Source organism: Trichogramma pretiosum, unplaced genomic scaffold (assembly GCF_000599845.2).
Source record: "Trichogramma pretiosum strain Unisexual culture from Peru unplaced genomic scaffold, Tpre_2.0 scaffold23, whole genome shotgun sequence".
NCBI classification, from domain to species: domain Eukaryota; kingdom Metazoa; phylum Arthropoda; class Insecta; order Hymenoptera; family Trichogrammatidae; genus Trichogramma; species Trichogramma pretiosum.
In genome coordinates, this window is record NW_019641629.1 from 1,444,765 (window position 1) to 1,515,536 (window position 70,772).

Below are 70,772 nucleotides of genomic sequence, written 5' to 3' on the forward strand. Positions count from 1 at the left end.
ATATAAATATTGATGGATACTGCAGTGTATGTCCTGCAACATTCAATATAACTTGCTATGAAAAACCTAATCAAGGAGCTGGAGTAAATTTGTTCGTTGAGTTGACAGGCATCAAGAATATATATCATAATAAAAAACGACACTTAAAAGGCCCAGAAAGAGAGAGAGAGAGAGTGAAAGAGGAGCTTAGAAACCAAAAGCCCAAATCATGGCGCAGAGATCAAATAGGCAAAAATATGAAATTTGGTGATAGCGAACCACCTCATCTGTACAGCTTGAGTCAGCTTCAACAGGCACGCCGTGAAATAAAAAACCAAGACCTTGGTATAAATGTGAAATTGAATGTATTCGATTCTTTAGAAGAATTAAAGAAAAATCCAGATATGGCTAAATTTACAAGAAACATTGGCTTTTCTCCTTTCCACATTATGTATTGGTCACAAGAACAGATTAAAGTAGGTAACGGAATCAACCAACATTTGGGTAATTCTTTTGCCATGGATGCCACTGGTTCTGTGGTGATAGAACTGCATCAAGACGTTGTCATATTCTTGACGGTTCTATCAACATATGTAGACCACTCTATTGTACCAGTGGCCCAATTACTGTCAGAAAAAAATGACACTGATTTACTTAATTATTTTTTAAATGAGTACATCAAGACAGGTGGTCAGTACTCAGAGGAAATTGTTACAGACATGGGTAAAGCTATTCAAAATTCAATATCTTTGGGATTCAACCAATTAACGTACAAGTGCTACTTAGATGAATGCTACCTCATTTTAAAAGAAAAGAAAAAAACTAAGTTAAACACACAAATAAGGAACACAAATAGTTATGTAATCCTGACTCAATTTCATCTCTTGGGGGCAGTCAATTAGTGCATCGGCGCCCTCTAGTGACGGAGAGCGAACTAACTAGATTGAAATTTGCCTTGAGGCAGTTTCATTCAACTTTTATTTCTAAACAGGGTTCTAAAATCTGTAATAAACCTGATAGACGCAAAAAATTGCTAGTTTCAATTGAAAAACCTTCCATCAATTTTATTTGCATTTGTGCCTGAAAATCAATACTTCCACATGCTGCACACAGAGATCATCGACTCGATGACATCGAGCCGCGCGAATGAAACGGATCGCGGCATAGAATAATCAGTAGCGTAAACAAACGCAACTAGTGTCGCGGTGCATATCCAAGCTCTTTCTCTCTCTCACTCGAGAGAAAATAGAATGAAAATCGACTAGAGGATAGGTAGCCGTACATACTCCTCTCGTCCGGGGCACAATCGACTTCTCGGTTTTTCGCTTCTCCGTACTCGTTTATACGATGCCCTCCCAATAGGGCCTTTTAACTCGGCAGCATTTGTTTCTCTTATTTTCTCTCTCTCTCTGCCTCGTGCTACATATATAGCGATGGACTTTTTCTTACACCGTGCGCGGCACAGCAGCAGCAGCAGCAGCAAGTACATCTTACGCGCGAGCTCGTACACACAGACGCAAGGCAAGAACCACCTGTGCAGTATATACCATATATGCGAGTATTATAGGAGCGCGAGAGTGTAACAATAAGATTATAATGGTCGTGGCGCGCGCGCACGCGGTATATATGTGTAAGACCGCCGCTCGTATTTATCATCGCTCTCTCGCGCGCGTACGAGTGTGAGTATATATGTGTGTGTATGCATGCCTGCCATTGTTTGCCGCGTGTCATTTCGTGGAGTTTCTCTCTCTCTTGGGCTCTGCACTGTTGCACACAGGCCCTATATCTATAATATAACTCGAGCCCAGCGTTGGACTCGCGCGCCCCGACCGCCTCACATTATTATGAGAGCGCGCGCATATACAGGCACGCCGCTCACATAAATTGGACACTACTGGCCTAAGGCCTTTCGGCCTCTGGCCCGAAAAACTTAGCACGCACAGCCCGCGCGAGCATATTGTTTTACAAACACACTTGTGTTTCTTCTCGTATACCTACTACGTACGATCGTGTTCGTCTTCGCCTTTTCTTTTATTATATGCACACAGGCTAACACACAGGTACAGAGCGACGTATACATACTTTTTTATTGTTCATTTTGGTGTTGCTTTCTTCGCCTTCCCCCTTGTCTTTATCCGTATTTATCTTTCGTGCCTACCGTGCCTTGCTCTACACACATACACATATATACGAATTCACATTAATGCATTCGCATCAAGTGCCTACCCTCGCGCGTGTGCGCGCAAACAGCGCCGATTTTTTTTCGCAAGTTTTACTTGGAAAAGTTGTTCTGTCTCTTGAAACAATGCCAAAATTTTTGACATAAATTTTCTCAATACCATTTCAACTTGTAATCCATTATTCTCAATTATAATTCCAACGTTCACGGCTAAAAATATCTTTGCACGATCTTTTCAAATTTACTCGTCATTTTCAGAAGTTTTCGCACAAGAATTCGTTAAAATCAGGACCCCTGAGATATCCAATTGAGAAGGTACTTTTTAGAATTGCAAGGTTAATGTGAATAAAAAATTTTTCATAATTTTTGGAATGACAGAATTAATTTAATATGTTGAGGTCGATTTCGTCAATCCTCGTCAATCAATAAGATTTTTAATTCGTTCAGATTACTTAATGACAATCAATGTAACACAATCAATATTAAAATTTTCTAAAAAAAATAATACAATGGAGTAAATTTCTAATTGAATGCATCTGCATAAGCGAGTCGCGAAATAAAATTTTATTGAAAAGCGACTACCTATTCTATTTACTATTACAAAAATGAAATCAATGTTAGGGGTTCAACATATTATAAACTTAAAATTAACACTTCATAGTTTCTTTGAACAATTGTCAAGATATGCAAATTAGCCAAGCAGGCAAATTGGGAATTATTGATATTACATTGTTGTGTTTTTGGCACAATAAAATTTAGTACATTTATTAAGTCGTGATGCTGATGCGTGAATGCTGCGCCATATCGATGTGTTTTTGAAGATTTATTTTTTGTCCAAATATCTTTCCGCACGTCTCGCATGCATATGTGGTATTGTTATGCACCTTTTTGATATGACTATTGAGCTTTCCTTTTTGACTGTATGTCTTTCCGCAAATATGACATGGGTAGATGATGCCTTTATGAATCGAATCGATATGAGATTTCAGAATATACTTTCGCGAGAACTTCTTGCCACACACGTCACATTCACAACTTTTTTGACTATTATGCACTGAGTTAATGTGGGTGCGAAGACAACTCGTTTGAGAGAACGTCTTTCCGCAAATATCACATGTGGGAGTTTTACCATTATGTATCGCTTCAATATGTTTTTTGAGAGAATCTTTAAGTGAGAATGACTTTTCACATAAGTCACAGCCATGAGTGATTTTAAGATGCGTCGAATCGATATGAGATTTCAAATAACTTTTTTGAGAAAATGTCTTTCCGCAAAAATCGCATGGGTAGGTGATACTATTATGTATCGAATCGATATGAGATTTTAGAATATCCTTTCGCGAGAACTTCTTGCCACACACGTCACATTCGTAACCTTCTCGACAATTATGAACCGAATCGATGTGGGTTTGAAGATTACTCTTTCGAGAGAACGTCTTTCCACAGATATCACACGTGGGAGTTTCACCATTATGTATCGCTTTAATATGTTTCTTGAGATCACCTTGAAGTGAGAATGACTTTTCACATAAGTCACAGGTATGAGTAATTTTATGATGCACCGCGTCGATGTGAGATTTCAAATGACTTTTTTGAGAGAACGTCTTTCCGCAAATATCACATGTGGGAGCTTTACCATTATGTATTGCTTCAATGTGTTTTTTCAGATAAATTTTACATGAGAATGACTTTCCACAGAAGTCACAGCCATGAGTGATTTTAAGATGCGTCGAATCGATGTGTATTTTAAGATTGCTCTTATGTGCGAATGCCTTTCCACATGTATCACAAGGATATGTGATTTTATTATTCGGCATATCAATATGTTTTTGGAGTTTATGATTATAATTTACATTTTTTACAACTGTTTTTCTTTTCGTTGGCTCGCTGAGTTTACAGTTTGAGTTCATACTCAATTGATTTGCGTCGTCCACAAACGATTCTTTTTTTACAGCATCCAAAGCTTCTAATTTAATTATGTTTTGAGTTTGATATTCGTTACAATTTTCAATAGCTGCCAAGTGATCTTCAGAACAATTTTCAATTTTCGTAACTGCTAATAAATCCAAGCTCGGCTTCATGTCTTTACATTCCAACTCGATCGCCAAGTCATCAAGTTCACTTTCGTGATTTTCGTCAGATTTTTGAATCTGAATAAAATATAACTTATGTGGAATTTTTCATGAAATAATGATCTAATATGTTATTATAATTACTTACTTGATTTTCTTGCGGATGCCTTAAGAATTGAAAATTGTTGACATCGGCTGTCTTGTCGATTACAATGTAATCATTTTCACCGAGCAACACGTCGATTGGTTCTTTTTTCACTCTGAAATAATTTTTATTAATTCTAGTTCATTCATTTCGAGATGTAGTAATTTACGTAAAAAAATTACCTAACGATACTATTGAATACCACACTTGATTCCATTTTCCTCACGTAAAAATTTTCTTGCGATTGATCTTTCTGGACTGACTCTACACATGAAACTAACTTAAACTCGAATCTAATAATATTTACTAACCCTAAACTCTAAATTTGTACGCGTCAATGTTTTCATAATATTACTGAAGAAATTGTATTATCTTATATCGAATGAATAATAAACTTTATCCTATTAATGATATTTCATTACGAAGAGATTTTAAATTACAAAATGATACTGGATTATATTTATAAAAGCTGAAACGGGTGAAAAATTTTCGTATCATTTTTGCATCATTGCCTCGATTGAAATAATTTGAAATTATGTCAAACGAGAATTGGAAAATGTAAACAACTTTCGTTCTTTGCATTAATGTTTTTCAAGACAAAAAATGCCATTTTTTCTACAGCGTGTGATCGGTTCTCTCGTCGTGAAGTATCGCTCTGTGCTTCTGTTGGTCTATGTGCAAGAATTATACATTCTCATGTGCAATGCAAGGCAAGTGCAGCTCCTATAACGTGAAAGTGAACATGAGTAAGTGAGCGAGCGAAAAAGAGTGACAGAGAAATAAAGCGAAAGAGTAGGAGCATGTATGAGTAAAAAGGGGCGTGTAGATTCTCTCCATTGGCTCAGGCACGAGAGTAATGGTTGCTCACGTGCAACCTCTCACTTTTGTATGTGTGTGAGTGTACGTGTGTGTATGTGTAGTACCTAGTGACTGGTGTTATGTGCAGGCCTGGTATGTCTGTATGCCTATGCAAGTGAATTCAGTGCTTCAAATGCCTCGTCAAAAAAAAAGTCAAAGCTATTGTTCTGCTACAATTTTCAATCAGTCGAAAATACATTCCACGGCAGCGTTCGTTGTGAAAATTCCCCAAAAAATGTATGATTTAATTTTTAAAATAAATTAAAATGATTTTGTGATTACCAATTTGAATACAATTAATAATTGATACAAGCAATTTGGACAATCGGATAATTTTGTACGAAATTACATTTACTTATCTACTCTTAAATTAAAAAATAATCAGCAATGCATGGGATTGTTACTTTTTTCTCCATCGTTGAGTAGATCAATCTCGATCGAAATCGATCGAATTAGCTCTCATCAACACTTGACAAAGGTATAACACGATAATTACGAAAAATCGAGTCTCTAAATCTCGTTAACTATACAATCCGATCGATCTTATATGCGGAGCAAAACGTTCTCCTCTATCGGCTCGGATAATCAGAAAATTGATTACATCTCGCCCGGCCACGAGCCCGAAAAAAGAATCGATTAAGCTATTTTTCAAATTGAAATTAGGGCCTCTTCGCGCAGCAGTCCAGCTCACATCGCACAAGTAGTACAGGCACGTATGAAATATGCTCACGCGATCTGTATGTAGATGAAAGAAGGGATTACAAAAAAATAATCGCACGCGTTTCAATCGGTCTATATATCGAGATCGTATGCGCGATCGGAGAGTACCCGAGAGTGGCCTGGCGCGAGCGAGCGAGCGATAACTATCGAAACGTAAGCATCGTAAGCAGGTATATTTATAAGAGAGTGAGAGAAGAGAAGATACCCGATCGGCCAATATAATACGAGTCGATTACGACTCGCGTACTTATAAAGCAATTCAACACTTTGCCTCTTTTTCTCTCTCTCTCTATCGTCATGTTGGCCGTTTACCCGCCGTGTGATGTAATAAATTAAAATTGCTATAGTTAATATAGAACACATCACTTGGTTGGCTGGCTTGTCTCGTCAGCCGAGTCGCCCTCGATAACGGCTGCAGTATATGTAATGTAATGTATATAAAAGAGAGAAGGACGATTACACCCCGTGTGCATATACATTATATATTTATTAGGGGCTCTACTTATAGGTATACCCATATACATAGAGAGAGAGAGAGTTTAAAAGCCCCAGCAGGCGCAAAAATGCGCGTGTGTTTATAAACGCGCAGCCGAAAATTTTCTAACTGAATAGTGCGTATACATATACTCGTGTGTGTGTGCTTGTGTGTATATGTATTTGTGCAAAAAATAAGTGGATGTGTACAGGAAGGAGGGCCTTATCTCTGAAGATCAAAGAGGGCCTGGGGTGTCGATGGCTTCCGCGCGCGTACACACACACACACACACGTATAGGCTCTACGCGGGAACCCCGTGATACACACCAAGTAGTGGTAGCAGCAGCTGGACATTTGCGCTGGCTCGCGCGCGAGCAAACTGACCGAAGCATGACCGAGATAACGATCCCCGCCTTGATGTATCTGGATCGCGTTCACGTCGTTCTTTCTCTCTCGCTCGGCTCACGTCGTTCGTTGCCTTCGTTGCTACTCTGTGTGTTTTTTTTTCTTGCGTTTCGAAGCTATACGGCTCTCTTCCTATAATATATATTGTAATGCGCCTCGTAGTGCGCTCGTCTCCTCTTCTTCTTTGTCCTTCTCCTCTTTATATATATACTTGATGCATGCGGTGTTGCGAGACTATGCGCCGAAGTGAGTTATATCACACACACACACAGATATATACACGCAGGTAGGTTCGGGGGATGCTTCGAATGCCGATGATAATTGGCCTTAATTCCGAACTCGCGCGCGTAGGTATATACAGGGATTGTCGTCGTGCGTTCATCTTAATTGTTTTGTCCCACATACGAGTGGCGATTCACGATTTATTTTTTATAATTGATTTATTAAATTTGCATTCGCGTCCAACTGTACATTTATTTTTCTTAGATGTAAACATTTTTTCGAAAATTTCTCTCTGTTTCCCCCCTGCGAGCAGCAGCACAATCTATAGGAACTTATATTATACCCTATTCGAGCTGAGAGAGAGAGAGGAATAAATTGTGAAGAGTAAATTTCAAATGTTCTAACTATAAGTTAACGGACTGAACAGTAAATTTCTTCGGCCGCGCAGCGCAGAATGCGGTAGGAGGCATGGCGTATTGAGCCTCGTCGACGCGCGTTCCATGCTTATGTGTATATACCAAGCCGAGGTATACGTATATATACATGAAACGCGATTTTAATCTTTCGCCAGCATATGGAGAGCTCTGCTCGTGGGATAGCGTTATTTAAAAGGGTTTCGAGGCAAAGGGAGAGAAAGAGAGGGAGGGAGGGGATTCCACTGTGTGCACTCATTCCTTGCTCCGACTAATTATCAGGGCTCTTTCCACATATATACGTCTGTGTTCAACTGTGCAGTGTTAGTGGGGGTGGTGTGCAAACCCAATTTCCACAATCCTCCGGCGCATCGCATGTGCGCCGCAGACAGAGTCAGCACGGGGTCTGTCGAAGGTCTTATCGATAATTAGCCAAAAGAGACTTTGTAAATTAATTGAATTAAAACGCGATGCTTTCGAAGCCCGAAACGCATTCCACGGTGACTCGATTCGATGAAGTCGTACCCGTGTGTGTATATATACCGATCTCGAATGCCGATCGATTCTCCCTTTTGTCCGCGATCCAAGTGCAACTATACTATACGGATGACAAAATTCCATACGCACTCGTTTCGCTGACGCGCAAGTATATTATAAGAAAATAAAAGCAAAGAGGGAGATTTCCACAGAAGAATGCCGCGAGCGTATCAAAGAGCGCGCACGATATTCGTATGCAGGCGTACGCGTATGTATGTGCTTATACGGAGAAAATTGTGGGCTGGGCTGTGCTCCACATATGTGTGTGTACACACACACACACACACACACACACACACGGATGAAGCTGCTTATACACATGTATATGCACACGAGCGCGGAGGAGATAGAGCGAGAGAGCCGGAGCAAACGATACCCGGGGGGTGAAAAAACAACACAGAGAGAGAGAGAGAGAGACAGACAGAGTCATGTGTGGCAAGAGAAAAAGGAGAGAGAGAGCAAAAGGCAACGGCAACATTATGCAAATCCGTAGTCAATACCTAATATGAGATAATTATAATGATTACGCGCTGTTGTGCCTTGTGTACGCGCGCGCGAGCGAGCGAGCGATCGAGTCGTGTGTTGTGTGCTGTGCTGTGCAGCGAGGCAATTCTTATACGTGCCGTCGATACACGCGCGTATAAAGTCGGGGTAGAGAGCGAGAGGTATACACTCCTCCACGGATTTTGCGATTGATGATGTATTTTTTATATATATAACGTACGCTCTCGAAACATTATACGCATTCTCTTCTTCGTTGCTTCTTCTCTCTCTGTCTCCTTTTTTTTCTCCCCGCGAGCTTTTACTCTCTTTAATGTAATCTCTCGGCTGAGATCTCTCTGTCCAAACACTCCCGAAGAATTTGCGACGCGATGGAATTCGTCATACGCGCACGCTACGCATAATATAATATAATGTTATAGTGTCAACGTAATGCCGATGTTTATTACACGCCGTGGAGCGGCAGATTGTTAGTTTTGTTAAAAATACACTTTTTACGCCGATTCCCTGGTCATTATCATTAAGTAGGACGGTAATGTTTCCGAGTCACTTAAGTGAGACATAAATCAAATTTGGGAGATTTGAAATTGCGTTGCCTTATGAAGCGAGAATCGCATCGCCTATTACTGTGAAATGTAATGATTTCCGAAGACTTGTATGATTATTTTGACTTTGCCACTTGCAAATTTACGGATAAAGGTACACTCACCATCTAGTGGTGGATTTGCTCAGTAAGTAGCTCATGTTTAAAGGCAAATAGCCAAGCAGAAACTATAAGACCAACGATAGCTGGTTTTTTGAAAAGTATTCGTTGACTTATACAAGTATGCTTAATACTTTATCACTTGCCGATTTACAATTGAAAGGTACTCGCCATTTAGTGGTGAAGGCTAGTTTTATCAACAAGTTCGATAGCCTTTAATAGAACCCTTGTATTTCTTATATACAACATCTGACTTATACAATTAGTTTGACTTTGCCACTTACAGGTTTATAGAGCGAAGATACTCGCCCTCTAGCGGTAGAGACTGACTTATAGAATATAAAATAATCAAGGATTGCGACCTGAAACATTTTCCAGATTCTGATTAACCTGCACGAAGCAGATTAGGTAATTCCGATTGACGATCAACAAAGAACATCACAATGAAGGTCGTTACAAAGCCTTTTGGAGACATATCAAGTATAAGTTTCAGAAAACAGTATCGAACATTCGATTCGTCATCTCCTTGATAAATATCATCCTTCGCGTCTTCGCCAAGTACGTTACAAATTATTCGCCCCGAAACTGTTTCATCGATGACTCACATACAAGCGATAATAAAATATAATAAAACTAAAAAAAGAAAAAGACATTGTCGAACGCCAGGAATAATAACGCTCTGAAAAGTTTTTAGCGATCGTCGAGAGAGGCAGCGCTCGCTCGCAGAAGGTGATGCGCCTCAGGCAGCTTTAGCGCGCGCACACACACACACGCTCGCGTTACAACATTTTTATACAAAAACGTATACACAGACACACACACATACTAGAAGTGGTCGCGTCGCGTTGTTGTGGCCGAGCTCCGCTGCTGCTTATCATAAAATATGCTTGCTATGCACGCTCGGCTCTTACATACATACGTATAGACGCCGGGAGGACATTGCGCGCGCTCCACAGGATCGCTCGCGAGAGAGAGAGAGAGAGAGAAAATATTATTCGCAGCCCCGGGTAGTGCACATATACGCATTATAATACGGGCTTCCTCCTCCTTCCTCCACCAGAGCAGCATCAGCAGCAGCAGCAGCAGCCACAGCCTCTCTGTCTCTCTTTAATATAGAATGCATATCGAGAGGTCTTTCTTGTAAATCTGCTATGTATATATAGCTATATACAGGAGAGTCGGGCGCGCATCACATTCGACTTTTTACGCGCGCGAGCGAGCTCGAGTCTCTTTTTACTTTTTTCTTTATTTTTCTGCGATATATACCGAAAGAGAGCTCGGGGCCAATTGGAAATTGTCCCTAATAACAGGGGAATGTAACGCGCGCGGGCTTATAACGCGCGACTACGAGAGCAAAAAAAAGCGTATTATATACAGGCCAGTGTATACGTATTGTAAAGTGTATATAATCCACGTGTGCGCGCTGCATCATCGAGACACACACACCCAACAATATGTGAATGGATACGCATGATGTGCGCCTATCTACTAGCCCAATAGTTAACTCCGATAACAAACCGTCTGTTATAATGACATCGAATCACATCTCGTCTATCTTTTTTATTTTTTGAATACATTTAAATTATAGATGACGAAGTTTTGTAGTCCCTTTAAGTTTCTCAAAAATATATCTCTTTGATAATATTCTCAAGATAAATATATTCTCATTAGACGAGTTTTTCGATAGGAGCAAATCGCACTGCCTGGTCTTTCTTTCCTTATATGAGCTTTCGGAGAGTGCCAACGATCGAATACACATAATATGAAGCTTTTGCTCGAGCCTCCAGCAGCAGCAGCAGCGGCAGTCGAAATACGATCGCCGCGCTCGTTCGACCGCGTTGAACTTCCAATTACGGGCAAAATCGGGCCAAACCGCCTTATCGAGCTTAATAATCGGGGTTAGCTCGCTCTCAGGTCGTGCGAAGGCCACGTGGCCAGTGTGTAAAAAAGCTCGGAAGCAGCAGCAGCAGCTACTGCAAGCACACACACACACACCCCTTCCACAGCACGTGCTGTTCCGTCCGCGACTGACTGACCTAGCAATTTTCTCATTTCCAAACGCGCGGTCTTCTCGGTCAGCAGCAGTAGCAGCTTCTCAGCTGTTGTTGTCTGGTTGTGTTGTCATAAAAGTATTTTTCTCGAGATTTGTCGTGCTCTTGGGCTTTTAAAGCACATTTTCTTTGGCGCGGGGGTGGCAATTGCAGCGAGTCATCGTAGACAATGAGACGAGTCGAAATTCGGTTGGTTGGTCGCAGATGATCGAGACACCCCCCACAGAGTGAAAATGAAAGTTCTACTAGCTTTGTGCACCGTCGGTTACTTGGTCACCGTTTCTGCCAGTAATTTCTCATGTAAGTTATAATTTTATTAATTTCAATCACACGCACGTAAAGCTCACGCAATTATGCAATTAAAGCCGTCGAAAAGCAGAAGATAGTTCAAGGCTACACCGCGTCCCACGGCCAGTTCCCCTTTCAAGCGCACATGAAGCGTCGCGGCTGGTCCAAGAGCTGGTTCCCGAGCTTCCTCGTCGGCTGGATACCCACCTGGTTCGCCTCGGACTTCTTCTGCGGCGCCTCGATCATAAACCAGCGCTACCTGCTCACCGCGGCTCACTGCATCTTCGAGTAAGTAATTGAAACGATGAAAATTGCACTATTCTAGGTGATTTTTTTACTGAAATAAATTGGGTTTAATTATTTCAATATTTATTGTTTTTTAATTTGAGATGTGTTGAATTTTAGTTTTTTTTCACAGGGTTTAGGTTTTAATAATTGCTTACATTAGCATTTATAAATAAAATAGGAACGTTAATTTGAATGAATTGCGACAGCGTATTTTTATCTGTTTATTTGTTTTTTCGTACTCTTGTCGGGAGAACAGCGAGCAGTGGCAACAGACCGACGTCGTGGTGGGCACGAACCTCGTCGGCCAGGCCAACGCGACCATCTACCAAGTGGACAGGTTCATCATTCACGGCGATTTCATCAGTCTGGATACCAGCCGAGTGAGTGTGTGTGTGTGCGATAGTCGAGAGATTTTTTCAAAAAAAAAAAACATTTTTTTTCAATGTTATATAAATAAATAAAATGTATATTACGTTGCGAAACAGTGGGACCGCGGCATCAACGATATCGCTCTGGTGCGAGTGACGAAGGACATCGTCTACAACGAGTACGTGCAGCCGATCAGGCTGGCGGCCAAGGATCACAAGCTGCACGAGGGCTCGATCGTCACGATAACAGGCTGGGGCAAACTGAGCGTAAGATCGGCATAATATAGGCAGATAATATTTATTACCAAAATATCGAATCAAGTCTTCGACTCGATTGTAGAATACGTACGAGGGCTCGGCGAAGAGTCTGCAGATGATATCGAGGAAGGTGTCGAATTTTCGCGAATGCAAGAAGCAGTGGATGTACATGCACGAGATACCCCTCGACGACGGCATATTGTGCACCGTCGACATACTGCCGACCGACCAAGGTGGCATATGCAAGGTAACGTTACACGAAATTCCTTGAATAAATAAATAAATAAATAAACAAATAAAGTATGAAAATTGTGTGTCACCAGGGCGACTCGGGCAGTCCGCTGGTCGACGAGAACGGCATACAGGTGGGCATCGCCACGATAAGCGACGGCTGCGGCCTGACGCACATCGTGCCCGAGGGCTACACCAAGGTGTCGCACTACGCCGACTGGATCGAGGCCTGTCTGAAGCGCGACGAGGGCAGAAACTTGATACTCGTCGCCAATTGACGAATATGATCGTGCGTTATTAATTGTTTATCTGTGCTCGCGAGACGAGCAGAGAAAAATTGTGTGTACTCCAAAAGTCAGAATAAAGTTGATGATCGTTGACCAATGTGCAGAGCCAATAATAATACAATAAATCGCATGTAGTTGACACTCGAGTTGCCTATGCTCGAGGATAATCCGCTATCGTTCAGCCTTTAATATATTCGGGACGGAAGCGAGGGCTGCGACACACGATACGCAGTGTATATGCCAATTAGCGCGCGCGAAACCCACATGCCGCAGTCTGTACATTTGCGTGTGCGCGACGTTAATATATATTATAATCAAGTGTATGTGGTTCGTCGTATACGCGACTTTTTTATTTTTGCACGTAAGTCAAGAACTGCATGAAAAAAAGTTCAAATGTACTTACGAGTATGACAATTGATTAGGAACAAAGTACCGTGTAAATTGGTTTTTTTTTAAGAAACTACCATTTATCACGAATATAAAGAATTGGTTATAAATTATTTATTAAATTCAAAGGCGAGAAAAGATCGTTGAACTTGCGTTGTTTTGCGGGCTCGTACTCTTGTCCCGTTGACTTCAAATAATTGGGTGCTTATCGATAGAAAAGTTTAAACTCATTATTTCATTATTTCAATAATATATTCAATTCGATATATTCGGAAATATGCTACATAAAATAGAATCAGACATTCAAAAATTTATTTACAATACATGCAATTTGATACGCATTTAAAAAGACTGCGTAAAAGCTTCATTGTCGTGTCGCGAGCTTCAGTCCTCAACCGCCAAGCAAACACTGTATGAATCTTCGTTCGACAGCTTCTCGATAATGATTACACAGATCTCTTCTGGCAGACGATAGTGTATCAATTTCTGGAAAGGATACAGGGCCCACACCCGGAAAAATTTTTTCCACAGTGTCTCGCACACGAACAAAATGCGATCGTCGTCGTACGGCTCGCGGCCCATCAGCATCTGTACGGCTCTGCGAGCAAAATCCACCCGATCGCGGTACCCCGATCGATGATCCGCCCACGGCCTCTGGAACAATCCGTACCGGGAAAACAATCTCATGATCGTCGTGGCGTCGCCGCGGTCCAGGTCGTATCCACTTTTCTCGAGGCGTTCGACGACTTCCGTAAGGCCACGCGCCAATCTCAATTTGAAAGCGAGCTCGGTACGCCGCGCGTCGAAGCACTCGGCAAAGTGTGTCTCGGTCGGGAAGACGAACGTCGAAAGATCGGCACCACGTTCGAGGAGCTGATCGACCACGGCCGGTAAAATATTCGCCACGGCCCATTGCAGCGGTGTCCTGCCCTCGTTGTCTCGAACATCGACCTGCACCTGCTTCCGGACGTCACCGACGATCTTGAAGAATAGCTCCGTCAAATCGTCGTCGTCTTTTCTCCGGCAAACGACGTGCAGAGGCGTCGATCCCTCGGCGTTGGCCAAGTTAGGATCGGCGTCTCTTTTCAGCAGCGACTCGACGATGGCTCTGTGGCCAAGAGACAGAGCCAAGTGCAGCGGAGTATTGCCTCTCGCGTCTCGAGCGTCGATCTGCACTATCCTTCGAATATCGTCTCTGATCTCGGAGGACATCTCCGACAACAACCGGTATTCGTTGATTATTCTGCAAATCTCGAGCGCAGGAATACCATTGGTCAAATTCCGATCGACCAATCTCCTCGTCAGATATTCTTCCACAGCCTGGTGGGAACCAGACAGAGCCAAGTGCACATCCAGCCGCATCTTGTCGGTGATCTGGAAAAATTTCTCCGCCCAATTTTCACCCTCGTGGTATTTCGCGTTCTCGACGATGACGTGCAGAGCGGTCGATCCGTTTTCCGGATCGGCGCAGTTCGGATCGGCGCCGTGCTCCAGCAGCAATTCCGCCACGCTCATGTGACCCAAGGACACGGCCACGTGCAACGGTGTCCTACCCTTGCACCGGGCATCCACGTCGACCTTCACTCGCGACAAGCCGAACAACTCGCGCGTTCGCTCCAAGTAGTCGGCTCTCTGGCACAAATGGTGCAGCGGCGTCAATTTACTGGCGTCGATCGCGTTCGGATTGGCGCGGCCCCGCCCCAGCAGCAATCTGTACACGGCCGCGTTGTCGCTCCTCAGTGCCAGTATCAGCGGCAGATCGCCGCTTCTGCGGCACACGCGATCGGGATCGACCCGGCCGCGCTTGAGAAACTCGTGGACGACTTGGTAGCAGCCGAATTTGCAGGCCACGTGAAAATGCGTCGTGCCGTGGTCGTCCTCGTAGTTCGCCTCGAACCTGTTGTAAATGTCGAAGAGGTCGGAGACCATCTCCCTCCAATCGTCGTCGGGCTGGTCCTTTGTACCCGCTTTGTGCAGCGCCGTGACGCGGAACAAGGTCTCGCCGACCACGGGCTTGTCTCTGAAGCCCGATTTAGCCACGAATTTGACGATACTCTTATTTCTCGAAATATTCGTACCATCGTGACAGCTGTTTGTTGCGCACTCCGTAAGAAGGGCGTGAATTTCGTCCTCGTGGAAAACCTCTTCGAACTTCGGAGGCTTTCCCGTCCAATCGCGGATCAGATTCCAGAGATCGTCGAGAAGTTGAACTCGCCCGTCTTTGCTCCCCCAATCGACATTTTTTCCCAAGCTCTTCAAATTTCCCAATCTTGTTCTGACCATCGCTGATGATTTACGATGCTTTGAAATTTTTTCACGATGATCACTTGCTTCGGTCGACGCGCGATGTTTACCCTCTGCGGCGGCGTGACGTGTACTGACGATACACTTAACTGTATACCATCTGTATAGAAAGTAAACACGGGCTTCGAGGCGCGAGAGATACGTTTTCCTCGAGTTTCGTGTATAATAATTTCAAGTGGAAATGGACGTTTTTGTATTAAATTTTAGAAGATAATTTTTAGAAGTATATGAGATGAGAAAAGAAGATCGATCGTTCGAAAATAACAAAAGAGGTTGATTCCTTTACTAATTTTTTGATAATTATCATGATATAATATTTGATTATGTTCGGTTTAATGAAACAAATTTTCAAAACTCAAAAACAGTCGAGTAAGAAAATGAGGGAATCCCCTCGACCGAGTCAAGTTTTTTCGGATAATCACAACCCTTAGTAATTACCAAAATAATGATTAACTGTTGCGTTTGCCATTACTCATTGCTCAGCTTACGATTTTTCTTGACACTCGTTCTTGTTAAAAAACAGAAAATTATTCAAATCGTTGAATTCAAAGATTATTAATTAAATTTCAATGTGTAAATATTTAACAGAAATAATAGGTTTAAGACCAAAAAATTATCATTGATTGACTCGTTTTAGACTATTTTTATGTCAAAACTTAAGAGTATGTTACAAATATTTATAATGCATTTGAAATGACTTAAAAGTGACAACTCAATCGTTTCAAAAAGTTTAATTCATTCTTCCAACACTTTCAATACGACTTTGAACCTTCACCGCTAGATGGCGAGCAACTTTATCTGCAAATCCGCAAGTGGCAAAATGAAAATAATTGCGTATAAATCGAAGCCCTGTGTTTATAGAGTATTTTTGAAACAGGGTTAAAGCGCGCACTGCCTGTGAGAGCTTGAAATTTTTAAAAACACCCACGTACACAGTGAGCTCGATCGATCGATTCGAGTATCGTCGAGTATGTCATAATTTTATATGTGTATGCGCTTGTACTTCGTACGAGCAGTTTTGGTTGAATCACACATCCGATCGAATTACGCACCCCTGTGGAAACGAGACAAAAAAGAAAAAGGTAAAAATCGCGTCGCCCTTTGGTGTATATACGATATAAAATAAAAACACGGCAGCTCAATCTCCTCGTACGTCTGCTGTCCGTAATGACCCCTGCCATTTCCGCGTTCTCTGCGGGCTCGAGTCGAGTATATATATTGCCGAGAGAGAGAGAGCTTCCGAAATGGAAAAAAGGGTCTGTCTCTCTCTCTCGTGTGTGTGCGTATTATAATGTAACAGAAAAACCGGTGGTAATCGTCGATTAGGAGTCTCGCGAAACGTAAATGGGCGGCTGCACTACTACTACTACTGCTGCTGCCTCCACACAAGGTATATATGAGCCAAGAGAGACTGATATCAAGTTCGTGAGATCTGAGATTTCGGGTCGAGATAAGCGGATACGCGACGTAGTCTCGGGCCCTGCGAGCACGCGCACACGCGCGTTATATATAACAGATGCTCGAGTTCGGTTAAGTTCCGCTGCTGCTGCTGCTGTCCGTTGCCCTGTGATGCCCCTGCTGCACTCGTATTTAGAGTATAAGGTATGTATACCTTCGAAAACCTTCCGTTTTTTCGTATAAACGTTTCGTTCGCCGAGCTAGACGCTCCGATGTACCGTAATTTTATGCTCCCTTTTGCTGTCCGATGGTCGATTTTTATTGAGCTTTTCGAATGGTTCGTAAGTATTTGGAATATGTAAATGATAAGAAAAACAAAAATTTATCGTCGATTGTAAGCGTCACACGTACTTTTCTTGTCGCGGTTATGGCACTTTCGGCCTCGTTGATCGTTAAACGAGACCAACAGCTCGGCGTTTTCGAGATAGCGCGCTTACGCGTATAGAGTCAAAGATAATAAAAAAAAACAGGAGAGAAAACATAACTTTTAGAAACGTTTTAATTTAAAACACGATGCATATAACGAACAAAGGGAGCAAAAAAAAAGAAAGAAAGAAAGAAAGAAACAGCTCTCATTGCTTTTGCGAAATCGCTGCAACGAAACGCGCGGAGCTTTGTGCCGTGGCGCGCGCGCACCTAGCCAACACACATACACAGCTCTACGTATGTGTGTGTACTCGCTCATTCGTCGACTCGCAGTTGTAAATGTGTATGTGTGTGTGTGTGTGTGTGTACGTGTGCGTGCGTGTATATATTTGGTGCAGCGAATTGTAGTTTCTTATCGTAGCGGAGCATCGTTGTACGCCGCCGCCGCAGCCAGAGCCGCGACAATGGCAGTCGCTTCCTCGACGCGCACAATGCGTGAAATGAAAAAAAAAAAAAAGAAAAAGAAAAAAAAAGGGACGTTATAGAGCGTCGACGTCGGCGACGGACAACACACGTACGTACGTACGTACGTACCGTGGAAAAAAATGATCTCGTTCGCGCGAGCCCGCGAAAACGGCCACTGCACACAGCACAGCGGTTCGTATTATACATATATAGCCCTATACCGCGCGCACAGCATTCTGCTGCTGCTAAGCCGCCCTCGAGCTGCTGCAGCAGTGGCCCCAATTCCATTCTAATTTAAATACAGAAAACCCAATGCGCGCTTGGCTCTCTCACCTACCGCCGCCTGCCTGCATAATCCCTATGAAACAATTACTTTGCATTTTATTGCCGCTTGAGAATAAGACTTACCCACACGTGTGTATACGAATCACGACTTTATATGTATAGGTACGAATTCTTCGCGGTACGGCTTGTAAACTGACGAGTCTTACAAAATTTTGCATGATTTCCACACTCACATGCGCACACACACGTAGAAATATATTGTTTTCGTGGATTTATTTGACTTCGTTTATAATTCGAGTAATCGAAGGTGTATACGCCAGTAATATTTCAATTGGTTCCGTGTTCGTGGCGTCGGTGACGAGTTGAAGATACGTTGATATTAAGCCCAAAACTGAGACTAAAAAAATAAATAGAATAATAATTTTCCAAGCAAAAGTATCAACTCGATAGAAGCTCATCTTTCTATTGGTTCCGTAAAGCAACCCTGATAGACACGTTCAAAACATTTCCATAATATCAGCTTTTATTCACAACAGACAAAAAAATATTTTCGATGCTTAAGTTATTTACTTTAGCTTATACAAATACTTTTACTTTTCCACTTGCAGATATACAGATAATAGGTACCTCACCATCTAGCGTCGAAGGCTCAAAGTATCACGAATAAAAACACGTGTCATATTCTCATCGTGTATGCTGTACTTGATTAATTGATCTGCGGAGTCGATCGGACGCACGAAGACTCCGAAATTGTTGTTTCGTTTTGTGAGTTTGTTAAAACTAAAAGAATAATAGCGTGTGAATAATAATATGAAATAAAATCCATTCTACTTATAGAATTATTTTTACTTTGCCACTTGCAAATTTCACAAATGATGATGCTCGACATCTAGCGGTGGAGTCTTAAAGCTGGTTGAAAACTGATGAACAGAATTTGAAACAATTACAAAATGCGATCAATAATCTTTACTCAATATTAATCGTAAAATCATCAGAAACGAGCTAATGAATTATCATAAATTCTAAAAAATGTCTGATGACCAAAAAGCGACCGAGCGACTCAGTCATTGAGTCATTAAAATTTACTGCCGAAACAAATTAAAACACTCGAACTATGCAAGACTAATCGTAGTTAGCCTGACTGCAGTTTCGGTTTTGTCCGCGGCTGTGATTCGGTGCTCCGCGATTCGCGTAATAATACACCATATACCACTGTGTGCACAAGCGAGAGTCACGCGCGCGTGCACGAACGAAAGAGAACACATATATATGCATATAATAAAAGTGATTCTCCGTCGATGGCGCAGCGGCGATAAGCCTCTGATAAAGTTGTTAATAGCCACCTTATTCCCTTTCTTATTCGCTCGGCCGCTCGTTTTCTTTCTTTCTCTCTCTCTCGCTGCTACTTGGCGAAAATTAAATGAGAACGTTCCGTGTTCAGCATGGCGCGAAAAAGCCTCTGCTATACGACGGCAAAACTTCGAGCCGCGCTCGAGCTCACACAGACACACACACACGTCATATTATTTTGCTCGTGTGCGTTCGAGTCGAGCTATATAGCTAGCTAGCTCGCTGGCGCGCGCGCGGGCACATTTAAAAGTATGATGAGCTCTCGCACTCGCGCACTTCCTCGGCCTCGGTTCGACTCCCCGAGGAAGACTTTTACGACAGGACGCGGCTGCGGGACTGACTCGTAGTAGTAAAAGACGAAGAAGAAGAAAAAAAACACGGCACAAAATGAAGCAGTTTACGTGCAAAACCGAGTGAGAAGCCGAAAAGGTGAAAAATATACACCGCGTGCGACGATCGGTGCCGCAAAAAGTCTAAGCACGCACCGCAGCAGTCCTGTCTCGATGATGTTGCACGCTCGCAAGAATGCGTCGGAGAATCGAGCCGCGCGCGCGCGTACATATACACACAGCCATTGTTACACTTGGGGTGGTAAATGCTCGAACAGAAAAAAAAAAGTGAGAGACCAACATACACACGGACATATATATGCACGGCCAGAAAGAGAGAGAGAAAGAGAGAGGGAAAACAATAAAGAAGCGAAATAGACATTACGGATGAGGCGTACTCATTATCTTTATTACTCATCTCAACGAGCAATTCTTTTACACTCCTTATGTATATATAGGAGGGACTCGGTCGTACTTACACACCGACACACACTAGCGTACGCGTCATCTACTATGCCATAGTACTCTACTTAACTACTCGTCTTTCTTTCGACTTGCGTTTTTAACGCGTGTCTCTACAAATCCACGGATCATAAATAAAACGATCTTCTTTCTCTCTCTCTCTCTCTCTCCGCGTGCTTAAAAAAACGTGCAGCTTTATACATATACGCTATGTACTTCCTTCGTCGTCGTCGACGAGTATGTATATAGGCCTATTTGCACTTACGGCTTGCGGTCGGCGCGTTAATTTTTACGCGCGTTTATCTTTGTTCGGCACAAAAAAAAGCAAACGCCCGGCGATTGTTGTTGTTGTTGCTGCGAAGCCATGAAAAATAGGATCGAGGTATAATAAGTGACTTTGCCTACATATATAAATAAAAATATATTTGCCAACCGATCGCCCAGCAAAAATTTTCAATCCGATGATTCGATCTCGGAGTTGCAAAAAATAAATAAACAGACACACACACACACAGAAACGCGTAAAATACTCCATTCTGGAATGCGCGCTTGCGAGGGCGCGCGCGCGAGCCGAGATAACTTCTCTCTCTCTCGCTCACGCAGAAGAGATTTATACAATCGGCGAATCGCCACGACGACCGAGACGACGATTACGAGACGAGAGGCCTCGAAACAACTTCATTCCGTGCGTTCTCGAGAATCCTCCACTTGTGTCTGTGTGAGAGAGGCATTGTCACGCAGGGAGAGCTGCAATATAGAGGTGTTAGCTTAATAAATTTGCAGCGTCGCGAAGAGAGAGAGAGAGAGAGGAGCAATGCGTTTCTCTGGCATCGGTCCTCCTGCGCACTTTGTCGTCTTGGTATGCAGCAGCAGCTTGCAGAAAAAGGGCCTTTTTCAGCGATTAGCCGTGGCCTCAAAGTCGAGAGCGAGCTGTGGCCCTCGTTGTTTCGAGCAGCTTCGAGTGATTCCACACACACGTATAATGTATTATACGTGTGCACAAGAGCTTCGTTTATTTTGTCACTAATTTAGATGGTCTGCGCGGAGAGCCGCTGATTAGGATTTGATTTATACGTTGGCCCCTTTTTTTTCTCTCTCGCCCGCCGCCCCCGATGCGCGTTGTGTACGTACGTATGTACGGCGACACTCGAAGGAAATTAGCTCGTGTATAAAATTGTATAATGTAAAACTCCCGCGCAGGTAAAATAGGCTCGAGCATGCAACAAAGTAGGTAGGTAGGTATCGTGCGGGAGAATTTGTCTCGGAGCCGACGCAATATATATAGGTATATGTACGTCGTGTGAAGGTGGCACACACCACCGAGTTTTAGGGCAATACATCACTCTTTCCCGCGCGCGCTGCTCGCCTAGGCACAATATATTCGTTCGGGCGCGAGCATGTCCTGTGCTCGCGCATATAGCATACGTATAAAGCTTGTGCTCACCCGTGTGCCGCGTGTAGTATATGTATATATACGCGGCCCCCGTAATTAATCTGAATTATGCATAAGATCCGTCAAGGAATCGGACCGATAAGGCGTGTGTGTGTGTGTGTGTGTGTGCGCGCGAGCGAGCGAGCGAACCCAAGAATTCACGAGTATAAGAAACGCATTTGCTGCTTGATCGATGATCTCGTTCGCTGGTGCGCGAGTGTGTGTGCGTGTGTGTGGGAGAATGTGTATTATATACTCTTCATTGTTCTTAAAATGTTATTAATAATAATTTTTTTTTTTTTTATTATATTAAAGTGCTTTTACCTGGGAAGGCATCTGCAATTACTTTATTTAACAATTATAACTGGAAAATTACAAAATTAAAAAATAGAACAAATATTTTACAAATTATAACCTTAATTTTACAAATGTTTTTGCGTTTATCAGACTCGCAGTCCACATACGCCGAAAAACTCGCAGAGTATCAGGCACGCCTCTATATTGGGGCGAGCAATGATACATTCCACGTTCAGTGGAGGGTGTACCTTGATATTTTTCAATTTCCCGAGCATTTCCTTTCTCTGTTTATCATAGAGCCGGCAGTTCCAAAGAACGTGATTCACGTTTTCGTCTTCGCGACCACACCTGCAGCGTGAGTCTGAGATGATGTTCTTTCTCTCAAGTGACTCAGCTAGGCTGGTGTGGTTGGCTCGCATTCTATTTATAGTGACGATGTGCTGTCGGGATAGCTTCATCCCGGAGAACCATGGGGTCGAGCGAGTGCTGTGGAAATACGCGAAGTATTGTCTTCCTTTATGTTGTCCATCCGCCTCGTTCTTTCCGTTGCTGTTATTTTTGGCCGTGCGTGCAAAGCTTTCCGATAAATCCGAAAAAGGGACCAGAGCCGGCTGTAGGGGCTGTTCCCGAGTAGCCTCCTTGGCCACGGCGTCCACCACCTCATTGCCCACGATGCCCATTGGTGTTATTAATAATAAGAATTAGATTACTTATGTATAATAACTTCGCTATGTCGTTTGTGAGTTTGCGACATTGCGTTGAGTGAGCCTCTAGCGTCGAGAGCGTGTACCAATCAAGTTGGCACATTTTCGCGAATAAGAGTAAATTATTTATTCAAAAGGTTTTCAGGAGGAGAAAAGTCTTCAAAAGTATTGTTATTAAGAAGAAAACAAATTTTTTATGAGATATTAAATTGAACTAATAATTCATTTTATTTTTGGATGATTTATTTATAACGACTTCCAGTGTTTTCAGAGAATTTTCAGCTTCTGAATTAAAATTTTTTTTTCGTTTTACTTTTAATTATTCAAAAATTTTAAGTTACTTAGAGATTTTACAGCAATGTATATTTTCTTGCAAACGATTTGATCAATGCACCGCATAATTTTTACCAGATGATTTACAATAAGATTGTTACGTTACACCTATTTTTGCTCACCCGACAATTCAAATAAAACAAGTATATACCTCGGAATAACGCTAAGCAAAACAGACGTAGCTTCTGAATATATAGCTATCAAAATCTCGCGATATCATACGCAATGCATCAAGATAGATTTGTTCGTGGCGAAATTGCCTCGGTCGCAAGGCGCATACATATTATATCGCCGAATCCGCAGAAGAGAATTTGTCTCGCGCGGCGAGTCGAGAGATAACGTTGTATGGTAAGTAGGTGCTAAATAGCGGGGCAGCAGAAAAATGAGTGCACCCGCGGAGAAAGAGAGAGATTGAAAAAGCCGACATCGGGCGAGGTGTATACACTTGTATTGTAATAATACGCACCCTCGAGATTATAATATGTGTGAATTATGAATCGTTGAACACTTTTTGGCCGATCGAACAGCAATGATAATATCTCCATTGAATATTTGTTCGGGTAATTCTATTTTCGAGACGCAATTGCTAATCCAAATCAAATCCTAACTAATCGTTCCTTCTTATATATCTACCAAAGATGGATTTGCCGCTTGTGGAAATTGGCCGTGCGACATCTACAGTCGCTCAGCGAACTACTTCACCTATTCATCGGATTCATTCTAGTAATTTATATATTTATGATTTTAATTGTTGTAAAGTAAGTTTTTTTTTTAGATTTACTCAAAATATAATGATATTTTTCATCGTTCGATGCGTTATTCAATTGTGCCATACAAAGACATAGCGTATGCGAAATATTTCAAACACTTTAAGTTTCGTTATATCCAAAATGTGATTAAAGGCAAGCAAGCGAATGATAAAAAAAAAGCTAAATTAACCCGTAACTTTTACAGACCAGTACGTGCAAAATTACATCTCGATTTTCGCGATGATATTCTCGCCTCGCAATTCCCTCTAACTCGTTTCGTACCGGGTGAAGCAACTTCGATTCGATGTTTCACTCGAGTTTGAGAAAAGCTGCGCTCTGCCTCGTCGTCGCTGTATATGAATATATACTTTCGGGCACAAGGCCTCTTTTGACCGGCAGTCGCCACGGCGTGCAAATACGTGTGTACTCGTGTATACGTACGGTACACACGTATGCGTGCGTGTAAGTGCACATATATATGCGTTTCCTTTGTTACTGCACACTCGCGATTATATTATTGTATATAGTGGTAAGATCACTCGTGTCGGCTCTTCATTATCATTATTATTATTTCTTTTTTTTTTAAGCATAAAATCATTATTACGTTATTACGAGTGTCAGAATTTCCCGTCGTGCGATTCACCGCGTACGTATATGTGATTGTGCAACGTGCCGAGCTAATGCGGCCACCGTCGAATTTCAACTTTTCGCCGTAACCGTGCAATCGTAATTTTATTAATTATCTTATCCACGGCGCGTTAAGTGCGAGTAAAACGATAATCTTGGCACTCGCGGATATTCGGCAACGCCAAATTATCACGATAATGGTCGTACTATTGACCAATAACGCAAAGGCGACTTTTCCACTTTTTACATTCAAAAGATCGATTAGCGCAATCCTTCTAAATTCTTCGAAGGTCGCGAAAAATACAAATCAAGCATAAGCTCGAGCCACACGTGTGTATTTTGCGATCGACGCATTATGCCGCTTCGCTATATATGCGCCTCGGCTGCAGGCGGCAGTTTGCGCACTTGCGCCGCATTCGTTCCTCAAATCAAAAGAGGCTCTCTCTCTCTCTCTCTCTCTCTCGCGCGCGCGAACCTTCCAAAATCCTCATTGTATTGTAATTTTGCTGATACGTCGCATCCTATATACACCGCTTATAAAGCTTGTATTCAAATAAGTACGTATAACGCGAGGCGGTTGCTTCGGCAGCAGAATTATAAATCAAACGAACTTACCTTAAGTGAAGTTCGATTATAATTATATGAAATCCTTGTTTGAGTAATTATAAAGTAGTACATCGCCTTTCGATGGACTTCACCACGAATATTCAGAACAAAAAACGATCTTCTCATAACTTCGTGATGATACCGCTCATTTTTTAGAGAGATTGTAATCGCTATGTAGGGAAGGGATTAAAACTTTTCTTTTTTTTTTTTTCATAGGGTGGGTGATAATTACTCAAACAAGGATTTCATATAATTATAATCGAACTTCACTTAAGGTAAGTTCGTTTGATTTATAATTATACTACAATCCTTGTTTGAGTAATTATAAAGTAGTTGTTTAGAGTATCAATGGCGATTACATTTAAATGAAAATTAAAATTTTCCATAACCAACAGGAAAAAATATAACTTTATTTCATTAAAGACAATAAATTATAAACTGTTAAACAAAGTATTTAAGACAATACTGCACGAATAAACTCATCATCATTGTTCATAATTGGCTTATTATAAAATTTCGCGAACGCTGATGATTTTTTAGTCCATCCTGCAGAGGAATGGATAACACTCAAGTCCACACCTTTGCTATAAGCTTTACTAGTTGCAGCATGTCTTGTCGAATGACCCGAAAAAATAGAAATGTCAATTCCGCTATCTCCCAATACTTTCTTAATCCAATGACTCAAAGTCTGAGACGTTACTGGACTGAACGGTTTTTTACTTGATATAAATAATTTTTTATCTTGACTAGATCTAACAACTTTAGTTTTTTCTATATAAAATATAAGCGTAGTGGCAACACAAAGACTCAAATCGTCACTAAAGAAAGGAAATTGTAGTAATGGTTGCGCTCGACCAGCGGCAGAAGTTTTAATGTGAGCCGGAATTTCGATTTCTATTTTCCCGTTCCTTTCAAAAATATTATCAAGCTCAATTGATGCTAAAGTCTGAGCTCTTTGAGCTGTTACTATAGCAAGTAACGTTACAAGTTTCTTACCCAATTGGTCCAGAGTCAGCTGTTCTAATGGGTACCAATTGGATAGAAAATTTAAAACAACACTGACATCCCACATGCGCTTATATTTTGGATTAGTTGGACGCATACGATTTACACCTCGGAAGAAAACCGATAGGAGTTCGTTTTCAGTGATGCTGTACTCTAGAATGCGCGAAATAGCTGATCTCGCAGAATTAAGAGTGCCATATTTAGCACCAGCGTTAAATTTCGCCGTTAAAAATTCAATAATTGTCGGCACAGGAGCCGAAAAATGGCAAACATTTTTATTTTTGCAAAATTCAACCCATTCTACTAGCACAGAGCTGTATTGCTTGATGGTGTTAACCGCTAATCCTTCCATTAGTATTTCAATTGCCTCGTTGGTCATGCCTTTGTTCACAAACGACAACCTGATAATCTCCCTGCCAGCAGCGTAAGTCGATGCGCGAGCGGGTGTACAATTGTCCTACAAGGGGACAATAATAAGTTTTTGTTAGGTTGGAAAAACAAAGGTTCGTGAATTAACAATTTTTTGAAAATTGGGAACCAGGTTTGCGAAGGCCAATAAGGCACTACAACAATACCGTGAGCTTTATCATGGATGATCTTTTTTAAAACTTTGGCGATCGTAGCAAAAGGGGGAAAAGCGTAAAAATATATGTCTTTCCAAGAAATTGTCAATGCATCGATAGACTCAGCTTCCGGATCCCTATACCATGAGCAATAACGCGTACATTTTGAGTTAGTCCTACTCGCGAATAAGTCCACATCCGGTTTACCAAAATGGAGAACAATCCGACTGTACGCATAATTTGCTAGCTCCCACTCAGTGTCAATGTTTTTAATACGCGACTGAGCGTCCGCTTGTGTATTATCACGGCCCGGAATATAAGATGCGTACAGCCATAATGATCTCACCTCACACCATTGCCAAATATCACGCGTTAACTTATTATATTTTAAATGCCGCGAGCCGCCCATACGGTTGACATATGAAACCGCCGTAGTATTATCTATTCTCAATAATATCTCGCAATTAGATTTCGAACGAGCGAAAGATTTAAGAGCTAAGAAGACAGCAAGTAATTCTAAATAATTTATCGAGTGCAACTTTTCCTCCTCTGTCCAAAATCCGTGAATATTTTCCCCATTACATGACGCTCCCCAGCCAGATAAAGAAGCATCAGTAAAAATCACTAAATCAAATTTAAAAACTCGAATACGCTTGGAACTTATTGAGATGTTACGCTTCCACCACTCTAAGTCCTCTATCGTAGCACGCGACACACACATTTTCTTATCGAAGTTACCGCCATTTTCTCTCAACGCAGATGTCTTATCAATCTCAAAATTTTTTGTATACAGCATACCATATTCCACACCAGAGAATGCTGCAACTAGGAGACCTTGAAGTTGGGCATAGTCGCGAATTTTGTATTTTTTATTATAATTAAATTCATCAAGCTTCTGTATAATGCCCAACTTTCTTTTCTCAGTTAGTTCAACACTATATTTGATAGAGTCAATGATAAAGCCTAAGAATTTACAACGTGTAGAAGGAATCAAACTACTCTTCTCATGATTAATAACAAATCCAAGTTTTGTTAACAATTTCATTGTTACATTCAAATTTTTCACACAGTCGTCGAAAGAATTACCATATAATAACATGTCATCAAGGTAAACATTTGATCGATAACCTTTCGATCGTAAATGCGCAAAAACAGGTTTTAATAACTTGGTAAAAATAAAAGGACTTAAGCAAAAACCGAATGGTAAAGTAGTGAATTGAAAAAGGTTACCATTGAACTCAAAACGAAAAAATTTTTTACTGTTCTCCGATAAAGGAACAAGAAGGAAAGCATCCTTTAAATCAACAGTACACATAAAATCTCCACGATTTAAAATATTACATGCAGCACGTATATCTTCCATCTTGAAATGATGTGATTTCAAGTGCTTATTGAATTGCGTTAAGTTAAGAATAAATCTACTTGAACCATCCGGTTTTTCCTTCAAAAAATATGACGAAATGAACTCTCCCTTTACATGGTTACAAGGTTCAATCGCACCGATACATAACAATCGTTCTAGCTCAACAATGGTCTTAACAATCTCAGTCGACGATTTAGTACGCTCCTTATGAAAATTCGTTCGAGTGATAGGATAATCTAACATAACATTGAATCCTTTAACACAATTTAGTACAAACGGATCATTCGTAAAGTGATGCCACTCATCAAAGAATTTTGAAAGTCGACCGGCTGTTTTAATTCCTGTTAACGTCTTTGTTGCTGACGATACGGAGCTTGCGGAGTTTTTGAAAATTTGTTCTTTGCATTCGGAAACTTTCGAAATGGCTTGGATTCTTTCGAATTGGTATTCCGCTTGACCGAAGGCCGAAAGCTATTAAATTTTTTATTATTAAATTTTTGTTGACTAAAATCATTTTCTTTAATAAAGAGAAAATTCTTCGCGTCTCCCATTGATTTTTTAACCTCCAGAGCAAGGTCTTTGCCAAAGAGATACGAATCGGATTTCAAATTTTCAAAAACGTGCCTTAAGTTTTTCTTTACCAATGGAAAAATACAAGCTTTCCTTCCGCACAATTGATTGAAATGTAGCTGTGAAACAATTCTTCCAGCATCGTATAATGTCTCAAGCATAGATTTTCGATTTTTGATCGACGTATCGGATAGAAGCGATGAAATGACAATACCTATGGCAGACAACGCAGACGCCGCTGTATTTTGAGTGTTGACAAAATACGAATCGCGTTTCCTGTGTTTCTCACTTAACGAGCATAGAAATTCCTCGTTAAGCCTTTGAGCTTTTAACTCTGGTACGGGCTCATATTTTTCCAAAAGGCTATCAGATAACTTATGTTCTAGTCCATTTACGATTAAATTTTTCCATCTTACTATAAGCTCTTCTCTGAGCGAATTTTTCGCTGGTTGTGGCTTTGATGGGTCGACGCCCAGTACCTCCAGTGCATCTGCATCAAGCTCAATAATTTCCGCAGCAGCAACAACAGCAGTAGCAGCAGTCTGATGATGATGATCGCCGGTAGCAGCCGCATTACAGTCACTGTGCTTCACCGACAGGGCCGAGCTTGCGTTTGCAGCTGTAACCAATTTTGGTTTTGATGACACTGGAGTGTGCTCTAAATTGTCCTGCCTCTCGGACAGAATCTTTAGGCAGTAGCTCTAAAATGTCCTGCCTCCCGGACAGGATCTTTAGGCTTCATTTGATCAGTCCCGCCTCCCGGACGGGATCTGTAATTCCGCTTACCTTCCGTGCTTAACGAGCTGTCTCCTGACTGTTTTAGGTTATTGCGATCACCGCTTACACCGGCAGTAGCCGCAGAAGAATCTTGTTGAATTTCCCCCCTCTCTGTCGAGATGCTACGTGGGGGAGTATACGACGACGTATCCGACTCGGTTGAAAGATCGCGGCGATGACGGCTCCTCCGATGATTCCGTTCATCAGAATCGTGATAGCGATCGTGTCGGCTGTATTTGTCGTGATTGCGCCTAGAGCCTCGGCTTGCGTAGCTGCTATAGGAAGAAGCTCTACTATATCTTGACCGACGAGTCCTCGATCGAGATCGGGTACGAGATCTGCGTCTCTCGCCGCTCTCCTGATGTCTACTCGAATGATGATGTTGACGTCGACTCCTGCTACGACTCCTATTACGACTCCTGTTATGACTCCTGCTACGATTCCTGACCATTTTACGTTTATTAAAATAATTAACTTAGTGTAAAAAATTATAGTTTCCTGTTTAGGGTTATGTCAATTTTCAGTGGTCTAGTCCACACGAAAAACAATAATGAGCGGTATCATCACGAAGTTATGAGAAGATCGTTTTTTGTTCTGAATATTCGTGGTGAAGTCCATCGAAAGGCGATGTACTACTTTATAATTACTCAAACAAGGATTGTAGTATAATTAAACTAATTTGAATAAAGGCATAATACGCGGTTATGCATGTAAAGTGCGCTTCTCTCTCCTTCCTTTCTATCTCACTTTTTTTGACGCATTGCATTCGTATAATATGCTCTTTGGAGATGTGTACAGAAAAAAAGATGAGTTTTTGTCGTCTTTTTTTTGTTAATTCGTTGAACTGTGTAAGCTGCTGCAATACACACGTATGAGTTATTGGGCGTTGGTCATTCGAAACTTTTTGGTTGGTCAATCGAAACATTAAAATTTTTCGATTTATAAAAATTAAGTAATTTTTCGCCCAAAAGAACACTCGGAGCTTAAAAGTGCCTCGTAAATCGAAAACGAGGAATAAATCGGCAGATCGGCGCTCGCTGATATATACACGAGTGTATGATATACATACGCTATATACGCACTCTATATAAACTCGATTTGCAGCACCGGCGGCGGATTATAAAAGAAATTGTAAAACGAGAAACTATATATATACATGCGGGCCTCTCGGGCTCGACGCACTGCAATTAAACAAACGCGTAATAAAACATCTTCCCTGGCAGTCCTGTCAATTAAAGCGGTGGATCGATTGACACGCGTAGTACCCTATAGGTATTCGAACGAGAGAGAGGCGTAAGCGGAGGAAAGAAAGAAGCGAAAGGAGAATCGAAGAAAGAGAGAGAGAAGTCGCGCTCGCGGGGAAAAGAGGAACGAATAAGAGTAAAAAGTCTGCAAAAAAGAAAACAAGGAGTAAAGCAGTGATTTTAAGCAAGGATTGTAAAGGCCGTGACACGAGGAGGCCATGCTCGGCTTCGCACACACATGTGTATATATAATGTTCTCTCTCTCTCTCTCTTTCTCGCATTGCACATATATATATATGGTAGCTCGACGAGAGATAGAAAGAGATAGAGAGAGAAAGAGGGGGTAAGCCAATCCAAGACAGAGAGAGAAAAAAAGGAGTAAGAGTATCACACGGCAGTGAGCAATGCTCACGCGAACTGTCCGCGTAAACGTAGGTATATATCGCTTCTTCTTCTTCTTCTTCTTCTTGGGCTCTCGCTCGCTCGCGTATACACATATATATATACGCGAGATGAAATGCTGCTGCAGCTTACAATATATATAGCGTGGGATTCCAGCTACTTATCGTATTTCGTATTGAGATTCTTTGCCGCCGTTTCTGTGGCTGATGCTGCTGCTTTGCCTGCTGTGCGCAGGCACCGATCGGTACTTATATATAATGTAGTTTGCTTTACGTATATACAGGGGATTGAGATGAGTTCTTGCCTTGTGCGTGCACGCACACATATATTGGCGAGCTTTTGCCTTTGGCCCTACGCGCGTTCAAACGTTCATACATGCCAGCCGCGTGAATTAAAATTGCTTAATTGCTGTATGATTTGACGGCTATGAAGGCTCGAGCTGTATAATGAGCCGCTTCCTTCGACATTATCGCTGCATTAGCTTAAAAAGCTCTCGATTTAAAAACACGGCCGATCTATGCTCCTGCCCCGAATTCGCAGCTCCGCGTTATAGAGATACTTTACACGAGTACAACAACGAAAGGATCGAGCGAAAAAGTCGGAGTGCCGCACGCCGCACATTTGAATAAATCGGATATGCACGGCCCAGGTAAATTACTGCGGGAGATCACGTGAGCGAGCTCTGCTCAAGTTCGAGAGTCTCGCGCGCGTACACACGTCACCCATCTGTTGCTTATGATAATGCATAATATACACGTGTATTAGGGCCGAATTTGCATAGCATAAAAATTAGTTCGAGCTGTCATTGACGCGCGCATATTATTATATATATATTTTTCGGTGCAGCTCGATCGCGCGAGAAAATATATAACGAATATATAACGGCGATTGGGGCGCATATACGTTTGTCGTTGGCAGCTGCTGCTGCTGCTGCTATATAGGTGCAGGTTTATATAGAGACAGATCATTCGCGCGCGCGCGCGAGGCTGCCGCGCCGATAGCTTTCAGTGAAAAGAATCGCGAAGCTCATTGAACAGTCTCTCTCTCTCTCTGTGCACTGCACACACGTGCGTATATATAACGAGACGAGATAGGCGGTCTGTGCAGGCGATGTATGGAGTGAGAGAGAGAGACTATATGCATTTTCGAGAGTAGCGTCGCAGCTTTTATACGCGGAATCGAGATTTTCTGTGTGCGAAGCAATTCGCATTTGCGCGCCCCCGAGTGAAAAGAGAGTCAGCCTCTCTCTGCAGCAGCAGCCGATTCTTTGTGCACCAAACGAGAGAGAGAGAGAGAGAGGACGATTGTGCGTCGCGTTGATAATTCTCCAACGAACAAAGAACTCCGGACTGTGCGAGCGGCGGGCTTTTGTGCCACGAAAAATTCTGCGATTCGGCCGGGCTGCTGCTCTGCGGGCTGCATGCGAGTCTCTATCTTTCTGATGTGCTGTTACATATAGCAGCGGCAGCAGCGGTGCAAGCCGGGCCGAGAGTGAAAAACGCATATAGCAGTTACGATACGAGCTGCAGCACACGCGCGCGAGCTTTTATGCAAGCTGCGAGATAGGGGATGGACCAGCCGAATTGTCGACGTTTGATTTCTCTCTCTCTCTCGCTCTCTCGATGTTTCGCGTGTATGGCAAAAAGAGAGCGAGAGATAGAGAGAGAGAGAGCTTTTTGCCTATGTATGCCCCCCTTTTGGTCCTCTCGACAGTCAATTGACTCGAAGCAGTGTGAGAGAGTTCATACCACTGCTGCTGCTGCTGTATATTACATAATGCATCCCTACGTGCTATATATATATTTAAAATTAAAATGTATAATGGCCGGTGATAAGTTCGTGTTTTGTGCGCGCTACGCGTGTTTTTCATACTCCGGCGAGCTCGGCGTAATCATTTGTGCAAATTTTTTCACGCTATATTGTATGCAGTTCAGCGCATATGGTCCTTTGACTTTTCACAATTATTCTTATTATGATTTCGGCGCGCGAGCTTATCGGGAGGTCCGTGAGAGCTATTATGCAAAATGCGTGCTACGTATTATGCACTCTGTGTTCGATAAGAAAAAAGCTCGCCTATATATTAATGTATAGTAACGAGTCGAGCGCGTCGCCTAAAAATTGATAAGCTGCAGGTGCCATGATAGCAATAATAATAATAATCGTATAGTATTGGACCGTGTGCATATGAGCGCAAATATAGGCGAAAGGAATGCAAAAAATGTATTCTCGATTCGAATTAAAGGTCTTCAATTTAATTTGAATTAGTGACATTGTTTCAAAACTATATACTTTGACTTACGCGAACAGCAGCAGTTTGATGCTTCAAAAATATATTTATATTTCAGATTCTTCTCCACTTATTTTCACTGACAATCAGTCTATCGAGCAGTTGGACAATGGGTACACTTTCAACAAATATTACATTGTGTATGAAAGTAGAGGAAGCGTAAAAATCTGCATTTAAAATAATTAATTAAAAATTACAACAAGCTAAGGGATCTACTACCTTTAGAATTTTCAAAAAATTGATTTTTTTTTTATTACATTTTTGAAAAGTATATGTATACAGAAGTATCTTATTAAAAATGCATAAAGATTGAAGCGGTCTAACTGTATTATTAGTCGAATTTTACTTTGTCATTTCAGCGCGCTCAAATGCTAAAAAAATCTTAAATCGCGTTTTTCTCTAAACAAGGTTTTTCAACGGCACGTTGATGAAATCTCGAAAACTAATGAACCGATCCTTACGAAATTTTTACCAGACATTCTTTACGACTATAGCTATTGTATGAATTAAGGGTTTTTCAAAATTTTGATTTTAAGTATTTTTATTTGCTAGAAATTCGTGAATAAACGCGCGATTTTTTGTTGTTTTTGGAAAAATATCCGCCATTTTGTCAATTTTGCAAAAATCGAAAATCGTTCGATCCATACAATAGCTATAGTCGTAAAGAATGTCTGGTAAATATTTCGTAAGGATCGGTTCATTAGTTCCCGAGATTTCGTCAACGGCGCACAATCCTTTTTTTTTTGTACCACTTCTTCAAGTACATTTTTCATTGCTAAAAACGTGCAAAAATGAATGAAAAAAATTTTTTTAATACATTTCGAGAGTAAATTTACTACGTGTAACACCTCTTCTATCAATATTTATAATATAAACAATTATAACGTGAAATACTCATATCTTTTTGTATAAAAATAAAAGGAGGGCGAAATTTTGTGGGGAAATTAAAGAATTCAACGCAACGGTTCTTCGGAACCTCGCTAACCTGAGATACTCATGCCTTTTTGTAGGAAAATAAAAGGAGGGCAAAATTGTATGCGAGAAAAAAAAGTTCAATGAAACGGTTCTTCCGAACCTCGCTAACCTGAGATACTCATGCCTTTTTGTAGGAAAATAAAAGGAGGGCAAAATTGTATGCGAGAAAAAAAAGTTCAATGAAACGGTTCTTCGGAACCTCGCTAACCTGAGATACTCATGCCTTTTTCTATAAAAATAAAAGGAGGGCAAAATTTTTTGGGGAAATTAAAGAATTCAACGCAACGGTTCTTCGGAACCTCGATAACCTGAGATACTCATGCCTTTTTGTATGAAAATAAAAGGAGGGGGAAATTTTTTGGGGAAATTCATATGAGTTAACTCAACGATTCTATGGAATCCAGCTAACCTCAGCCTCTCATACCTTTTTGACGATTAGGTATGCGAGGCCAACCTAATCTATATGCAGAGAGTATGAGCTTATATCCTCTCTCTTTTACTTTACTACTTGCAGAGTTACAGCTGAAGGCACTCGCCATCTAGCGGTGGAGAGTGAATTTAATCGCGATTGAATTTCCATAAAATCTTTGAGCTATCAGCGCAAAAGTAAATAACAGCACGGCGATCTACAGCTTGCGCATAAAATTAGTAAATAATAATTTTTGAATTTAGCGTAAGTATTAGACACGCCAAAGCCCGCAGAATTTGTGTCCAGTGTATAAATATAAACGGCTGTCCTTCCCAAAGTCGTCGGACCAGGCATACAATGCAGTATATTACGGTAGAGTCACTGCGCTCCGGACTCGGCGCTATACGACACGCAATCGCGCTGTTTGGCCCGGCAAATCACGCGGCTGTACGCAATTACCGAGTGCGCACGCGGCTCGATGTACCTACACGTAAACGCGCTGGCCGTATGATAGATGCGCTCCGCGCGCTATACATTATGTTGTAAAAGTACGAGTCGATCGAAATTAAAGACAGGGACATGCACCCAACATGCAGACAGTGGATACGTACGTGTGTGTGCGTGTGTGTGTGCGAGTGCAAGCGAGCGGCGAGCGACCGCAACTGCACCGAGCGCTTACAGTGTAACGCAGTAGTATATAGAGACGCGATGAGTTTTTTGTTTCTATTCCTTCGAGCGGAAATATCGCGGCCATTTTGAATTTTCAATTTTCAACGCTCTAGTAAACGCACTCGACCGCCCAAATGCACCGTTTCTCGATTTGTTATATTTTAAGTACACCGCACAGCTTGAGCGCGGCGAGATGTGTTGTACGTACACGTGTACATAGGCATGTACGTAAACGCAGCGTAGCGTGTGCGAGTGTCTACGTGCGTGTATTGATATACATTTTCTTGTACACGGAACACGACTTCGCTGTAAACAATAAATGGCAAAAGATGGCAGGCACTGCAGATGAATGCGCTCGTTTTTCATTACATTCTTTAATTTCAGAATATTTGTTATTTTCTTGGTGGCGTGTAATAATTTTAATTTTAATTTGCATCTCATACACTTAGGGTGGCTGATATCGAATTTAACCGTTCAATCTCACACGGCGTAGAGTCAACGACTCTCACTCAGGAACTTGGGTTCACCGACGGAGAGACCGGAGGATCGATCTATCTACGCAGGCAACGTAAGTATTAGGAAACTCACAAAATTAGGAATTAAAATAATTTTTTTTTTTCATTCAGAATTTCTCACGATTATTGTTTATTCACAGGTCGATTATTCTGCCACCGTGAAGGATTTAAAAGAGCATTTTGACTGTGGACCGTCTAAATGCATATCTATTGCATGTGACAAATCACCGAACCTATATTGGCCAAGAATAGCGGCCTCGATTTAAACGAATTTATTTCAATTTCATCTGCAAGTACATGTAAATATCGCTGCCAGCCATCTAGTGTCTGAGTTGATCAATATTATATTTGTCTCACATTCCATAAAAATTCATCCGCTCCTTCTGTTATTTTTCTTATCAAATAGTTCAGATAATAAAGGCGTTGCATTTAAATTGATTAATAAAAATGGATATTTTTTATACAAATCAATTTGGCAACCCGAATTGAATTACTTTCTATCCAATACCAATGATTCCTATATCGAAATAAGTTATTTATATTAAATTTAAATCTCTCGTAAAAACGCGGTGTTAAAAAAAAATCAAACCAATTTCTTCCTGCAGAAATTCGATAATTGGTAATGTATTTGCGCAACATGGATTAATTAATGCGAACCAGCTGGAATTTTTCACTCTCAGCGCGCAAACAGAGCTTTCAACAAACACGTGTTTACATTGGATCAGCGGATCATCGTTTTTCCCTATTTCAGTTGAGATTGTTAGGTAGAACACGAAGTACAATTGCCAATTTCTTGAAATATTCGCTACGATCGCACCGAGTCTCGTTGTTCCGCGTTAATACAATTCATTCACTCGTTAACATCAATTCGCTCGAAAATGTCGATCTAAAATTCCTCTATTGAACCATTTTCGCACCCCCTTGCATAATACAGCCAGTGTATCCGCGAGTGCAACGAAATATAAGCTCAGCTCCGAGGCACGCGCGCGCGCGTTTCAATCCTATTGAATTCGCTTTACGTATGCACACACACACACATACAGAGGAATATTAATCGGTTAATCGTTCAATGCGGCGATGCTTATCGCGCGGCTAATGGATTTTCAGCTATGTACGTACAAAATACAAAATGACACACAAACACACGTGAGCGAAGCACTATAATAGTATAATCTGCAGCGGCTCCACGAATAGTTCACGACTATAAACACGCGAGTCCACTGGTGACGATGATCTCTTAACTGACGACCGTCGAAATTTTAAACTTTTTTTTGTCGTTCGCGAGTGCACGCAAATATTTTTCGCGCATATAATAGATATACGTACGAGACAAAAAAAGTTTCTTACGCATTCCCCCGCGATGTAAACCTTATTCGCATCGTCACTGCTCGCGCTCGCGTACTCGCATGTACTCGCGCGTATTCGTAGGATCGTTCGTCGCTGGTCGCGTCGCCATACACGAGAGCTCGAGAAAATACAGCTTGTCATTACAGTTGATTAATTTTATACGCCATGCGAGCGCTCGGAACTGCTCGCGTATTATATTAAAAAAAAAAAAATATGGCGAGATGAGTCACGAGAGTAGCGCCTTTAACGCTATACACATACAGCAAGAGCGATATAATGCACGAAGATAGTCGCGAGCTGATAAGAGTTTAAATAAGCCGTGTGGCAGCTTAGGAGCCTCAGCGCTATATACGGCCAATCAACACAGCGCGGCGCGGCTTCTTCGTATACTCGCGCTCGTTGGCGTCTTCATTCCTATACGTATACGAGATCGCGAAAGCTCGAGGTTTTGACGCTCCAGTTATGATCGTGTTGTCTCGAGCGATCGTATACACAAGAGTATATTACATTCATTATGCTCCCTCCCCCCCCGTCTGTGGAACTTTTTTCCTCGCGTTCGCTAACATTTTTTTCTGTTTATACGAGGGGGCGTGTGTAAAAACGATCATCGTGTATAATTGAATAATGCGTATACACGTCCGAAGCGAGACGCGACAGATCTCGCGCTGTCTTGCGGCTGCGGCCATTATTCTCTGGAGGTCTTTGGACCGTAATGACACGGCTCATCGAGACATCGCGAGTTATATAACAACTCGAAATTCGTTATCCACAAAAACGACATTTATACATTTAATGATTCGTGTTAATGCGCGCGACGAATTTCACGCGAATAACGTCAATTTCACGCCGACGATATTTTTTTTCTCTATTCAATTCAACTGCACCCCGAAGCATAATACGCTCAAAAGTTTCCCTGTATTTATATATTAAAAACTAAAAAATATTTACAAACTCCCGCCATTGTACGCTCGTTGCGATATTTTTAGTGACACGTGTACGTGTACATATTTTTTCCCTCGGTTCTCCGCGTCATCCCCGTATAAACTTTTCATTTAAATATAAATGAAGGTTGACCGGCGGCTTGCCTATGAATTTTATATAAAAAAAAAAGTTTTTCTCCATAAAACATGCACGTACGTCCAGAGAAATGAAAGGCCGTGTGTGTGTGAGTGATAAAAGTCGCGCGAAACTATTGACACTCGAAAAGTTAGCGAAAAACCAATGACAACCTCTTGTCTTCGCTGCTGCTGCTGCTGTTGCTGCTGTTGCCGCGGGGGACAAAGAAAAAGCGCGCGTCCGAGCGGTAACAGCAAACTTCACACGCGGCCGGTTTTTACTCGTGTATATTGTGGCAACACACAGAGAGACGACGACGAGCGAGTCGAGTCGAGCTTATACCATTGAAAATCAGCGTGAACGAACGCGGCTCTCGGGCCGATAGCTTCTGGTGATACGTTTTAACGCTCGTCGTCGTCGTCGTCCTCTCTTGTGCTTATATGCGCCCGTACACAGAGAAAGAGAGAGAGAGAGAGAGAGTGAAGGAAAGGGAAAAGTCGTCGTCGTCGACGACTGACTCTCTCGGCTATTCAATGTGCCGGGGAGTAGAGAGGCTGAAGCTTCTGCTGCTGCTTGTCAATTAACGAGCCGCACACTACGCCAAGCGCGCGCGGGGTAATCTTTCGAGCATCCATTACGCAGAGACCAGTGAATAAAAGGCCCCCGAGTGTGGAGAAGAGAGGAGAGCCCGAGCCATCATGCGAAATGTATCTGCACCCTTCCATCTGACTACTTTCCTTTACGTGTGTATACGATATAGGTATAGATGTGTGTGCAGTACTTTGCATCGGCAAAACTTTACCTCTTGCCGCATCGCCTATGTAGAGCAGCCTATGTATAGGTGTACACCTATATTCCATTCTCTCGTCACACGGGGCACGTCGAACCAAGTGAATTTCGTCGAGTGCTGGAGAAAAATTGAAAGAAAAAACAAGAAGGGATCGCGATTTTTAGCCCACGACGGCGGAAAATTTTCAGAAAAAAAAGCTCATCCCTCCCCCCGTCGGCCCACGTCGTCCACGAATTCCAATGTACGGTTTGTAAAACGTATAATACACTGTAACGTTTTGTACGAGAGATCCCGTATCGTCGCTGGATCCTGCTGCGGACGTTATCTCGCCCGTTTTTGCTCGATTGTTTTTGTTCTGTGTCATACCACTTGTGAAAATCTTTTGCTTCTGACAGATGTTGAGAGAGAGAGAGAGAGAGAGAACCTACTGGTGGTACATATACACAGACACAGACACAGACACAGACACACACAGGTCTCTCTCTCTCACTCCGTTGTTCGACGGATTGCAGCGGCTTGGAAAGTTTCGCCCGACTGGAAATAAAGAGTGGTAGTGTATGTATATAAAACGATAAACCCATACTACAGTTGTCAGAGAAATGAAAAGATAAAGCGTGTTTACGTGCGGGTATTATACGTATGCACGGTATCAAAAATTGAAAATCGTGTGGCCCTCTGTGTGCTCGCGTTTTCAACCCACGTAACGGGAAAGAAAATTTTTCCAAAAGAAAATCACGTGCAACGCTGTGTGAACTGTTTAAAGTAGAATTCAATTTAACCATTGATTGGGTTGATTTTTGATTGTAAGGGTGTAAAGTAACTGAATTAACTTATTAATGCAATGATCTCCCATACTAGAACGGAGGTTTTACCGCAACACATTAAAATGAACATTTTCAAGTATTAATCATAATTTCTCATAAATATTTACCAGTAAGTTTTAAAAATTCAAAAGATTCCTGTCATCAGTTTTTTTTTATTACAAGCTCTTTCTCAGCACGTTTCACATATCGTGAGACTTTTTTTCATTTCACATTTCTTTGATATAAAATATCGTTTACAGGTAAATATTTATTGTTAGTTAGACAAGAGAGCAATAATTTATAATGGCTTACTTCTTGGCTTACATTGTTTCGATTGAGCTTTCGTATCATTATTTGTAAATACTATAACATTAAATGCCTAGTCTGTTTGATGTGTAACATTATTACCAAAATATTAGTCGTTGATCAAATTCTAAACAAGAAAGATGGAATCAAGAGCTATCTTCAACTGTGCCGTAAGGTAAATTTCATTTTATGAGAATGAACTTAGAAAAATGACATAGCGTAATACTCAACAGATACTCAATTTTAAAATTATTTCAGAGTAAAAGAAGAACCTTCTGACATCTCAATCATTGAAAATGATTATAATATAATTGACAATACACTTGATGTCAACAATTTTCAATTCCTCAAACATCAGCAAGAAAATCAAGTAAGTATAATGATTGCTACATTATAGATTATTTATCAATGAACAATTTCGCATAAATTATATTTTATACAGATTCATGTGCTTCAAAAATTTGACAATAATCACGAAAGTGAACTTGATGAGTTGGCGATCGAGTTGGAATGTAAAGACATGAAGCCGAGCTTGGATTTATTAGCTGTTACGAAAATTGAAAATTGTTCTGAAGATCACTTGGCGGCTATTGAAAATAGTAACGAACATCAAACTCAAAACAAAATTAAATTAGAAGCTTTAGATGCAGTAAAAAAAGAATCGTTTGTGGACGACGCCAATCAATTTAATATGAACTCAAACTGTGAACTCAGCGAGCGAAAGAAAAGAAAAACAGTTGTAAAAAATGTGGATTATAATCATAAACTCCAAAAACATATTGATATGCCGAATAATAAAATCACATATCCTTGTGACACATGTGGAAAGGCATTCGCACATAAGAGAAACCTCAAAGTTCACATCGACTCGATGCACCATAAAATCACTCATGTCTGTGAAGTATGTGGAAAGTCATTCTCACATAAAAGTTATCTCAAGAAACATATTGAAGCGATACATAATGGTAAAACTCCGACATGCCATATCTGCGGAAAGACGTTCTCTCAAAAGAATAATCTCCAAACCCACATCGATTCAGTGCATAATAGAACGAAAAGTTACGAATGTGACGTGTGTGGCAAGAAGTTCTCGCAAAAGGGCAATCTTCAAACCCACATTGATTCAAAACATAATAAGATCACTCATGCCTGTGCTATATGTGGAAAGGCATTCAGACAACGGGAAGGTCTCAAATTCCATATCGACTCGGTGCATCTTAAAGTTACCCATAGTTGTGACAAATGTGGAAAGTCATTCAGACGTAAGAGCATTCTTAAAATACACATCGAATCGGTGCATCAGAAAATTATTCATACCTGTGACTTATGTGAAAAGTCATTCTCACTTAAAGATTCTCTCAAAAAACATATTGAAGCGATACATAATGGTAAAACTCGGACATGCGATATCTGCGGAAAGACGTTCTCTTACAAGGGTAATCTCCAAATCCACATCAACTCAGTGCATAATGGTAAAATCACCCATTCTTGTGATACATGTGGAAAGTCATTCAAACAACAAAAAGGTCTCAAATTCCATATCGACTCGGTACATCTCAAAGTCACCCATAGTTGTGACAAATGTGGAAAGTCATTCAGACGTAAGAGCATTCTTAAAAATCACATCGACTCAGTGCACCATAAAATCACTCATGGCTGTGACTTATGTGAAAAGTCATTCTTATTTAAAAGTTCTCTCAAGAGACATATTGAAGCGATACATAATGGTAAAACTTCGACATGCGATATCTGCGGAAAGACGTTCTCTCGAAAGAGTAATCTTCAAACCCACATAGTTTCGGTGCATAATAGAACAAAAAGTTACGAATGTGACGTGTGTGGCAAGAAGTTCTCGCGAAAGGATGTTTTGAAAAATCATATTGATTCCACGCATAATGGCATCACCTACCCGTGCGATTTTTGCGGAAAGACATTTTCCCAAAAATGTAATTTGAAAACTCACATCAATTCGGTACATAATAGAACAAAAAGTTACGAATGTGACGTGTGTGGCAAGAAGTTTTCGCGAAAGTTTGTTCTGAAAAATCATATCGATTCGATACATAACTGAATAAAAAGTTACGAATGTGACGTGTGTGGCAAGAAGTTCTCGCGAAAGGATGTTTTGAAAAATCATATTGATTCCACGCATAATAGCATCACCTACCCGTGCGATTTTTGCAGAAAGACGTTTTCCTATAAAATAAATTTAAAAACTCACATCGATTCGGTACATAATAGTCAAAAAAGTAACGAATGTGACGTGTGTGGCAAGAAGTTCTCGCGAAAGGATGTTTTGAAAATTTATATCGATTCGGTGCATAATAACGCCACCTACCCATGCGATGCATGCGGAAAGGCATTTATACGTAAATACTCTGTGAGAGCTCACATTGATGCGGTGCATAATAATCGAAAACTTCACAACTGCGATGTACGTGAAAAGAAATTTTCAAAAAGTAGTGATCTAAAACGACATATTGGCTCTGTGTATAATGGTAAAAAGCCTTACAAATGCGACGCAAATGGTAAGACATTCAAGCGAAAGGATATTCTGAAAACTCATACTGATTCGATACATAAGGGCATCACTTACTCATGTGATGTATGCGGAAATGTATTTAAGCGACGAGGTGATCTCAATAGTCACGTAAAATCGGCGCATAATAATATCACATATGCATGCGAGACGTGCGGCAAAAAATTCGGACAAAAGAGAAATCTCAAGAAACATATCGATATGGCGCACCAATCACGCATGAAAACCTTATAAAAGAAGAAAATGTAAATTCAAACTAGCGTTTTACAATCTGATGTATTTACTAATAAGATTAATTTATAAATTTGTATTTTTAATTATGTCATGAAATCCTCTAAAATTATGTTATCTGCGATTATGCTAAAACAACGTTGAAGTTTATCAAAAAAATTAAATTATTGTACAAAATTGCTCTAAATATTTTCAGTTTACGTATAAATACATAAAATAATAATGAATGCGAGTAAAACCATTCATAGAACACAGCAATACAATCTTTTATTTAAATTTAATTGTATGCTTATTATAATTTCAACTCTTTCAATTCCTGCTAATTTTACAATACTTGATTTTCCTCATCGAAAGGGGCACACCATAAATTTGATAGACGAGAAAAAAGCATACAATTCTCAGCATCACTTTGCGAAACTGCTTGTGTTTAAAAAGCCTATCGTATTTTTGAATCATCTGATAATAAATTGCAGAAAGATCGATACTTAGCAAATAAAAAAATACAATTGAAAATTCGACAATCGTTTATATCTTGAATAATTTCCAAATCCCTCGAACGATGATATAGAAATCATAAGAATTTAACCCTTTGGCGCGCTACGGTACGCAATCTTGAAGCGACACTTGTTTTCTAAACATTTCACAAAAACCAACCGAGTTTATACACAGCGGCGTAATGATATAGGTGAAACGAAACAAAAAGTATAAAAAAAAAAAAAAAACGAAGAAAATAACTTATACGCAGGAAGAACCGAGCGATAATGCTTTAACACGGGCTCAACGGCTGCTGCCGCTGGACGAATCGCGTGTCCTACAAACGACGCGGCGGCGCAACTCTAAACCGGCGCCTCTATATGCATGCATGCGTGTGTGTATGTGTGGGGGCGGCAGCGGCATTATCTCGGAGGCTAATCTAACGCTAGCCGGCCCGTGCGCTTATCGGTAATTTATCAGGCCGTAGGCATTAGCTACCTACTACTACTACTACTACCACTACTGCTGCTGCTGCTGCTGCTGCAATGGCGTGTGTGCGGCGCGCGAGCCTCGCTAAATTAATCATTATATGGAGCACACACACGAACTTGCACACAGACATTGGCCGCAGAGCTGCTATAATACTGTATAACGTCTTATCGCGGCTTGATTACGCAAGATGTAGTATCTCTCTGCGTATATAATGTGTGCATATGCATTACCTGCTACGAGGGCTGCTCGAGCTTCCGAATTCTTCGAGATTTTTTCGACCGCAGCCAAACTACTTTTTTGAAACTGGTATTCCACTGCACGAATTCGTAGAAGAAAACGACGCACTCGATTGAACTCGATAGGTTATTGCACTCACGTTGCACACACGAAACTCCACGAAAAACGATTGATCACACACACCCGAACGTCGAGTTGCAAAAATTTAAACATTTTAACGCACGAGACGCAGCTATCGAGGCGTTCGAATGTTACTGCCTCTCGTTCGGCGTCCACTATACAGCTCGGCCGACCGTTACAGACATCTGAATGGCCGTTGTGGACGAGCCGAGTGGCAAAGTGTTTATTAGAGGCATCCGCGATAATGGGCCGCGACATTCTGTCTGTATCGCGGATTAAATGCAACCGTTTATCTTCGCGAAAAACGCGGGGCGGTTACAGTGAGACGAAGCGTCGCCGGCCGGCATGGAAGTGCAATAAACTCGTAGTGTTTTTAGACTCGCGGCCGATTGTGATAGTGTTTTAAAGTGTGTGTGTGTGTGTGTGTGTGTGTAGTGTTAATTTGAGTGAATTTTTTAATAATAAAATCGAGTAGCTTTGATGAGCGAGTCAACGGCTTTTCGCGACGAACGAGAATCAAAGTGGCGGTTCGGTGCATAACCTATCGGAACGCCGATTGACGACGATTTAGATATTTCGATTAGCCACTTGAAATAAAAATGTCGATTGTCCGTGTCATTACCCGACTTTAATATTACTCGAAGTGTAAAATGAGTGTCGGTTGTAACAAGTGGCAGTGATGATTAGCGAATTACCGTTAAATTAGTGATCGCGCAGAAAAAGATGCATCGTCGACGCCCGATGAATATTCGCCACAGCAATTGGTAAATTATTTCATTCCTTTCAAAATTCAATTTTCTATTCCCAATGATATCGTGAAGGATTTCGATGCATCAACGCGATATTCACATTTTTAAACAGAGAACGCACTATTTTCATGAATTTCAACGCGCAAAGAAATACACTCTTATCGTTGCGTACGTTACAATTGTTTGTTTTCATTAGTTGCCTCATACCCTCTCGATCTTGTAGCAATCGAGTGTAAGAATTCGTCCCACACGTGAATACACTAAACATAGTCTGCTGCGACGGACTCTGTTTATTATCAGTGCTCGGCGGCCGGCACGCATAGTCAAGCTGACGAGACTCACAACAACGGCTCGTGCCGAGTTACAGTCCGTTCCGTTTTCGATACTCGTGTTGCGTCGTGGATTCTCAATTTTATCAAATAATAATTATAGCTCAGAATGCAAAACGGGCTTAGTGATGTACCGGTGAATCGTGCTACCTCGTCTTCTGACGACAGTGAAAACAAGATCTTGCTGTACGAAGAATTTGTGAGTTGATCTACTTGAATTATTCTGCACGCCGCCATTGTTTTGATTGTTGTGTTGTTGTATCATTGACCATTATCTTTCATTAAAGGTTCTTTGGAATCCTAAAAATGGAAAATTTTCTGCAATCAGCCTGTCGGACAATGACAAATGTATAAATAAGGTTGATACTCAAACGGCCAAGCTCAAAATTACATCTCGCATTTTCAATGCTGTGCCCAGGATTAGAGTTCGAAAGAATTTGATCAAAATTTTTGATAATTTTGAGCCAGCGCAAACATCTGAAGAAGAAGTCAAAACATTAACAAATGAGAATATTCAAGATAGTGTAAGTGTTGATAATTTTGAGCCAGAGAAAACGTCTCAAGAAGAAGTCAAAACATTTATAAATGAGAATATTCATGATAGTGTAATTGTTGATAATTCTGTGCCAGAGAGAACATTTCAAGAAGTAGTCAAGAAATTTACAAATGAGAATATTCAAGACAGTGTAAGTGTTGATAATTCTGAGTCTGGGCAAACATCTGAAGAAGTTAAAAACTTAATTGATGAGAATATTGGAGTTGGTGTATGTGGACAAACAGAATCAAAAATTGTTGTCAAAATTGAGGATACTGGCGAATTGAAAGCTCATTGTGAAAAGCCAGTTATTGAAAACTGTACATATAAGCGCTTTGAGTGTTACCAGTGTAAAATAAATTATAAATCTCATTATCATGTGCAAAAACATATCTATCTTAACCACAATGGTATTGGATTTTATGAGTGTCGCTTGTGCAAATTAACATTCAATTGCTCTATTAGATATGGTTCAATAAGCATTAATTTATATAAAAATTTAAAACATGATCCATGTGACTTATGTAAATCTTTTTTAAACTTTGGATGTGCCAAATGATAATTGCTTTATTTTGCAAATAAAAAATTTTCTAAAAACTAATAAAATAAAAATCACTGACCAAGTAAAAATATTAATTCAGTATTTTGCAGTTAAAAGCTTAACTTGAATTATTCTTGAATCTAAGAATGTATAAAGATTATATTGTGTCAACTGTGAATTCTAAGTGTTTACTCTTGTAGAGTACATCACAATTGAAAATTGTCAAATTTAAGCAGTATGGGTAGATTCGACTCAAAGTTGGATTTTTATGTTTAAGTGGCATTATGGTTTTTTGAGATGACAGTGGAAAAATGTTAAAACAATAATTTTAAATGTAAAATTTGACAAGTAGTTTACATTTGTTATCAAAATTCAAATTCACAACCTGGAACCGCTTAATTTATCAGAAGTTTTGATGAAAGTAAAAAAACTGAGTTTTTTGTGTTCATCGAATAAGATAATATTGAAAAATGTTTTCTATACTAAAATTTTCCATCAAATTGATTTCATCATACTGTCTAAAACCACAATTTACTAGCATCCAAAGGAATGCTGTCAGATTCTGTACTTCTTAATGTACTCTTTGAAAGTACGTACTCAATCTAGATGAAATTTTTTTGACAGCCATGTTTGACATGGAATGGCCTATAAATATGTTGAAAATTTCCATCTCAAACACTTTATAGACCTATTGATTATAATTCAATGTATGTGTAACATTTTTCTCTAATTTCAATATGAAAGAAAGACTAAGTAGATTAAGATCTTTCACAAGTACCAAAAGAAAAGATTTAGCGTTCAATTTTACAGCAAGGTATTGAAAATCATCATATGTGTGGTACAACGATGAAAGAATACTTTGACGCATGGTCAATGAGATCCAGCTCATTATGCCATCCTTGGTAAAATTTTCCTACTATTCTATCAAAGTAATCATTTCCAAATCATGAATTCTTGATCATGACTCAAAGCAAACTTGTCTCTCGGCGTAACTCTCGAAAAAAGTCAACATACTTTTTAGGGAAGAAAATGTTTCGTTCGAAGCTCAAGATTTTTCTGCATCTCTCCCCCCCTATCATCATCGACACATAATAGATAATTGCATATATACGATACGTGTAAGCATATTTATACACGTGTTCGAGCATCGCACAGGAATATAACTATGGAGTATATTGCGCGCAGAGATGATCGTCCACAGAGGTTGCTCGTGCGCGCGGGGAGGGCGGAGAAAGGTAGATCGCGGCCGGAGTGTCGATACGCCCTTGGCGAGTCGTTAATTTACGTCGACGAGGGCGCAAATCCGTTAGCAAATTCGCGCCAGCTCTCTCTCTCTCTCTACGGAGCTCGCAGCGCATGAAGGAGAGAAGGCGGGAAAAAGAATATCACACTTGAGCTGTCCGTTGGCGCGCGCGCGCGAGCAGTTCCTCGTTATCTCGACTGCAGGCTGGCTTAGTAGTAGTGTACAAGCTCTTTCTCACTTTGACTCGTTTAATAAAGGCACTTATACATGCGCGTGTATACTATATACACGTGCGGTTGTGCACGGCCTACCACCCCCTTGGCTGCGGCCTATAAGCAAGCTCGCAGCGCAGCAGAGAGCTACACCGAGAGCAGAGCTACGATCTGACCTCTCTGTTTTTCTCTTTATATATTATATACGTACGTGCATATGCGCACGTACGTACACACGTATAGACATTTTTCATACCTTTTGTCCGTGGCTCTCTCTCTCTCTCTGTGGCGCGAGAATCGTACATACGTATATATACCGATCGCCGTATTGGGCCGGAGCGCCCATAAATCGCTGCAGCGAGCGAGCGAGCGAGAAAGAGAGGAGAACGCCCCCCTGCAGAACGCCCCCCCATTAACTTTTTAATCTCTCCCGAGGCTGTATCGCGCAGATATTGCTGTAAAGAGAGAGAGAGAGAGAGAGAGAGAGAGAGAGATGCACACAACTGCTGCAGCACTACCGATCCGCTGCTGCTGCTGCTGCTGCTGTTGTAACTTTTTGTGTGCTGGTGTACAAAGCTCTCTCGAGCCTGCGATATATACATATATAGGTAGAAGGAGGGAAACAGCAAGAGAGAGAGAGAGGCTGGTTAGCGCAAACTTCTCCTTTGCCAAGAAGAGACGCGAGGCAGAGAGGACGAGAGAGAGAGAGAGAGAGAGAGAGAAAGGGTATTATACACGCCACGCCGTCTGGCTCGCTCTCTCGCGTGCACCGCCGTGTCCTGTGCACTGCACAGCCACTACTGTCAAGCGAAAGTTTGTATTTCTCTTAATGCGATGCAGCACCGAGGCCGCATTATATACATACAGCCGCGCGCGCGGGGCCCTATTATTCTTATTGTTTTATTTTCGCAAAAACCAGCGAATAACGTGTACGAAATAAAACTCCGATCCTTTTTTTCTGCTGCTCGTATACTTGTACGTATATTTTTTTCCCTCTTATTATGCTAATCGAGTTCTTACGAAATCGCGAAATACGTGCAATTTTACGACCGTAACTAATGACAAATGTGTCTTCGGTAGTATACGAATTTTGGGGTACTTTTTCGAAATCTCGGGTAAATTTATTCAAAGCACTTGCTCGGTATTAATTGCGTATACCTCGCGAACGAGAAAATAAATTAACCTTTTTTTTCTTCGGCCCTCGAAACTGGACTCTCTCGGTAGATTGATTTTCTTCGTCAATAGTTGTGTACAAGATGTACGAGCAAGAGCACAGCACACGCACGATCGCCTTATTTTTTAATTAAGTTTTCGAACCTCGCGCAGGACAGTCTTCGATGTATACTCTCGTAATGATTTGTATTAATTCATCGTTAAGAGGGCCTTATAAAGAGCAGTGCTGCTGCTGCTGCTGCCCGCACGAAAGGACGAAAAAAAAAAAAATTTCCAATCAAAAAATTCGTTTTAGCCGAAAAAGTCGTGTGTGTGTGTACGCAATCGGCGCGAGTGTCGTGCGTATAAAGGTCTTCTCGCGCGTGCTATGCCACCCAATAATATTACAACCCGTCCTTATATATATTTTTATATAAACCAATAACTTTTCGGAGAGTTGAATCTCATCATGTGCGCCGTGCGCGCGCGAGTATTAATCGATTCTGCGAGAGGAGCTCTTTACAAGCCGAGCGAGCGAGCGAGAGCGAGGTGCATATGAGCGACGCTGCGCGGCCTCGTATAATAGTTGGCTATATATAAAAACAACACGTTAAAGCGGCGGCGACGGCGGCGGCAACGCGGGCCCGCTGCATCTTCTTCCTTCTCTTCTCTCGTCGTCTCTTCTCTTCATAGAAACGAGTGCGACGCGACGTTATACGGTTGCCTTTTTTTTCTCTCTCTCTCTCTCTCTCTTCTCTCTCTTTCCATTCATCGATACGAGGGCTCCTCCTCTTTTTCCTCCTTTTAATTGCCGGCATAATTTATATACGGGAAATATTAGAATCGTGCGAAAGCCACATTAAACTCTCTCTTACTCTCGCGTGTGTGTGTGTGTGTGTGTGTGTGTGTGTGTGTGTGTGTATGTCTACCTGCGTGTGCAATATCAGAGTCGCGCACGGCCCTGTAATTATTGGCCAAATATGAAAAAAAGCCCAGGATAGATCGACAGAACGGAGTATATGAGGAAAAGGAGAGAAAGATTAATCTGCGTTATATGCACCAAGCCGCATGAGATTGATGCGAAAAGAGACGCGTCTGTCTCGGGGGATAGAGAGAAGATCGATTCCTCCGCCCACCCTAACGAGATTCCGTCCCTTTCCGTCACTCGAGCATTAACAATAATAATATGCCGATATTGGCTAATTATCGTGCGCTCGGCTATACGTGCGTCGTCTCCAAGCGTAAGGACCTATATGCAACGACCTGCTGCACACACACACGCACGATATGCAGCTCTCTCTCTTTCGAACCCCGAAGGAAATCGAGCGTCGGAGGAAGAGAGAAAAGGATCTTGGCTCGTCGCGTCGTATTAAATGTATATGTATATATGCAGGACGTATATTATTTGCTGCGCGATCGAAGCGCGTCGTGCGTGCGCGTGGAAACAAAATTATAATTTAAAAACTCGGCGCGAGCAGCCTGGGAGCTATGAGAGAAGGATCAATCTCATCCGGCTATGGTTGCAAGCAGAGAGCGAGAGCCAGCCAGATCTAATGAAAGTGCAGCAGCAGCAGCAGCAACAGCAGTTTTTGATTAACTTTTTTGATAAAGTTCAAAAGTCGCGTGGGTACGTTTCACCTTGTGAATTAGGCAGGAATATAGTCTATCCGTGCGACTGCATCGTGAACTCCCATAAAGGCATATATACTGTAGGAATCTAGCTGGCAAAGTATAAGAAAAAAATTAATGAAAAATTGTTCGTTCTGTGACATTGGTCAATTGTTTAATTTACTAGTCCGCGAAGTAAGAAAGAGATCGGATTTATTTGAAGTTTATTTAACTGATTATTGAATATCGATCGTTCCTTCTATCTACCAAAATAATATTTGTGATGATTATAATTATTTGTGTATTGATTTCTTAGAAGAAGTCTACATATTTTGATTTTAATTTGTTTTATAATTGTTTAATAATAAAAAAAAAAAAAAAATTAATGATATATGATAAGAGTGGTCATGGTAAAAGAGACAATTCGTGTATTAGTTGATTTATGGTAATGAGTGATCAGAAGTCGATACACTAATTGATCTATGGCAATAAATTGTGAGGTACTGTAGATAATTTATAATGCAAGCAGTGGAAGATGTTAGTATTTAATTTATTTATTGAAAAGAATAAATCCTTAGACGTGTCATCGTAGTATTCGTGTTGCAAAGTATTCAATTTTTTTTTAATTTATTGATTTTAATTACATGAAAAATGTACTCATACATTCGTTAACACCGGAGACATTAAAAAGTACTACAAATACGCTCATTAGCTTTGACATGTAGCTGCCAATCGAATATCCTACCACTTTTACATTACTTTCACCATTCGAGTCCTTATCAGTCTAACCTTTCAGCCGCCAAGCAAATATGATATAAATCTTCGTTCGCCAGCGTCTCGATAATGATTTTACAGATCTCTTCTGGCAGACGATAGTGTATCAATTTCTGGAAAGGATACAGGGCCCACGCCCGGAAAAATTTTTTCGACAGTTTCTCGCGCAGATGCGCGAAGCAAACCTTTCTGTAAAAGGCAAAAATCCTGCCCAAACCTCTCGAGCGCACTAGCTCGAAGTAATCCTTATACGTGAGCTGTTTTGCCGCCTCTTCGGGCCGAAGCTGGATCAGGTCGTGGAGCGACAAGTTCGGTTTTATCATTTCCTCTTTCACGAGGCACACAAAATCCTCGTTATTTAAGAATATTTCAATAGTCGTCGATTTATCGAACAATCCGTACTCGGCGAAGAGTTCCATTATCGTCAGGGCTTGGCTTCGTTCCAAGTCGAATCCTTTGTCCTCGAGATGTTCCACCACCATCATAATGCCAGAGGCTAGTTCCATTTTAGACGCGACGTCCGCGGCAAATCTCTCGTAGAAATGAGCCTGGTCGGGAAAAACGAAGCTGGACAGATCGGCGCCACGATCCAAGAGCGCGTCGATCAGGTCGGTCCTGAAGTTCGCCACGGCCCACTGCAGCGGTGTCCGGCCCGTCCTGTCCACGGCATCGACCGCCACCACCTCGTTGACTTCTTGCTTGACATCGAAGAATATCTGCAGCATTTGGATATCTCCTCTTCGGCAAATATTGTGCAGAGGAGTCTCTCCTTGATCGTTGGCTGCGTTCTTATCGGCACCTCTTCTCGACAGAAATCCGACCAACTGATTGTTGCCCGACCGATTCGTGGCCAAGTGCAGCGGCGTCTCGCCGTTACCGTCTCGAGCGTCGACCCGCAGCAACGGCCGATACCTTTGGTCGCAAAGCTCGAACAACGTCTCGGCCAACCGAAGATTGTCGCCGTGTCCTTTGCAAAGCACGTGCAGAGGCGTCGATCCTTCGGCATTGGCCACGCTCGGATCTGCGCCTCGCCTCAGCAACGATTCAGCCGCTCCTTGGTGGTGGCGTAATTCGAGCGTGATTTCCCTTTCGTCAGCGTCGTCGCATTTTTTCTGGCAAAGAACGTGCAGAGGAGTCTCTCCTTTATCGTTGGCCAGATTCGGATCGGCGCCGCCTTCTGCCAACAGAAAATCGACCAAATGTGAGTGGCCTTGGCTCGCAGCAAAGTGCAGCGCTGCATTGTTCGAGTTATCCCGGGCGTCGATCTGTACTCGTGGATGTCTGTCGTCGTCGTCGTTCCTGATCAACATTATCCGCCTCGCCAAGCCGACAGATTCAAAGTGTCTCTGGCAAACGACGTGCAGCGGAGTCTCTCCTTTCGAATTGGTCAAAGTCCTATTGGCTCCTCTCCGCAGCAGCCACTGGACCAGCTGATCGTTGGATTCGCGCAGGGCCAAGTGCAGCGGCGTCTCGCCCATGGCGTCTCCAGCGTCGACCCGCAGAAACGGCCGATACCTTTGGTCGCAACGCTCGAACAACGTCTCGGCCAACTGAAAATTGTCGCCGTATCCTTTGCAAATAAAGTGCAGAGGCGTCGATCCTTCGGCATTGGCCACGGTCGGATCTGCGCCTCGCCTCAGCATCGATTCGATCACGCTCTGGTGGTTGCGGTACAAAGCCACGTTCGGAATTTCTTTCGTATTCAACATCCTTACGTAATCATCGTCACATTTTTTCTGGCAAACGACGTGCAAAGGTGTAAATCCGTTCGCGTCGGGCGCGTTCGGATTGGCGCCTAGACTCAGCAACAACTCGATCATACGTCTTTGTCGTTCGGTGCACTGTCTCTGATGTACGTAGAGGGGATTGTATACAGTGTACGGCTGATCGAATAGCCAGCGATCCGAGTCGTACTTGTCGATGCGGCAAATGACGTGCAGCGGAGTCTCTCCTTTGTCGTTGGCCAAGTTCGGATTTGCGTCGCGATCCAGTAAAAATTCCGTAATCTCCTCGAGATCGTTGTAAACGGCCAAGTGCAACGCCGTCCGGCCGAAATTGTCCCGGGCGTCGATTTGCACCGGCTGATATTGTTCGAAACGCAGAGAAAATAACGACGTCGCCGAGACTCCGACAGATGTAGTGCCAAAGTGGACCGCCGTCCTCGTTGACCGAGTTCGGATCTACCAAGCCTGACTCTATCTTACATTTTATCGTATAATGCCGGTCTTCTTCACTACGAGTTGGCCATAACTCGTGCCAGGAACCACAGTTTGGTATAGATTTGACTTTTCCAAAATTATCGTACTCGTAACTTCTGTCGTCGTCAGAGTCAATAGACATTTTATAACTTCTAATGGCAATCACTTATGGACGGAGCGATATTGTTCACGCTTAATTACTTGCTGTAGCCGATGTTGTTTACGCTCCGACGTCGTAACGTCTACTGACAATCCTCGATCGAGAGAATTTGAAAAATACGAGGCTCGAAACTATGAGAGATATAAACAAGCAGACGTGTCGTTTGGCATAGAGCAATTCACAGGATAAACACGAACAAGCGCGCGAATTATACTTTGGCGCCATAGCTATAATAGTACTTTACGATACTAGTGGCATAAGTAACACTTTTTGGCCCGAGTATCGAACAACATTTTATAGTACTGTGCAAAGTTCACATTTATGCCCCCTTTTCCGAGTCATGAGTCGCACTTCTGGTAGCGCGAAGTGAGGTTAGCGCACGAGCGTATGCGAGTGTGATGCGAATGCAACGGTTGAAACAAGGATTTGTATTACATTTGCTTGGCTCAATGGGGTTGTTGAGCACGTGTTTGGAGTGCGATTTAAAGCCTGGTGTTTTACATTATGGATCAAACGAATGTACTTGAAAATAAAATGTTCTGAATTTTCTGTACCCTGTATCTCCATTGCGTATCGTTATTCTCCGAAAATTTAGCCATAGATCCAATTAAAGTCAATGCAGCACGCACGTAAAAATGCGACTGCCATAAAGTAGCACAAAACTCCGTGTGTATCTTCGATCGAGATACCAGTTGATACGCTACACACACACGCGCGCGCTGGAGGAGACCTCGAACATGCACTCTCGAGACCTTTGGGATTATTACGGTCGGAGGGTATCGATTTTGGCCCCCGCTCGGACGGCGCGGTATTATATTCGTGTGGCCGAGAGTGAGAGAGAGGCATTATAAAGCATAGAGCGAACCCCAACTCGTCCGTGCCAGACACACGAAGCCCCCGACGCGCATTGTGAAAAATTCGAGGAATGTGTGTGTCTCTCGCTCGGTGGCACGTGTGCACGCGCGCGAGCCAGCCCCCACAGCCGAGAGAGGCTTTTTAAGCTCTGCATTACTCTAATGAATTCATTTTTCTCGAGCGAGGCCCTCTCGGAACGAGGCGCTCGCAACGGTTTAATTGGGGAATAGTAGTTTGTGGCGAGAAGGGCAAAGAAGAGCTTATACGTATTTTATTCCCGCAAAAGATTTAATCAATCCCGGCATAATCCAAACGGTCGCGGCGTGAAATTTATATGCATTAATTAATCGACACTTTTGGTCGCTCGATCTCCCAATTTATATTCTTTCTCTCTGCGCGAAAGCTGATTTTTTTTGAAACCCGAATTTTCAGCGCGAAAATACGTATACGGCACCCGGAAAATATCGGGCTCAATTTTACCCGCACAGCTTTGCCACCGTCACCGTCACGAGAAATCTGAATTATCAACGATTGCGCCGAGCTCGCGCGAGCTTTGCGAAACATTCGATTATCGATTTGACGCGTGCTTTTGCATCGCGCCGCGTACGGGAGCTTGCGTTTATATAAAAAAAGTATACGTTCGGTATCCTAGACATCGGTATAACACAGCGTATACAGTTTTGCTTCGCGTAAAAAAAAAAAATAAATAAAAAAGGAATGAATCATAGGTCAGGCCGAATCAATATGGGAATCGCTATGTGGCATGCACTCTAGTTTATTTATATATACCACTACGTGTGGCATGTATTTTGCGTTATATGAAAATAAGTCTAAAAACGTGTACAATACGACGCGCGGCATACATTTGTGTTTTATAACGAACTTGCGGGATATATATACGTATATACGTTTACGCCACCGGCAGCTCTGATTCACGACATAGCGTGCGCGCCCCGCGCAGAAAGTCAATCCCGTAAAGAAAAAAAAGCTCGCTTACTCGCGTTATATTTGTGCCCAAAGGAGCGCTCGGCTAGACGAAGAAAGAAAGACAGGGAGAGAGAACCCTTGAAAATATGTTTAGTAGTAGTACAGTACAGTACCGCGTTCTGTTTGTATTATAGAATAATAAAAGCAAAGCGAGGCAAAAAAAAAAAAACAAATAGCGTAGAGGAAAAAAAGCCACCGCAGGAGGACGAGGAGGAAGAGAAAGAAAGAAAAAGCTGTGCGCCGCGCTGTGCTCGGGCAGTGGAGAGAAAGGAATCGATATCGCGTAGCTTCCATATTCTCTCACTTGTCGCGCGCGCGCCTCCTACATACTACTATGTTATATACGTATACGTTTGTATGTGTGTGTGTGTGCAGTGCACAACGCGGCCTCGCACAAAATATCCTCGCGTATATCTACGTTGCGTGCCGTGCACTGCACTTCGGAGTATACGAGAGTGCGAGTGTGTGTGTTGTATTTACAGGGAAAAAAGTCGTCGTACGTGTATAATGCAGTTGTACAGTATCGCACACACACACGTACCCACGGACGGACGGACGGACACGTTATTATTATTATTATTATTATTATATACACGTATAAAACAAGCGATGTCGTGTTCGCACAAGCTTTCGAGAAACGCGTATGTATGTATGTATATGCAGGCGACACGGCGGAGAAAGAGCGAGAAAGAGGGAGAGAGAGAGACACAGAGGTGAAAGTTACTGGCCGCCGTTAATTCAATCGCGCGTCCCTCTCGCGACACAAACGATCGTTGCCTACAACGATCCCCGGTAAAAATGCATATACGCACTGACGCACGTATACGCGTGTTTTGTAGATTTTCACCTTAACTACGGAAAATTGGAAATCGTCGTGATCCTGTGCAGAGAGGGCTGGATGAGATCGAACTGCTCGATTTTCGGGAATATCGCCTCGAGCCGCATTTATAAGAGGGCAGGTGTCTGTCGCCGTGTATTGCCTCTCAATGTCAAGTACACTCTCATTACCGCGTGTATTATACACGTATTGGAGCAGCAGCCGTCATTTATCTGCGTTTCAAGCGAGCCTCGGATTCGTACACGATACTAAAATTTTCGTTTCCTCCTCGTGCTGCGCGAATAATCGTGTCTGTGCGTGCGTCAAGTGCCGAGCAATTCAGAAGCGTCCTTTTTTTTCCGACTCGAGGATCGTAAAATTAAAAGGTTTGACGTCTCTCTCAAGGCGCAGGTATATGCATGCATGCATGCATGCAGGTACGCGCGATATATACGTATAATACTCGTGGGCGCGCAAATCGCGAATTGCGAAACGGGGTTTACACACGCGGATCGAGCTCTAGCTTAGCTATATATAGCAAAAGAAGGGAAAAAAAGTGTCGAGGTGGCTATATACTAGGCTGCTGCTGTGGCTGCTTCGGCCCGCGCGCGCAACTCCTTGACAGGGGTAGAATTTACACGAGCGACCATTAAGACAAAACCCGGCGCTGCCATAATTCTTGGCGGATTTATAGCGGCCACGCGAGCGGACCCGGCGTAGCTCATATATAGCCCTACTATGTATATATATACCTATACCTATACTCCGGAGCGAAGGAAAGAAAGACAGAAGATATAGAGAATTGTGGCCTGCTCGCGAGATACGCGCAGCGCAGACCCTAGAGTCCGCACCAAGACGGAGAGAAAGAGAGAGAGAGAGAGACTCTCTTATATGACCAAGCCGAGCAAAGCGGCAAAGCCATATAGCCTGTGTGTGTGTGTGTGTGTGTGTGTGCCTGGGCCCTTTATTTACGACTGCCAAGACTCGTCGTTGACATTTTGCCTTTGAGCGCGCGCCTTATTTTTTCTTTCCACCCGGCCGGCCGACGACGACGACGACGACGAGACCAGCTCGCAGCACTCGCCTTTTTCTTCCTTTATATTTCTTTTTTTTTTACGTTGATCCTTTTTCACTCCCCCTCTATGTGTCGCCCCGTTGCGCGTTAACGTTGTTATTTTTTTTTTTTTGCACTATTCCATTTTACGTATCAAAAAAATCCACGTGTGATGTTGACTCACGCGCGTGATATGTGTCTTTGTTTCGTTTGTCTCGGCACTTTGCTGTCTCTGTCGCTCTTGTGTGTCTTGCGCGAGCTAAAAACTCGAATATATTTACGGTGTACGCGCAGCTCAACTTTTGGACTTGCGCGCGGTGTAATATACGTCATGCACTGCAGCTGTGTGGTATGCGCAACTAGACCGAGCTATTTAGAAGGCGGCTCTTGTTTGATCGGCTTAGATTTTCGATGCTATCGCGTCGAATCCTTCGTGTCGACGTATTTCATATCTCGAATAATTAAGTATTTTTTCATGTAAAATTGCGATTAAATCTGCACGTTGATAAGTGACAACTGTGCGTACACCGAGTAAAGAGCATGATTCGAGGTTTACGCTCGCTTCTATCTCGCTAAATTTCTCGAGGAAACTACTGCAATTAGAAAAGCGAAATTCGACTCGATTTCGACTTTAAATTTAAGTTTAAAAGCTTCGTAATCATCAAACTTTATACATTGCATTTATATTCATTTTTGGGGGCAATTACGCGCGCAGGTGTACGCGTAAAAGAAGTCGCTCGAGTTCTGCATGCGTATGCGCGTATACCCACTTACATGCACGCAATTTAAATTAAATATATTTCGTTATTAAGTATTTTATTTTTAAACATTATTATTCATATTATTATGGTCTTTAAGTTGGGTGATAATCGGCCACTAAGACCGACCTACTGACGCTCGAGAGAAATAATAAATATATACGCACGCTACGCTACAATGTTTACGAGAGAAGGCATAAGTAAACTATTTTAATGCGCGCGAGTCGGTAAATATGCACATTTATATAGACAGCCTAAATCATTTTGAGTTACTGCAAGAGGAAGTTGCGAGCGCGAAAAGGCTTTATATAGAGCACGAGTTTTTTTTTCTTTTTTTTTTTTTAATGAGATAATTGTACACGCCGCTCTCGGCGTCGCTTACGCCAATGCAAAATAAAGAGGGAGGGAGGCACAACATTTTGAGAAAATATCGAGCTTTATCGTCTGCAAAAATCTTGTAAATTCCATTTGGTACTGCCAAAGCGTGTGTAAGGAATTATATTCATTAAACTCTATGGGAGTAGGCGGTGCTCCGCGGATTTCACGGTCTGCTGGACAGTTAGCCGCGAAGATTTTTATGTCCTGCTATATGGTAGTCGAGTGTGGCTAGGGCGCTTCAATTAGTCTGTTATTATGACGAAACGCGGTTAGAATTTCATTAATAATTAAATAATTCGAGTACAGTGAGAAATAAAGTTGATTGTACAGAACGACGGGCGCGCGGATAATTTCGGTACCACGAAAACATTTGCTGGATAGAATTGCGTAAAATGAATATATTTTTGAGAACGTGTTCATAATTTGCTGCGTTTGCGCGCGCTACGCGTCACCGAGTCGATGAAATTTTTGTAAAACTTCACGTCCATGAACATGTTGGTCGAGTCGGGATGCAGCAGGTGCGTGTCGCAGGCCAAGAACGAATCGGTCACTCCGATGATGCTCTTGTCCTCGTCCATGAGCGGTCCGCCGCTGTCTCCCTGTTATAATTAAAATAATTCGTACAGAGATCGAAACACATTTTCGAATCGTATCGCGAAATCTCATATATCTATGACTCACGCATTGTATGACGGAATTGGAGCTGCCCTTGGCGCAAATGACGTTGTCGGCCAGCTCCATGGACTCGTTCGTGATGACCGACATGCTCGACTCGCATTCCTCCCTGCCGACGATTCGCAGCTCGAGGCTCTGCAGGTAGCGCGGCACCACCCGCTCGTTGGCTTTTCCCCAGCCGGCGGCCTTTACCTTTTTCGACCGATCGTAGTGGGCAAAGGAGATGTTCGCTGGCTCGGCATTTTCCACCGGTTCGACCAACTGTATTAAAAACAAAAAAAAAAAAAGGAGCACAGTCAGCGAGGGAAGATGATTTCAAAGAAAAAGTTATATTTCTTACCGTTACGACGGCGATATCGTTATCCTTGAAGCTCGAGCGTCGACCCGACTTGTAAGCCCACTGGTCGTAGGTGATCCAAGAGAGCACCGGATACGTTGGGCTCTCCTCCAGATCGATGCCGACGCTCACCCGAAGATTTCTCGGTGTCTCGTTGATGAGACAGTGGGCCGAGGTGAGGACGTGCTCCTTCGTGATCAGCGAGCCCGTGCAAAAGTGGCCGTACTGACGCTTGTGCTGCACCTGACCGATCGACACCACGAATGGAAATTCGTCGGCTTTGGCCGGGATCACGTCGATACCGAAGAGTCTTTCTTTTCGCGCTGGAGAACACTCGGAGTATCGAATGGTTTGGACTTTGGCGAGCACGAACATAAAAAATTTAAATCGAATGAGATATTTTTAATGGAATTTTTCGGTTGTTTAAAATGTTACCCAATAATATACAGCCGATTGCGAATAGATACATTTTTCTCTACTTAATATCGAAAGAACAATATCACAGTGCAAAAAAAAACTAATGTCTTGCGAGCTCGTGGAAATTCGTGAGCAATTAAATAAATGACATATTTAACAACGATAACGTACGTCATTTTATTGTCAAACGCAACAAAATTATTTTCGTAATATACGACGACGGCTTAAACGGCGAACAATAAAAATATTTGTAAAACTCGACGAAAGCCAACGCCGCACAACAACACGGGGTTCGTATAAATAAGGAGGACGCGTCGTCGCGGTGTGTTTACTCAACACCCCTCTCGCGCAGCTCGTGCGAGCCATATAGACGAGAAAAGCTCGAGAAAGATATATATACGGTATAAATGAAGGGCAGGTGCCTTCCTCGGCACAGTGCATACCCCGCGCCGTTATCCACACACACGCGCACTTACACATACACGCGTAACCATTACTTTTCTTCGTTCGTCGTGCGTCGTGAGGCGAACGCGTACATAAGTACCCCGACAGAGAGAGAGAGAGAGAGAGAGAGAGAGAGAGAGAGAGAGAGAGACGGAGCAGCAGCTGAACACAAAATCTATACGTTGCACCTGATCATCCACGGCGCGCACAGAAGTGGCGACGTTTCGTCCACCGCCGCCGCCGCCGTTTCTTATTATACATCCTTCGCTGTTATTATATACATTACTTAACGCGATGTTGCGATGAAAAAGAAAAAAAACTCCCCGCGTATACATTATACATTATATGCTGATGTACGACGCGTGTCCTTGATGGATTAGGACTCATCTTTCCTCGATTCATTTCTTCCTTCTTTTTTTTTCGAGGAGAGAAAGAGAGCCCGGTTAAAATTCTTATAATTGGATGGGAGTATCCGACTTTTTTAAAGGTATCCGCTGCTTGTGTTTTTTTTTTGCTCCATTGACTTTTCATCGTTCGCCCTTGGAGATGTACGAAACGAGCGAGAGGTACTACGCGCCGGGTTTTCAAGTGCGCAGGTGATGTATGTGCCGAGTCAATTTAACGTCGCATTTATTAATAGAATCTGATTCGACGATGTGAAAAATTTTATCATTGCTGTTGCTCTATAAATGTTGTAACGAATTCACTGCCTCATTGTGATTGAAGTGTTTTTTGGTTTGATTCCGAATTATGATTACTTTTACTGCGATCACAAGGTATTGCTCGTCAAATTAAGAAAAATTAAAGGAAAAATTCGTGTTTTGTATTCATTAATGCTTACCTCTGGTAAAAAAGCTCAACATAGTAATGGCCCAATGACCAAAAAATGACCACTCAAAATACCATTAATTGGCTTTCTTTTGTGATTTTTTTGTTTCAAATATGTTACAAATATCATGCGCATTTCAAAAACCTGATTATTATTTTGAATGAATTAAATTTTTTCAATGAATTTGGTTTGATCATCCACCTTGATCATCGAGGAGATTTGGATCAACCAATCACTTTCATCATCCACCACTAGATGGCGAACACTTGATCTGTAAATCTGCAAGTGGCAAAGTCAAAATAATTGTATAAGTGAAAATAATTGTATAAGTCAAAAGTTAATAAAAGTTATCTAGGACGCCACTACTGTTTCCCAGCGCATAACTTTCCGCCTAAAAAAATACTTTCGATTAGTATTTACGCAGTTTTAATGGATATTCTATGTCAAAGAAACTTTTTCATTGGTTGAAAACAAGCTTTAAAATGTCCGCCACAGACCTGGCTATAGACTGCAAAATTGAAATCATCCATACAACTCAATCGATCGATCGGCTTCTATTTTGTCATTTAGCGAGAGAGCAATGATTAAAATACTCGCAACGGAATTAATCGTCGAGTGCATCGTGCTCGTATACCCGTGCATCGTGTAATAAGTCTTCTTAACACCAGAGAGTTTTTTTTGGTCGCGTATTTTTCGACCTCGTTGATTTATATTTTCGTTTAAATTTTACTTATGTTATGAGTTATGTCTTTAATGAACACAACGTACCGACGGGGGTTTTTTTTTTATTGGAACGTTAATTAACGGCGAGCACATGGAACACAGCGCGCAGGAACTTATCGACGCGTGTTGTTGCTTCGTTGAGGGCATGTTCAATACCGTCTCTTATAATCGTGTGCAGTCAGTTTTTTCTTCTTTATTTTTTTCGATCCGAGAGAGAGAGAGAGAGACTGTGGGAACTGAACTTTTTGGAAGATTTTTCAGTATCGTGTACCTTGAAACACGTGTAGTAGGTTGCAAGTCAAGTAGCTCATTCGATAGACATTTATTTTTTTAGTCTCAAAGAATCAAAGCATTAAAAAATCAGGGAATTTTTCGAGTGGCTTAAAGATTATCCTAAAAAAATGTATTTTATTTTTCATTGATTTCTCATTCAACTTGATATCGAAGAAGTAAAATGAACTTTTGAAGTAAAAAAAAACTTTAAAGCAAAGTATACTCCTATAACTCGTGAGAAATCAGCTGAAATGCTACTCAAGCTCGAATTAACCTATTGCAATTGATAAAACAAACGGCAATTAAAGAGATTTCGATACCGTAATTGCTAAAGGCACGAGAAATGGTCCCTCGCTTTAGAATAACACATGCAGTCGCGATGTAATGAAGCAGTAAGAAAGTACGTTGTAGTCTTTTTTCGGGTCAGTCGTGTGTGTTTAGCGTTGCTGCTGCTGCTGCTGCACTGTGTGTTGTGTGTGTATATATAGCTACTGCCATGCCGAGATTCTTGTTTTTTGCATTCGGCCCGAACACACGGGATGTCCCCCGGTTGGCAACGGTTTGTGGCAATTTCACAAAGCCAAGTAAGATTTCTCGTTCGACACGGTTACAATGGCGATTGTAAAGTACTTAATTTTTCATTAATAACAAAGATGAACAGTACAAATATTTAATAGATTAGGTATCATCAATTGTAAACAATTTTTTCTTGAAAAAAATTTCGTAACATCTATAACGACGAGGAGGAAAACGTACTCGAACATCCAAAAGCGCTGAAAAGACAAAACTCGAGTGGCGCCTTGACGCACAACCCACGGTCTATCGAGTCGAAGAAGGAAAATACAAGAGAGAAAGAGTGAGAGTTTGTGCACGTTGATGTATACAGATATATATTATACATGTGTGTATAATACACGCGTGTTCTCGAGCACTCGCGCATATTTCTATTTACACCTGCGCAGCTGCAGCAGCGGCAGCGAAGCAGGTGAATCCCTTTCGGCTGCGGCTCACCTGATCTTTATATATACGACGACGACGCGTGTGCATGTGTAAATGTACGTACGTTTGTCTGTGTGTGTCTGTGCGATATATATATGCGTATGGATGCGAAGAAAAATACATGTACATCCATGCACGTAAACAAGTGTGACCCACGATAATTCTGCGGCCCTATGATCGATCCAGGAAAAGCTGCAGGTGATGTAAATCGATCGCCAGAATTATTAGCGACCCAATACTTTATTATCATAGACTTTTTTAAGCGAACGTAAATACTTTTTAATTCCATAAGTAGCTCACAATAGTATATCGGAAGCAGTTAATGAATATCACCTTTTCTTATTAAAATGTCGTATTTTGATTGAGACCCTTAACTTTTATAACGAATCGTTGTGGTTTGCAGTAACAAGGCACGACACGTAGGGTGTGTTTTACCGACGCGATATTTAAATTTTTACATCGACCACATCCTCTCGTAGAATAGCTCATTTGTGGAGAAATATATACAATCAGAGACTCGCGCCTTGCATTCGAGTGTGTCAACGCGCACGACACTGCAGCAAAGGTTCAACGGCACTCGCATATATATAACACACATATAGGCAGCCACAAAAATATCACCTGCCCTCGGTCATTTACTAATCGACTGTACTTTGGGCGCAGCACCTGCGGTCGATCATCGAGTGGATCTATTTTATACGAGTTCTCTTTCTCTGGGCTTTTATTCCAAAACAATTAGATTCAATTTAGGCTGTACTTTTTTTTGATCGATTTGAGAGCGGAGTCGATTTTTATTCCTGCAACTCATGGTCCAATTACTTTTTCACGATTCGCTTATTGACATCAACGACTCATCGCGCGTGTGTAAGGGTATACATACAAAAATGATCATCGTATAGTGGAGAGCCGTCGCGGTGAAAATTCATTACGCAGTTTTTTTCGAAATCGCGTATATCGAAGTATAAATCGTCGGCGCGGCAATAAATGCTATTTTTTATTGCTTTTGAAAATATGAGCTGTACGCAGCAGCTCGTCATCACCCGGGTCACGGGCCCTCGCAGCAGCAGCACCACCACCACTACACCACAGCCAAAAGGAAAAACGCTATTGAATGTAATATTTATGGCCTCTCTCTCTCGGCTTCATTTCCAATTTTCTCGAGTAGTTAACGAGTTTTGGATGGGAGGGGGCTGGTGTACGTATACGGTGTAATAAACGTCATCGCGAGTCTGCACGAGCGCGCACAGGTACCTCTACCTATATATATCGAAAGGAAGGAATCGCGCGCAAACGCCTGATCGACTATCGCACGCTGCTCCGTTCCCTCTTCGCTCCTCTCGGCTCGCATCGTCTCCTTATTTTCGCTCTTCACTTTCGCTTGCGTATATACATGGCCGATTCTCTGTGAAATCGAATGGCCAAAAAATTTTTTTTTCTGCAAATATGAAAAACTTGCTGTTCCCGATGTCAGAAATGTCCCCAAATTTTATTAGAATTTTTGGGACCATCTATCACTCTTTTTCAGGGGCCCGAAGTTGGCCATTTTAGGGTTTTTTTGAAATTCATGAAAAATCACAAATATTAAAATAATTCCTGGATTAAAGTAGAATGATTCAAAAGTAAAAGTGCCCAGCAACTTTTTTGTTGGAAATTGTCCAAATTTTCAGAAAAAAAATATGCCAAAGTGATTGGAACAATCTAGGTAAATGTAAAGCAAAAAAACTGCAAAAAAAACATAAAACAAGAAATCTACTCGAGTTCGAACCGGACTTTCATTTCCTAAACTATGTAAAAAGCTTCCCAAAGATGTCAACTAATGCCTGATAAAGTTTTGTAATGGGTCTTAAAGTTTAACGCAATGTAGACAACAATGTGTGGCGAAAAACATGCAAAAAAGGTCAAAAATAGGCCCAAAATGCCTAAAATCACCAAAAACAGCCATTTTCAGGCCTTTTTTGCATGTTTTTCGCCACACATTGTTGTCTACATTGCGTTAAACTTTAAGACCCATTACAAAACTTTATCAGGCATTAGTTGACATCTTTGGGAAGCTTTTTACATAGTTTAGGAAATGAAAGTCCGGTTCGAACTCGAGTAGATTTCTTGTTTTATGTTTTTTTTTCATGTTTTCCCACTATTATGTATTTAGGTGGCTCCAATCACTTTGGCATATTTTTTTTCTGAAAATTTGGACAATTTCCAACAAAAAAGTTGCTGGGCACTTTTACTTTTGAATCATTCTACTTTAATCCAGGAATTATTTTAATATTTGTGATTTTTCATGAATTTCAAAAAAACCCTAAAATGGCCAACTTCGGGCCCCTGAAAAAGAGTGATAGATGGTCCCAAAAATTCTAATAAAATTTGGGGACATTTCTGACATCGGGAACAGCAAGTTTTTCATATTTGCAGAAAAAAAAATTTTTTGGCCATTCGATTTCACAGAGAATCGGCCACATATATACGTGCGTGCGTGTGTGTATAATATACGTTTACCCGAGGTCTGGAATTTTTTGCGCGTTTCAGCTTAATCAGCTCGTGCTCGAGGACACACATTTTTGCAAACGGTTCTTCGATGCACGATCGATGCTATAGCCCAAAAAAAAAAAAAACGTACAGATATCCTAGTCAATTTCGAAGTTGAATTCGACAGGTTGGCTGCCGAGTTCTAAAATTTACGGAAAAGTCGAAAAGCCCAGCAGAGATTATAAAAGCTTTTAAATTCGCGCTTCTCTCTCTCTCGCTATACACACATCTGGCGATACATACAATGACGTAAAACCGAGAGAGTCTCTCTCTCTCGCGGACTTATCAATTTCCTCGGGGGGGCCGCCACCGCGCGCGGATAAAAAGAAAATAATTGTACAATAGTTTGCAATAAATCGCTGCTGGCTCGAGCAGCATTGAGTCCATTTCCCATAGTTTTATAATGCGCCCGAGCAATAAGCATGCGGCTGTTGCTGCTGCTGCTGCTGCTCGGAGTATCGGCCTAGCATCTAGCCTCACGCCTCAATACGAAGCGCGCGCGCGGAAAGCTCGAGACTCGACTCGGCTAAAAAGACAAGACACACATCTCGATCTCGAAAAAGGCTATGGGGTTTAGCAGACTTTTCTCTCTCTCTTTCTCGAGAAAGAGTCGAGCCCTCAACACACAAACACACACATACACATGCCGGAGGTATATATACCGCAGCGCAGATTCGAGCTCGCGCGCGTGCGGACTTTCGACTTGGAACGAACGAAGAAGATACATTGGTTTCGGCATGCTCGAATCAGTGTAAAATCGCTATGCGGTCTGTCCAATTAACGCGACGTGTTTCGTGTTATCTATATAGACGAATACAAAGAGGAGCCCTCCGCGCCACTACCATACCATACCATACCATACCATACCACCAGCCACCAGCACACAGTGGAAGCAGCCACGGAGAGCCCATATAAGCCCATTAAGCAAAGATTTTGCCTCGCGCGTGTTCTCTCCTGCTTCCCTCCTCTCTCTCTCTCTCTCTTTTGCTTTCTCGCAGAACTTCGTAATCGCTAGCTGATCGGGTATAAAATTGCAATTTAATAGAACTACGATCCGCACGAGAACACAAGCGCGTTGTGTATAGCTATATACGTACGTAAGGAAGCACCTGTCCTGAAAACGAATGAATTAGCGGCACGAGACTCGACTTTGGCACATGCACATTTACATTTAATATTATACCGCATAGCCACACACACACACACATTTGGTCACTCTTTGTACGGCCACTATGATTTCTTTCTTTTCGTGCAATCAATTTTGCGTGCAATCGTCGTGCGCTGCACACGAATTCCTCCAACTTGTACAGCGCCGGATTGAATGTGTCAGCCTTTGGCTTAATTTTCGAGCTGAAACGTCGCAACCTATAAACAACAATGCCCCCGGGATTAATCGTCCTCGGCAGAAACAGCAGCAGCAGCCTATATATTATTTCGCACGCGCGCGCGCGCGCGAAAGAATTCCTACTGATAAAATTGTCGACATTCCAATAAACGCTCGGGCGCAAACGAGGAGCTCGCGCCGCGCGGAAGAAACGTTTGCGCCGTTGTATACAGCCGCGCAGCTCATTAAGTCATTAAGACAAAGGGCAGAACCCTAAAACGTTAATAAAACAATTACGTCGTCCGCGGTGCAGAGCTCCGAAAAACCAACAACATCGTCAGCAGCAGCAGCAGCAACAACAACAACCGCATACACCGCAAAACCGACACAGATCGTCGGTGCGTCATAACCATAAACTGTTTCGACAAACGATCCTGTTGTAAGTCATCGTCGCACAAAGACGAGAGCCGAGCCTCGAAATTTTCCCGCTAAACGGCGCGCGCACGCACGCAAACACGGCTTTTTTTGATGCATTCTATTCGTCTCTCTGCGCGCGCAATCGTCATCGTGTGTGCCTATATAATATATTACGCACCGCGTTATATGCAGCCCTAAGTGGAGTAGCCTCTTGTATACAGTCACCGGCCGCGCGCGCGCGCGCGCGGACAGGTGCAACCGCAACTTATAACATACGTATATATATACAGCAGCAGCAACAACGACGACTCGCGTAAACGCTCTCGTCTGGACGGGGCGCGTGCCGGACGATCTCGCAAAAGCAGCTGAGCTAATTACGAGAGAGAGAAAGAGAGATGAGTGTGTCTCGCCCAGGCCGAAGATATATACCCGAGTGTGCACCAGCTTCGAGCTTGTATTTATAACGCAGTGTTATTATATCGTCGCCCCAGCGCAGGAAGGTATCTATTTCCAAGCTGTAGCAAGAAGGATACTTACTCGCGCGCAGAGGCAAAAAGGTATCTATCTCGAGCGCAGCGGCAAAAAGGTATCTAATTCGAGCGAGAAGCAAAAAAGTAGCTTATTCAAACGAAGTGGCAAGAAAGTTTTGACGCGCCGAATTTAGGTTGGCAACGGAGCCGTAAATGATAAAATTTTGTTTCAACATGCAACATTCAACATTTAATTCAAAGCTATGTAAAGCCGATAACTTCTACTTTCCTTTCATAACATACAATGTTCTCCATAAGTGGCAAATTGAGTCGAAATCATGGTGAGATTGATTTGTTTGCTCGCATTACAAATGGATGAAAATCATTACACTAGCTCAATCGTTTTTTTCTCTTTTTTGCTCTAATACAAAGCACAATTTTATCATTTACGGCTGCGTTGCCAACCTAAATTCGGCGCGTCAAAACTTTCTTGCCACTTCGTTTGAATAAGCTACTTTTTTGCTTCTCGCTCGAATTAGATACCTTTTTGCCGCTGCGCTCGAGTTAGATACCTTTTTGCCTCTGCGCGCGAGTAAGTATCCTTCTTGCTGCAGCTTGGAAATAGATACCTTCCTGCGCTGGGGCGACGATATGCTCCCGATGCCGCGCTCGAGTTTTCTTTCGATAAGTCGAGGCCGGTAATTGTTTTACACTGCTCTGCAGTGCTTTTATTACTGCGCGAGCCATGAAAATGTAGACGTTTAAATAGTTTGCTGAAAGTGGCACGTGATATAAATTATGGCTAATGCGAGAGTATTTATGTAACTCGGAAAAGCGCATGCATTTTTTATCATTCGCATTCGTAAAAATAAATAAAACCTATCGATCAATATTACACGTTTAATTACTTCTATTTTTCCTCCGGAACGCACACTTATACATATAATACGTAAACCAATGATGTATTGCCGCGTCCAGTGAATTTATAATTAATTCTAGTTGCAAAGCCGCGCGCGCTCAGAGCTCTCGATGATTTTATCGCGCGCACTCGATAATTTATATGTGTTTACATTAGAGATTATTTTTTCATGCGCAAATGTTTAAAAACTTTCTAGACGACCGACCGAGTGACATGAAATATTAAGCCGCTGATCAATTTTAAAATGCTCAACTAGCGCTGAGGCTTTAGCCAGATAGCGTCGTTCAGATCAAATTATATCAATAAACTGTGCGTAATTTTCTACCCGATATATAAATTTTGTCTAATTCTAAAAAAGAGTTAATGCAATTTTTGAAAATTTTTGTTCCTCGTTTATGGGGAAATACAGCTCGATCGTTGAATAAAGTATGGTAAGAAACGAAGGCAGCTGCTTGAAACTCGACTGAGCGCTACACGTACTTCTGATTTTCGGCTGTGCAACTAACGGTTCCCCCCAAACGCAGTTTCTTCCACTCTTATTTGTAGCTTGAAAAGTTCTCCCAACCGTGTTAGCAATCGCGTTGTTCAATTTTCTAAAACAACAAAATAATTACTCTCAGATATTGCTTCTTACTGTACATTTAAATTGAGTAGGAACTTTTTCTCGTTCGCCTACTTGATATTCAGAGGATGAGTAGAGCAGGTGTAAGTAACTCGAAGCCGAATCTTAACGTACACGATCTTAAGTAACTCGTATCTCCTGCTAAGCTCGTATAATCCATTACGCTAATGCGTGTTAGCACTCGTTACGAAGGTCAATTCATAATTCAACTTGTTTTGAAGTTATTTGACGCTTGAAAAAAAGTTGATCACTCGCGAGTGCAGCAGTGACTGGTAGTTCTGAATAACCGTTAACTTCGTGGCAGAGAGAGAGAGAGAGAGAGAGAGAGAAAAAATGAACGTCTAAAAGTTTTTCGAAAGGTTACCTTTATTCATTCAGACGAGAGAACTTTCAACAAAGTAGCGCTACGAGAGATCGATATCGTTATTTATACGCGAGAAACACTCTGTTAAGACAAACTGTTGTGTGTATAAGCGTAAAAAGCTATCGTATGTATCATTTTCAGCTTCGTTGTAGATCACACAGCATTATAGGCTCTATATATATGTTGTCGAAACAAATCTCTCTCTCTCTCTCTCTCTCCCAGTTTCGCGAAAGATCCCACTTCCGTTTAAGGACAATCACGTTTGGTTCGGAGTCGCCGCCGTTGCACCGGCGGTGACGACGCTACTACTGCACTACGCGCACGCATGACGGCGGCTGCTGCTGCTGCTGCATTGTGTAATCCGCGGGAAAATGCAGACGCTTAATTAATGGCCTTTTAATGCGGTCGTCGAGCACCTACCTTGAAATACCTTCTGTATATGTATGTATAATACTGACTCCTGCGAGCCGTGTACTACAATTGAACGACTTGAGTTTTGCCGCTTTGTTTAGCTTTTTTCGTGAAGGATCGCTGCGCTCGGCGGCAGCGGCGCAGCCCGTGGAATAATGAAAACGAGTATACAATCTGTTGTTTCACACATTATTATTATTACCTTTTTTTTTTTAGTTTGATTGCAATTTTATTGTCGTCTTGGGTTTAATTTTAATCATTACTAATGAATTATTACATATAACTACATGTAAGCTACTTTATTTCTTTTGTAGATGCATTGATGTAAAAATAATACCGATTGAAGTTATCTCACACTTGGGCG

General features: G+C 41.9%; 7 protein-coding genes across 7 annotated transcripts; 3 read left to right on the forward strand and 4 right to left on the reverse strand.

Annotated features, from left to right (window-relative positions):
- Positions 1 to 2,562: 2,562 nt before the first annotated feature.
- On the reverse strand, positions 2,563 to 4,631 carry LOC106654963 (zinc finger protein 568-like). Its single transcript, XM_014375132.2, has 3 exons — positions 4,558 to 4,631; positions 4,379 to 4,490; positions 2,563 to 4,308 (listed from the first exon to the last, which is right to left on the reverse strand). Exons 1-3 carry the CDS (start codon positions 4,590 to 4,592, stop codon positions 2,926 to 2,928), a joined length of 1,530 nt encoding a protein of 509 aa, XP_014230618.2. The 5' UTR covers positions 4,593 to 4,631; the 3' UTR covers positions 2,563 to 2,925.
- A 6,862-nt stretch (positions 4,632 to 11,493) lies between these two features.
- On the forward strand, positions 11,494 to 12,971 carry LOC106654577 (chymotrypsin-1-like). Its single transcript, XM_014374501.1, has 6 exons — positions 11,494 to 11,560; positions 11,626 to 11,836; positions 12,015 to 12,216; positions 12,322 to 12,471; positions 12,545 to 12,709; positions 12,786 to 12,971. Exons 1-6 carry the CDS (start codon positions 11,494 to 11,496, stop codon positions 12,969 to 12,971), a joined length of 981 nt encoding a protein of 326 aa, XP_014229987.1.
- Positions 12,972 to 28,333: 15,362 nt separating this feature from the next.
- LOC106654578 lies at positions 28,334 to 29,961 on the reverse strand. The gene is made up of 2 exons (XM_023459145.1): positions 29,422 to 29,961; positions 28,334 to 29,254 (listed from the first exon to the last, which is right to left on the reverse strand). Exons 1-2 carry the CDS (start codon positions 29,861 to 29,863, stop codon positions 28,410 to 28,412), a joined length of 1,287 nt encoding a protein of 428 aa, XP_023314913.1. The 5' UTR covers positions 29,864 to 29,961; the 3' UTR covers positions 28,334 to 28,409.
- Positions 29,962 to 40,230: 10,269 nt separating this feature from the next.
- On the forward strand, positions 40,231 to 43,478 carry LOC106654961 (zinc finger protein 585A-like). The gene is made up of 3 exons (XM_014375131.2): positions 40,231 to 40,390; positions 40,474 to 40,585; positions 40,658 to 43,478. Exons 1-3 carry the CDS (start codon positions 40,356 to 40,358, stop codon positions 42,284 to 42,286), a joined length of 1,776 nt encoding a protein of 591 aa, XP_014230617.1. The 5' UTR covers positions 40,231 to 40,355; the 3' UTR covers positions 42,287 to 43,478.
- A 1,897-nt stretch (positions 43,479 to 45,375) lies between these two features.
- Positions 45,376 to 46,480, forward strand: LOC106654579. Its single transcript, XM_014374503.2, has 2 exons — positions 45,376 to 45,585; positions 45,674 to 46,480. Exons 1-2 carry the CDS (start codon positions 45,496 to 45,498, stop codon positions 46,478 to 46,480), a joined length of 897 nt encoding a protein of 298 aa, XP_014229989.1. The 5' UTR covers positions 45,376 to 45,495.
- A 4,976-nt stretch (positions 46,481 to 51,456) lies between these two features.
- LOC106654580 (ankyrin-3-like) lies at positions 51,457 to 53,791 on the reverse strand. The gene is made up of 2 exons (XM_014374504.1): positions 53,621 to 53,791; positions 51,457 to 53,532 (listed from the first exon to the last, which is right to left on the reverse strand). The coding sequence occupies exons 1-2, from the start codon at positions 53,789 to 53,791 to the stop codon at positions 51,457 to 51,459; spliced, it is 2,247 nt and encodes a 748-aa protein (XP_014229990.1).
- Positions 53,792 to 59,041: 5,250 nt separating this feature from the next.
- On the reverse strand, positions 59,042 to 60,139 carry LOC106654581 (trypsin-like). The gene is made up of 4 exons (XM_014374505.2): positions 60,106 to 60,139; positions 59,674 to 60,026; positions 59,340 to 59,594; positions 59,042 to 59,257 (listed from the first exon to the last, which is right to left on the reverse strand). Exons 1-4 carry the CDS (start codon positions 60,137 to 60,139, stop codon positions 59,075 to 59,077), a joined length of 825 nt encoding a protein of 274 aa, XP_014229991.1. The 3' UTR covers positions 59,042 to 59,074.
- Between the last annotated feature and the right edge of the window lie 10,633 nt (positions 60,140 to 70,772).

What these genes read in the sequence shown, in the direction of transcription:
- LOC106654963 (XM_014375132.2), bottom strand. Translation starts at nt 4,592, where the DNA reads ATGGAATCAAGTGTGGTATTCAATAGTATCGTTAG. An exon ending in GTATTCAATAGTATCGTTAG is followed by an intron (nt 4,491 to 4,557) that starts GTAATTTTTTTA and finishes AAATTATTTCAG; the next exon opens with AGTGAAAAAAGAACCAATCG. An exon ending in GGCATCCGCAAGAAAATCAA is followed by an intron (nt 4,309 to 4,378) that starts GTAAGTAATTAT and finishes TATTTTATTCAG; the next exon opens with ATTCAAAAATCTGACGAAAA.
- LOC106654577 (XM_014374501.1), top strand. Translation starts at nt 11,494, where the DNA reads ATGAAAGTTCTACTAGCTTTGTGCACCGTCGGTTACTTGGTCACCGTT. An exon ending in TTCTGCCAGTAATTTCTCAT is followed by an intron (nt 11,561 to 11,625) that starts GTAAGTTATAAT and finishes ATGCAATTAAAG; the next exon opens with CCGTCGAAAAGCAGAAGATA. An exon ending in TCAGTCTGGATACCAGCCGA is followed by an intron (nt 12,217 to 12,321) that starts GTGAGTGTGTGT and finishes GTTGCGAAACAG; the next exon opens with TGGGACCGCGGCATCAACGA.
- LOC106654578 (XM_023459145.1), bottom strand. Translation starts at nt 29,863, where the DNA reads ATGGTCAGGAATCGTAGCAGGAGTCATAACAGGAGTCGTAATAGGAGT. An exon ending in CAGCTCGTTAAGCACGGAAG is followed by an intron (nt 29,255 to 29,421) that starts GTAAGCGGAATT and finishes AATTGGTTACAG; the next exon opens with CTGCAAACGCAAGCTCGGCC.
- LOC106654961 (XM_014375131.2), top strand. Translation starts at nt 40,356, where the DNA reads ATGGAATCAAGAGCTATCTTCAACTGTGCCGTAAG. An exon ending in ATCTTCAACTGTGCCGTAAG is followed by an intron (nt 40,391 to 40,473) that starts GTAAATTTCATT and finishes AAATTATTTCAG; the next exon opens with AGTAAAAGAAGAACCTTCTG. An exon ending in AACATCAGCAAGAAAATCAA is followed by an intron (nt 40,586 to 40,657) that starts GTAAGTATAATG and finishes TATTTTATACAG; the next exon opens with ATTCATGTGCTTCAAAAATT.
- LOC106654579 (XM_014374503.2), top strand. Translation starts at nt 45,496, where the DNA reads ATGCAAAACGGGCTTAGTGATGTACCGGTGAATCGTGCTACCTCGTCT. An exon ending in TCTTGCTGTACGAAGAATTT is followed by an intron (nt 45,586 to 45,673) that starts GTGAGTTGATCT and finishes CTTTCATTAAAG; the next exon opens with GTTCTTTGGAATCCTAAAAA.
- LOC106654580 (XM_014374504.1), bottom strand. Translation starts at nt 53,791, where the DNA reads ATGTCTATTGACTCTGACGACGACAGAAGTTACGAGTACGATAATTTT. An exon ending in GCTTGGTAGATCCGAACTCG is followed by an intron (nt 53,533 to 53,620) that starts GTCAACGAGGAC and finishes GAACAATATCAG; the next exon opens with CCGGTGCAAATCGACGCCCG.
- LOC106654581 (XM_014374505.2), bottom strand. Translation starts at nt 60,139, where the DNA reads ATGTATCTATTCGCAATCGGCTGTATATTATTGG. An exon ending in AATCGGCTGTATATTATTGG is followed by an intron (nt 60,027 to 60,105) that starts GTAACATTTTAA and finishes TGCTCGCCAAAG; the next exon opens with TCCAAACCATTCGATACTCC. An exon ending in ACGATATCGCCGTCGTAACG is followed by an intron (nt 59,595 to 59,673) that starts GTAAGAAATATA and finishes TTTTTAATACAG; the next exon opens with TTGGTCGAACCGGTGGAAAA.